A 72,089-nucleotide genomic window follows, 5' to 3' on the forward strand; every position below is an offset into this window, starting at 1 on the left:
AAAGGATGTCTAACATAGAGGAAATACTATTTCCCCTTGACTCACTATCATTAACAAGCAAAAGACCTAACTAGAGATGCAGGTGTTTCCTGGGAAATAAGATACATTTGTTAGGGAGTTTTCAGGGGATTCTGACAGTGGGAAAGACTTTACCTGCAACTGGGGTGGTCTTTTCTTTTTCATTTTTCTTCTAAGAGAACCTAACAGAATGGTCCCTTCTGTGAGTTTCATTAAAAGAAGGAGTGGGTTTGAGCCAAGCCTGTCCCCCATGTCCTCTGGACCAGGGAATGTATAGAGAGGATTCAGGATTTACCACACCCACAAAGTCACCCCCCAGAATCAGAACTGTAAAGGGTTGGAGCACATCACTGGGTAAACTCATCAGTGCCTTTGCTTCATGAGTTTATGTTCAGCTCTGGTCCAGGTGGCCACCAGCCAAGTCTAAAGAAAATGACACTTTCAACCTTGCTCTTCCTCAGTGGCCAGACCCAGTGAGAGCTCACACTCCTTCCTGGCAGGCACTACCCCAGCTGCTAGGCTACAATTATGGTGTGCTGGTGAATATGATTTTGTTTCCATTAAATCACATTTAATTAAGAGGTGTCTGGGGCTCAGTCAACAGAATAACCTTAAACACTGTTTCTGTTGTTGCTGGGACTTTTGTTGTTGTTGCTGTTGTTATTAGCTATTTTTTAAATCTTTTATTGGAAACTTTTTTTTTTACCATGTCCTTTTTTAACCCCACACCACTTCTTTCCACAGGGATGGAGAATGGAAGGTAATTCCAACTGTATTCTGGGAATACAAACAGTGCTCAGTGCATATGCTACCCAGAGATCTAAGCCCTCCTGGAATATGTGTCCTGGAAAAGAAACTAAGTCTCAGGTGGAACAGACGTTTTTGATAAAAGAAGTCTTGCCGTTTCCCCCTTGAACATCCTTCCCTCTGACAACCACTCATTCTTGCAGGGTCCAAGATAGCCCCATGTGGGCATTGCAGCCTGGAAAATGGTTTCATTAATCAAATAAGTTTACAGTGGAGTGAGAATACCTTTGTGTTTCCTTCAAATACATTTCTAATCTGTCTTCCATGACATCTGATGTAGATAAAAAATCAGAAATTCGGCACTGTTAAATACCACTGGGTTCAGGTATTGAGATGCTAATATTTAAGTGAATACCAATATATTTTGCTGTACACTAAATCAAACAATTTTCCTGTCAGGGTCCAGCAATTCCAATCTTAATTTCAAAGTTTGAAAGGTCATGAACACTGAGTCAAAGTTAGCAAAAATGGAATGTGGTGATATTTATCAAACATGTCCCAGTTCACGATTATTGCTTTGAAATTATGCTCCTCCCTCAGAATGGGAGACAAGGGAAAATTCAGAAACTTCAAGTCACAATATTCTTGTAGAATAGAAGCTCCTTGAAAGTAGGTACTGGTATTCTTTGCTTCGTTACTTGCTTAGTTCTTTGTAGCCCCAGAATCTGACATAGTACCTGGAATATTTTGGGTCTAGATCTATAATTTCATCCATATAAATAACCCTCAATGTGGAAATTCCATTCCCATAGAATATGAGCTCCCTCTCTACAATTTCTAGCCTGGGGATAGCATGATTTGAGTCTATGGTCATGCAGCCAGTCTCTGTCAGAAGAAAGATTAGAACCTAAGCATTCCTGACTATAAGAGCAGGTTTTTTGGTGACTTTTAAAAATTATTTTCCAATTACATGCAAAGATATTTTTCAGTATTCATCCTTTTGCAAGCTTTTGACTTTCACATTTTTCTACAATGCTCCCTACCCCATGGCAGCAAACAAATTGATATAGGTTATAGATGTAAAATTGTTTTTTAACATATTCCCATATTAGTTATGTTGTGAAAGAAAAAAAAAATAGAACTAAGTGGGGGGGGGGGGAGGAAGTCCTGAGAAGGAAATAAAAAACATAAAAGAAGTTTTTAAAGTGAAATGATATGCTTTGCTCTGCATTCAGAATCCATAGTTTCTTCTCTGGATAAGGATGGCATTCTCATAAGATTTCTCAGGATTGTCCTCGATCACCGAACTGCTTAGAGAGGTTACTTCCATCATAATTGATCATCCCACAATGTTGCTGTGTATAATGCTCTCCTGGTTCTGCTCACTTCACTCATTGGTTCATACAAATCTTTTTTTTTTTTTTTAGGTATTTGAAAGGCAAATGGGGTTAAGTGGCTTGCCCAAGGCCACACAGCTAGGTAATTATTAAGTGTCTGAGACCAGATTTGAACCCAGGTACTTCTAACTCCAAGGCCTGTGCTTTATCCACTGCGCCACCTAGCCACCCCAATTCATGCAAATCTTTACGGCTTTTCTGAAGGTAGTTCACTCGTGATTTCTTACAGAATAAGAGTTCTCCATAGCATTTATATAGTACAGCTTGTTCAGCCAATCCTCAATTATGGGCATTATAAGGAGCATTTTACAAAGTTTCACAAATATAGTTAGCCTTAGTTTTATATTTTTCATTCCTTAATCCTTTTACTTGCTTTGTCTGAGATCAGGATTACTACTCCCACTTTTTTTTGCAACTTCAGTTGAAGCATTTTACCTTTTGCCTTTTACCTTTACCCCGTGTGTATCTCTCTGCTTCAAATGTTAACAATATATTGTAAGATTCTGATTTTTAATTCTCTTTGCTATCTGCTTCTGTCTGATAGGAGATTTCATTCATTCATATTCACAGTTAAGATGACTGATTCTGTATTTCCCTCCATCCTATCTTTTCTTCCTTTGTACTTTTCTCTTTCCTTTCCTTTTATCTCTCCTCACCAATGTTTTGTTTCTAACTGATGCATCTCTCAATCTACTTTCTTTTCTCCCAATCCTTTTCCCTTTTCTTCTCCCTTTACCCTTTTACTTTACTTTTTTTAATTTTAATTTTAACTTTAACTTTAACTTTACTTTTACTTATGCCTTCCCTTTTATCTGCCATATCTTCTTCTTTTTTTCCCCTTTCCCCTTGCTTCCTTATAGGGTAGAATTAATTTCTAAATTCATTTGGGCATGTACATTATTCCAGCTTTGAGCTAAATCTGTTGAGAGTAAGATTTATTCAGTGTTCATGTCCTCTCTTCTTTCCCTTTGTGCTTCATCATGTGATGATTTTTATCCTCTAATGCCTTCATCTTTTAGTATAATCATTTGTTTCACATCTTAATTATTTTATACTTGATTGTTCCCACACTCTTTGTCAAAGTATACTTTTTTCAATTGTCCTGATAGAAATACAATTCTCAAGAGCCATAAGCATCCTTACATCATAACCAATTTAAACTCACACTCTCCTTTCAAAAACAATCCCTTCAGATGTTCCAATATAAATATGATCCTCAAGAGTTAAGAATTTGATCACATCACAGTCAATCTATACCCATACCTTCCATCTAACTATGTTCCTTTCAATTGTCTTAAGACAAATATAATTCACAAAAGTTAACTAACATAGAAGCATTTGCATCTTTGAACAACTCTTGAGTCTTGTATTTGAAGATCAAATTTTCTGTTCAGTTCGGGTCTTCTTATCAGGTAAGGTAAATTTGAAAGTATTCCATTTTGTTGAAAATCCATCTTTTCCCCTTAAGAATATGCTGAATTTTGGAGGGAAATTTATTCTTGTTTATAATTCAAATTCCTTTTCATATTCCAGACCCTCCAGTTCTTTAATGTTGAAGTTGATAAGTGTTGTTTAATGCTGACTGGGGTGCGCTGGTTTTTTAAATGGTTTCTTTTTGACTGCTTGCAGTATTTTCTCTTTAGTTGAAAATTCTGAAATTTGGCTACAATATCCTTTGGAATTTTTATTTTGGGATTTCTTTCTGGGAGTGATCGATGGATTCTTTCAAGAACTATTTTATCTTCTTGTTCTAATATATTAGAACAGTTTTCCATTATAATTTCCTGCATGATATTACCCAGGTTCTATTTTAGATCATGACTTTCAGGTGCATCATTAATTTGTAAATTATATCTCCTGAACCTAGTTTCCAGGTCAGTCATTTTTCCTAAGAAGTACTTCACATTTTCTTCTATTTTTTCAATCTTTTGGTTTCATTTGATGAAAATTTGGTGTCTCATAAAGTCATTCATTTCCATATGTCCAATTCTAGTTTTATTTTCTTTAGTTACTTTTTTGGTTTCCTTTTCCAGTTGATTAATTTTATTTTCCAACTGGTCAATTTTACTTTCAAAATTATTGTTTCTTCAGTTATTCATAATTCTCCTGTATAACTTCCATTTCTTTTTTCCATTTTTCTTCTTCCTCTCTTCTTTGGTTTTTAAAAATGTTTTTGAGTTCTTCCAGATCTTTTTGGAATCGAGACCCCTTAGAGGCTTCACCTGTAGGCATTTTGTCACTGCTTTACTCTTCCATTTTTTTTATCACCCTATCAGAATAGCAGCTATCAATTAGCCCTTTAAAAAAATATTTTGGTCACTTTATCAATTGAGCCCTGTTCCTGTGGTAAAGGGTGTATATAGTCCCAAACTTTCTTTGCTAGGAGACAATGTTCTGATTTCCTGTTGTTCCCAGTTTGCTCCCTGCATTGGGGTTGTTCAATGCGGCACCAACTTTCCACCAGTTAGAAACCTTGTCTCCAAGCTACAGCTGAGACTCTCACAGTTGGCAGGGCTGTGCCGGACCTCAGCTGTACTGTGGCTGAAATCCTCTCAACTGGCTTCCCAGCTCTCTTACCTATACTGGAATACATACCCCTTTAACTGAAAGCAGATATTTTTCACTGAAAAGTTGTTTAAATGTTATGGGGTTTGATTGTTGTTGTTGTTGTTGTTGTTGTTGTTGTTGGATTTGGTTGCTTTAGGACCTGTTCAGAGGCTTCATTCAAAGTTGTTCCATGAAAAACTGCAGAGTTCCCTAGTTTTGTGCCTCCATCTTGGCTCCCCTTGGAAGTCCCAAGACCAGCTTTCTATTCATTATGTTGTATTTTCTATTACTTTTGATGTTTATATTTTTTGTTTTTTAGTTCATACCTGTATTCATTTGGGAGGTCACTGAAATTCCCAATGAGGAAATTCTTTCTGCAAAAAAAAAGATCAGTACTTGTTCTGTAAATTATAGTCTTAGGGTGTTATTGGAGTCTTACATGACTTGCCCAGGATCACACAGATATCATCTGTTGAAGGTAGGATTTGAATTCATTTTCTCTTGAGGCCGTCAATAGGAAGATCATAAATGTTTACTGGAATTTAATAACTACTATAATAATTTTTCATTTCTAGGAGAATAACATCTGACTGTATGGAATTTCATTTATTGAGCATTGTTTCAAAGTATAGATTCCAGTTCATCATAGTATTTGGTCAGAAGGAAAATTTTGATAAATAAATGATAAACTGTGAAAAAAGATTATAAAGAGAAAGCTTCCTAAGAAAATTCAGTTATATACAATTATGAGATCAGCAGAGCATTTGCTGCTGAAACTACTACTTTGCTATCATATGGACACACTATTCGTATTGACAGAGCTGCCCCTAGAGCAGAAGTTTCAAGCCCTTAGCCCCAAGATAGCACCTATGACATTCCCAAGTGTTACCCAAACCAGATTAAAATGTTCTTGAGAAACATTTAACAAGATAAAAATAAAATAAAAAAATTAAATGCATTTTAAAATTAAATCAATATTAAGTCCACATGGTTAGTGGCTTCCATTTTTATTTGAGTCTAACACCACTGCCCTACACAACACTTGATCCCCTACCTTGAGTTATCACATGTAACAGGATCTAACCAATAGGACTTCATTCACAGAGCAAGCACAACATACTCTACCTGCCACCATCTGAAGGAGACTGGGAAGCCTGCTTCCAGAAGATTATGATGTTGTGTAATAGGAGGGCTCCCCTCTTTGATTTAGAACCTACTGAAGCTTTCTGCTTGTTTCTGGACCATTAACCCCATTAAAAAAGGAGAACCTTTTGATTGGTTGCTGAGCCAGAAGGGAGAATGCTCAAAAAAGCACTGAACAGCATGTGATTCAGCATCCTCCTCTTTCTCTGGTGCTAAACAAGGAGGATGAGTTATTTTAATAGTCATCGGAGTGGGGTCAGTACCTCTCTTCCCTGGAAAAAAACTTCTGAAGCTGAATGAGATGGGTAGCTGTGGCCAATGGCCACCCAGACTCACCTGTGATCAGTAACTATGGGTTATTGTTCTTTAGATCTTTGCATTTGTACTTTCCTCCAATAATCCAAGTAATATTGAAGAGAGCTTTGACCTTATGAGTTTCAAAAGGTTATGTGAAACAGCCACCAGAAAGAAATCCAGGAGTTGGAGTACATGCAAGGTTTGTTAAAAGTCAAACACAGATGTGGCTACATCTTCCTTGAAGAGCAAAATGCTTGACCCAACAGAAGTAAATCAACTGCAAGACAGAGGTTGCAAAATGGACAGAGCATTGAACTGAAAGCCAGGAAGACTCCTGTTGGAATTCTGTGTCAGATACCTATTAGCTTTGTATGCCTGAGTGAGTCATTTTAAAAAAGAAATGAGTCACCCTATCAGTCTCAGTTTCCTTATCTGCAAAAGGAGATAATAGTACCTATCTAACAGAGTTGTAGGGAAAAATCGATTGAGATAACATCTGTAAAATCCTTTGTAATTTGTAAAGTACTATGTAAATGCTAGCTAGTTATTGTGTTACTGTTATTTTTGTAATATGGATAGATCATCCTTCATCTATGCCACATGAGCATTTCTTTCTCTCTACCAGGCAGCTAACAATAATCTTTATCCTCTGATTGGAACACAGCGGACAGGAAATATCTTTACTAGTTAGTATTTTTTGAATACATTTTCAGTTCTGGATCAGCAGCTATTTTAAAGACTACTCTTCCTCAAGGGGTAACACTCTGAAGTCCCAAAGACAATATCCTCAACACAGGATCTTGCATCTTCATAAAGAATGGACTCATTGACCAGTCCCCCATTACCTGTAATTCATAAAACCAGGTGACACAGCTGGAACAGACCTCAAAAATCATTTATTCTAATTCTTAACAAGGAAAATTTCCATAATGAGAAAATAACGCCCTACTAAAACAACCCCTCCTCTTTTAGACAACTCTAGTGATTCAGAAGTTTTTCCTCACTCAGAATTTAAATCTACCCTTCTGGTATTTCTATCCCCTATTTCTCTTTCTGTCCTGAGGGAATATCAGAGCAAGTCTCTTTCACAAAATATCCTTTAAAGTGATTGAAGGACCTAAGATGGCTCCCTTGAGTCTTCTCTTTAAAAGACCTTGCTTTGAATTAGAGATAGAATCAGATGAAAGGAAATAATAAGGAGACCATCAGTAGACCCTGAAATGATCACAAGTGAGAAATTGATTAGGAGATGGGACAAAAACTATAAGAAGAATTTGAGAAATTATAGAGGAAGGCAACTCTGAATCTAAATAAAGCTTCTTAAGTAAACAAGGCCTTAAAATGTGGAAAAGTTTATTAGGAAAGTTTTATTAGTATCTCTTTTAGGTTCCAATGCATTTTTATTTTGCTCTCTTCTTTGGAACCAAGTTCCAGAATGGAAGCTGAGAATGGAGAAATAATGAAGAGGTGAGAAAAATCAACAGATGATGGTTTTTACCTTGAAGTTAGCTCTTGTTTAACTGTATTCTGAAATGACAACCATCCCAAGGGCTGATGTGTCATGCTATAAACCAAATCTTCCTTTAGCTATTATTTCAAAATAATAAAACTAAAATTAAATTTAAAGTGTTCTATCACAGACATTTCATACAATCTGCCTTGACTTCCCTAAAATTAATCTAAATGACTGAAAATAATCTCCTACCTTCCTGTCTTTGTGAAAAAGCATTTCACCTCTCCCTTGTCTGAAATGCATTCCCTCTTTCCTTTCATCTTAAATATCCTCTAATTTCTTTCAAAATCTATCTCAGGTATGTCCTCCTCATACATCAGACTTTTCCTGATGCTGATTATGATCACAATCACCATAGCATTCCCAGTTGTCAGGAAATTAACAATTATCTTTATTATTTACAATTAATATAATTAAATATTATATAATTAATATAATTTATTCTATAATTATGTATAATTTTACAACTAATAAAATACAAGTCCATTTAATAGTGTAACACTGTAATTTTGACAAAAGAATATTTCCTGCTGTATACAATGTTGAAGCACTGCCTTCTCTCTCAACATCCAGAATGTAAGCTCCTTGAGGGCAAAGACCATTTTACTCTTTTCTTTATATCTCCAGGGAAGAACACAGTGCCTCTACAATAAAGAAGGAATTGAATAAACATGTTAAATTGGATATAATTGAATGGCAAAAGCAAAAATGAATTACTAACAATGTTTACATGAACACATATCCCAAAGGTTCTTCAATTGTATTTATTACTTCACTTAAGAGTTTTTCTGGCTAGTATCAAAAATGAAAAAGGTAAGTTCAACACCAATGAGGAGGAAATTAAAGCAATAATTTGGAATCATTTTGCCCAATTCTATGCCAATAAATTTGACAATCTAAGTGAAGTGGACAAATATTTACAAAAATATAAGTTGCCCAGGTTAAATGAAGAGGAGATTAAATACCTAAACAACCCTATCTCAGAAAAAGAAATTCAACAAGCCATTATTGAACTCCCCAAGAAAAAATTCTCCAGGGCCTGATAGATTCACAAGTGAATTCTACCAAACATTTAAGGAAGAATTGGTTCCAAATCTATATAAACTCTTTGGGAAAAGAGGGGAAGACATAACTCTGCCTAACTCTTTCTATGAGTTAGAATATGGTGCTGTTACCTAAACCAGGAAGAGTTAAAACAGAGAAAGAAAATTATAGACCTCTCTCCCTTATGAATATAGATGCAAAAATCTTAAATAAAAACTTAACAAAACAATTACAAGTTATCACTAGGAAAACACATTATGACCAAGTAGGATTTATCCCAGGAATGCAGGGTTGGTTCAATATCAGAAAAACTGTTAGTATAATTAATTATATCAACAACAAACCTATCAGAAATTATATGATTATATCAATAGATGCTGAAAAAGCTTTTGACAAAATACAGCACCCATTCCTACTAAAAACACTAGAGAGAGAGTAGGAATAAATGGACTGTTCCTTAGAATAATAAGCAGTATCTAGCTGAAACCATCAACAAGCATTATATTCAATGGGGAGAGGATAAAGGCATTCCCAACAAGATCAGGGGTGAAAGAAGGATGCCCATTATCACCACTACTATTCAATATTGTATTAGAAATGTTAGCTTCAGCAAAAAGAGAAGAAAAATAAATTGAAGGAATTAGAATTGGGAAGGAAGAGACAAAACTCTCATTCTTTGCAGATGACATGATAGTATACCTAGAGAATCCCATGAAATCATCCAAAAAACTACTGGAAACAATTAACAACTTTAGCAAAGTTGCAGGATATAAAAAAAACCCTCATAAATTCTCAACTTTTCTATATAGGACTAGCAAGATACAGCAGGAAGAGGTAGAAAGAGAAATTCCATTCAAAGTAATCTCAGACAGTACAAAATACCTGGGAGTCTATTTGCCAAGGCAGACTTAGAAACTTTTTGAAAATAATTACAAATTATTTCTCACACAAATAAAATCAGATTTAAATAATTGGGCAAACATCAATTATTTATGGATAAGTCGAGCTAATAAAATAAAAATGACAGTTCTACCAAAACTAAACTACTTGTTTAGTGCCTTACCAATCAAATTTCCAAAAAATTACTTTAATGAGTTAGAAAAAGTTGCAAGTAAATTCATATGGAGAAATAAAAAGTCAAGAATTTCCAGGAATTCGATGAAAAAAAGTGCAAAAGAAGGTGACATGGCCCTACCAGATCTAAAATTATATTACAAAGCCTCAGTCATCAAAACTGTCTGGTATTGGCTAAGGAATAGAGTGGAATAGACTAGCTGCAATAGCAGGAAAAGATTATAGTAATCTGCTGTTTGATAAACCCAAAGAGTCCAGCTATTGGGATAAAAACTCTCTCTTCCATAAAAACTGCTGGGAAAATCGGAAGTTAGTATGGAAGAAACTTAGATTAGACCAATACCTCACACCCTATACCAAGGTAAGATCAAAATGGATACAGGATTTAGACATAAAAAAACAATATTACAAGCAAACTAGAAGATCAAGGAGTAGTTTACCTGTCAGATTTATGGGAAAGGGAAGCAGTTTATGACTAAGGAAGAGATGGAGAACATCACTAAAAATAAACTAGATGATTTTCATTACATTAAATTTAAAAGCTTTTGCACAGACAAAACCACTGTAACCAAGGTCAAAAGAAATGTAATAAACTGGGAAACAATCTTTATAACTAGTATGCCTGACAAAGGACTCATTTCTAAAATATACAGAGAATGGAGTCAAATTAACAACAAAAAAAAAAAAGCCATCCCCCAACTGAAAAATGGTCAAATTTACAGATGAGGAGAACAAAGTGACAAAGTGATCCATAGTCACATGAAAAATTGTTCTAAATTGTTAATTATTAGCAAAATGCAAATTAAAGCTTCTCTGAGGTACCACCTCACACCTCTCAGACTGGCCAATATGACCAGAAAGGATAATGATCAGTGTTGGAAGGGTTGTGGGAAATCTGGGACACTAATACATGGTTGGTGGAGCTGTGAACTCATCCAACCTTTCTGGAGAGAAATTTGGAATTATGCCCAAAGGGCAACAAAAATGTGCATACCCTTTGATCCAGCAATACTGGGTCTATACCCTGAAGAGATGATGAAAAGGGGTAAAAACATCACTTGTACAAAAATATTCATAACAGCCTTGTTTGTGGTGGCAAAGATTTGAAAATCAAGTAAATGTCCTTCAATTGGGGAATGGCTTAGCAAACTGTGGTATATGTATGTCAAGGAACATTATTGTTTTATTAGAAACCAGGAGGGATGGGAATTCAGGAAAACCTGGAGAGATTTCATGAACTGATGAGCAGATGAGCAGAACCAGAAAAACACTGTACACCCTAACAGCAACATGGGGGTGATGATCAACCTTGCTGGACTTGTTCCTTCCATCAGTGCAACAATCAGGGACAATTTAGGGCTGTCTGCATCCAGAGAAAGAACTGTGGAGTTTGAACAAAGACCAAGGACTATTACTTTTGATTTAGAAAAAAAAAATTGATATCTTATTATCTGATCTTGCTCTCTCTTATACTTTATGTGTCTTCCTTAAGGATATGATTTCTCTCTCATCACATTCAATTTGGATCAATGTATACCATGGAAACAATGTAAAGACTGGCAAATTGACTTCTGTGAGGGGTGGGGTGGGGGAAGGAAGTAAGATTAGAGGAAAAATTGTAAAATTCAAAATAAATAAAATCTTTAACAAAAGAGTTTTTCTGAAGTGTACTGTTGATAGGTATGATAGATACATTGAGTCAGCTGGGTAGCACAAAGGATAGAATGCAGGTCCTGGAGTCAGAAAGACTTAAGTTCAAATTTTGCCTCAGTTGTTTGACCCTGAACAAGTCAATTCACCTCTGTCTGCTTCAGTTTCCTCAACTGTAAAAATGGAGATAAAACCAGCACCTACCTCTTGGTATCAATAAAGAACAAATGAGATAACGATTGTAAAGGAAAGCACTTGGTGCCTTGACCTTAACAGAAGTTAGTTATACAACTGCTTAGGGTAGCATGGTGGATAGAGTATTGGACTTGGAATCAGGAAGACTCAGACACCTACTAGCTATGTCTCTCAGGGCAAGTCACTTAGTCTTTCTTGCCTCAATTTCCTCTTCTGTAAAATATCCTGGAGAAGGAAATGGCAAACCTTCCATTATCTTTGCCAGGAAAATCCCAAATTAGGTCATAGAAAATTGGACACAAATGAAACAACTGAACAACAAAAATTCTCTTCTCATGCCCCAGTCCTGTCCCCATTGTAATAATCTTTTTTAAAAAATTAACTGCATTTTTCATTGTATCTACTTTGGTTGTAGCTATATTTCACCTACATCCTGGAGTACTATGAATCTGGGGATGGATGCATACATTGGCCGTGTTGGATAGATATATCTACTATATAGGCAACCAAGGGAGTAGGGGACACTTTCAGAAAGGGGAACAATCGAACGTAGGAGAAAATTTGTTCCAGATGATTACAAATATATAAAAGTATTGGCATGAAGTTCTTCCCTATTATAGCTCAGTTGAAATCTGTTTTCAAAGTGAAATATGAAGTATGAAACAGTCTTTCTCCATTTTGGCACCTTTAATTAAACAGAATTAAAATGTTTCTCTAATAAATGCATGCTTTTCTCAGTTAATGGAAAGCTAGCTTGGGGGTGAGAGGTTGTGAGGAGGTGTAAAAATGATAGTTGAGTCCTTTGGATGATTCTAAATAACAGGACTGTAAGAAATTTTAGAGACAATCCAATGCAAATTTATATATTTTACACAGATGGACAATGAGGCTTAGACAGTTGAGGTGATTTTATGTCCACTTCCACCATCTATAAGGCAGAAATTGGTCAGGCCAGGAACAGAAGTCAGGTACCTTTTTTGATTCCTCCTTACAAATTTCCTTTCTCTGTATCTTGCTGTCTCTTTGAATGAAATACCAAAGGCCTTGGATATGTTTTCCATTCTGTTCCCTTAAAACTGACTATGAGCAAAGTTAAGACTGTATTCTGCAGACAAAAACTCCATCATCAGATTGCATACCAATCAATGTGTAAGAATTTTCTTGGTTTTCTTCCAGCCTCAGCTTTTACAGGAAGCCTTTCCTGGTCCTCCCCCCAACCACAGTTGCTTTTTCCATCTACTCTGTACTTATCTTGTCTGCACAGATTTACAAAATTTCTTATCTCCCCATTAGAATGTAAGCTCCTTGAGAGTAAAGGTTTTGCCTTTATTTTGTATCTCCAGAACATAGTAGGCACTTTAAAAAATGTTGGTTGACTGATTATAAGAGCTATACTTTTGTAAGTAGCATCAGAGAAGATTGAAGCCTAACAACAACAACAGTAAAAACAAGAAGGAAGGATTTGAGATAAAGTGGTTCTGTCAATGGTTGGTTCAGTAGAGCTGTTCTGTTACATTTCTGGAAATTTTGGAGAATGGGGGAAAAGTTATTCTTGCCAATATATCCAGTAAACTGGAGAACTGAGGAGAAGTGGGGAGTAGGGAAGGGTGGAGTTTGATCAAAGTAGTAGACCAATCAAGCTAAGAAGCAAACAGAACAGCTCAGACAGCTTCTCAGGCCTGCCTATTTGGGAATTTCTTAGCTACCTACCCCAAATCTAAGGAAAGCCAGCCAATGTCCACACTTTCAAAGTTGCAAGACAAAAATAAAGCTTCTGGAGAAAAACAGAATATTTAAAAGGGACTTTTGAGGATGCAGCTGGTTGACCAGAGAGCACACCAAACCCATAATCTCCTCCAGTTTATTTGTCAAAGTTTTGGAAAGAATTGGATATTCAGGGAAGGTAACTAAGTGCCCCCTCTTCTTAAACAGTGAAGTAATGAAAACATGACCATCTATTTCTGGTTTAGCTTTTAAAATAGATTTGTGAAATAACAAAAAGGCAGACAAGAAGCCCACTTTGGGAGGTATTCATCTATCACATATATCTTAAATTTTTTGGAGTTATGGGCCCCACTGGCAGTATGGTGGAGCCTACAGACTCCTTTTCAAAAGGAAATATTTTTAAATACATAAAATAAGAATGTAGGATTATAAAGGGAATACATTTTATTGAAATACAGTTATTAGAAATGTAACCTTAGGTTGAGAACTTATCTATAACTTGATTCACAAAGTATAGCCAAGGGCACTATAGAGAGAATAAAAGGGTAAATTGAGGCACTTCATTTGTCTAACACTTAATGACACCATAGAGTTATTATTATCACAGATTTAGACCTGGAAAGGATCTAATTGGTCAAGTACGAATCTCTCATTTAACAAAAGAGGAAACTGAGGTCTTTAAACTCAATCTACTTTTAATTGTCATGTTTCCCCTAATAACAGTTTCCTCAAAACTCCCAAAAATTCAATTTCCCACAAAAATCCAAACATCTTTATAATGTTCCTCAAAGAGTGAGTCAATATCAATTCCTTTCTGGTTAAGTAGTCCTACGAGGACAGCTGTAAGTTTTAGAAGTCCTAACAAAATTAAATCCCTTAAATCCCCCTCCTGAAAATGAGAAATCTGCCCAAGAGTTTTCAGGGAAGCCTTGCCAATAACCTCTAACAAGGTATTTATTCTGATAATTTTAAGGAACTGTGATCTCATTAATAGGAAGATTCCTTCCAACAGTGTTGATCACAACTCATCCATACTTCTCTTCCTGTGGCTCTCAGTCAGGTACTCCTATCAATCTTCCACAAAGAATCTACTCAACTTGCTGAGTTTAAATCAATCATTCAATCACCTGACAAGCTCAGATTTAGATCCTATCATCTGCCATGCCCAGGATTGCTTGATCTCATGGAGACATGCTAGATGACCATCAGTTATTTTTCAATCTTTCTGCAATAATTGGATTTCCTCCTTTTGCCTTCATGTCTCTCTCATGATGGATTTGTTTCCCTGTCCAGTTCTTCATTATTTATATAGTCATTGCCTTCTATTATCTTGTACATTCCGAGTCATTTAAAGATTGTCTTTCCCATTAGACTGTAAGGTCCTTGAAGACAGCAACTATTTGCATCTTTCTTTGCATCCCCCAGCACTTAGCAGAGTGCCTTAACTATATAAGACCTTAATAAATGTTTGTTCACTACTGTTGTAATTTGCTCACCTTTGGTGATTTGACCAAATGAAGAGAGTATAACACTGGTTTAGAATAGAAATTTGGATAAGTCCCTAAAGCTTTCTGATCCCCAGTCAGCTCATATGGAAAATGAGGGGACTGAATTAAATGGTCTCCTTCCAGTTCTAGATTCCCTGAAGGAACTGAATGCACTAACCATTAATTCCAAAAGCCTTTATTGAGATTCTACTACAATATTCAAAGTATTCTGCTAGATGGTAGAGAATACAAAGGAAAAATAAAATATTATTAGCTCCCAAAATTTGTATAGTTATAATACTCCATCTTGGACTTAGAAGAATTGAGAAAATGTACTTCTTTCCCTTCATTATGGATGCAGAATAATGCATATCCCATCAGACATGATAAATATGCTAGTTGGTTTTAGAAAACCGCTTGTCCTTCCTTTCCTATTTTACCTTTATTTCAAGTAATGGCTCAATGGGAAGGGAAAAGAAGGTAAGCTATATTCAAAAATGAATAAATAAAAGACTTTATTTTAATCTTACAGATGGTAGAAGATTGTGAATAATATTTTCTTAATGCTAAGTGATTCAGTAGATAGAAGACCTGGGTTCAAATCTACCCAATAAGAAGCTTATTGGTATAAATCAACTGATTCAAATCATCTTGAGGACATCTAATGATGAAACCCAAAAGCAGATGATGAACTGATAAAAAATGGAAAAGATCTGTAACAATTTCTATGACAAAATATTTTCTTCATCAGCAATAGAATCATGATATTTAGACTCAAAGACATTGTCCCAAATGTATTATACAAAAAAATTAGAAATAATCTTAAATAAAACAAAGATGGGGGGCAAAAGCAGCCAAATGAGACTAAGTACATTGTTAGAGTTGGTCTAATTTTGAGGGAAACTCAAGTGCACAATAGTCCAAGAAATTCTACAGCAAATTTTTGGTTCTAGATTTCATTTTTATATCTTGGGATTATTGCGATAGCCTTTCTGGCTTTCCTAACTCTGCTCTGTCCTTACATCTAATATAAACTTGAATGCTACTGCCAGATTGATATTTGTTAAAATCTGCTCATGTATTTCCTCTACTTAAAAATCTTCCAAGGTTCTCTGTTCCCTAAGAGAATTCAAGGCCCTCATAACCTATCATTACAGCCTCATTCCATAGCACTTCCCTCCATGATTCAAACTAAACAACTTGACCATAAGAAAGCACTTGTATGCTTTGATTAAGTAGTTCCCTTTTCCTGGAATTCATCTCTCTCTCTTCCTTTAGTTTTTCTCTTTCACTGTTAAATTCCAACTCAACTTTTAAAGTTCAAACACTACCACATTCACTGAACATTCTCAACTTTCCCCTCAGACCTCAAACGGTTCTGACTAGCAATTTCTATACAATACAATCTGGGTGGAGTGGAGGTACCTGGATTAAGAGACCTAGGTCATTACTACAGTGGCAGAGAGGGGGGAGGAGGGAGTAAAGAAAAAATCATCTCAGTGGTGCAGCTGCCTCTTGATGTTGTTTATTCTGCTGTTCTCCTTCAGGGAAGTGATGCCTTGACATGCAAGTGAATTGGATTTAAGTGTGGAAAGACTGTCTTTTCATAGACACCAGCCCTAATTTCTCCTCTGGATCCATTGGGTCCAATGGCCAAATATGGATCAGGACAACTGGTTATGGTCCTGGAAAGGAGAGAGGGGAACATTATCCTTTTTTAAGCTAGGATCTTTAACAGCTCTCAGTTTGAGTGAGGCAATGTCCATTCAGTGATTAAGGCTAGCTAAGAAAGAAATGTCTCAGGAAACAAGCGGGAGAATATATTCCCAGGACAATACTGTCAGCAAACTTTAAATTTATTCTGTCCCTGAGGCAAAGCCCCAGTCATCCTTCTTTAGTTATGGCTCTGTCACATAATACTTTGTTTTGCCCCTGTCTAATGCATTTATCATGTAATTTTTTGGTAGTAGAGTTATTGCTTTGAATGTCATTCCCTATACTAGACAGGAAACTCTGAAAGGACAGGGATTATGTGTGATCTAAACTTTGTATCTCCCCCATCTATGACCACGACCTACACACAGTAGGCATTTAATGCTTATCATTAAATGTTACCTTTTTTTGGAACAAATTATCCTATTCTTAATGATTTTCAACTGAGTTCTGAGCTTATTCTAACTCTCTGAAGTTTGCTATCTAATATACTATTAGGTTATTTTAAATAATTATACTCTAGGGGTGGCTATGTGGAGTACCAGCCCTGGAGTCAGGAGTACCTGAGTTCAAATCCAGGCTTAAATACTTAATAATTACCTAGCTGTGTGGCCTTGGGCAAGCCTCAACCCCATTGCCTTGCAAAAAACCTAAAAATATTATTATTATTATTATTATTATTATTATTCTCTGCTATCTTAGACATAATCTGAAGATTTTCTCCATTTTTATTCTGTGCCAAAATGATTTCATTTTCTAACTGGTGCAGGGCCAGTTGTAAGTCAGTTGGAAAAATGAAATCAGTACTGACTATTATGGGCTTAAGAAGTGATTGTATTGTGAACTCCTTGAGGGAAGAGGCTATCTATTGCCTTTCTTTGTATCCCCACAGTCCAGCACTTTGACTACCACATAGTAGGAATTTAAGAAGTGTTGATTGACTCACTGAAATGTAAATTTTCCTCAGTCTAATCTGTGTTCAACAAGATCTGGAAAATTGCCAAAGGTCACACAGGCAACAACAGAGGTAAAATTTGAATCCAGGTCTTCTGACTCCAGTAGTCTTTTCACTGTGCCCCATTGCCTCTCCTATAGCTTATCTTAACAAATGATGGATTTGAGTCCCAGAGAGATTCAGTAACTTGTCCAAGGTCATAGAGATATAAAGTGAAAGAGGTTATTGTTGATCCAAACATTTTCTGAAAGAAACAAGGAATAAAAGAAAGAAATCTGCTTACAAAAACGCATTAAAACAAACTTGTACTTGATTAAACAGAAAATAATAATAATTGATATTTCCATAGCACTTTCACATTCACAAAGTTCTTTATAGATATGTTCTCCATTTAAAACTTACAACAGCTCCATGTGTTAAGTATAAGTATTTTTCCCTTCCCCCTTTTAAAGAAGGAGAAACGGAGTCTAAGGTCATACAGCTGGTGTCAATGACTGACTTCAAATCTGGGTTCTACACTTACCCCCAGGCCAGTTCTCCTCTCACTACATCATTATTGCCAAACTCACATACTCTAACCATCAGCAAAAAAATAAAAATAAAAACAGCAATATATTTAAATTATTTATTAATAGTCAAATATGCCTAGCTTTAGCGAGGGGAAAGGCCAAGTGTGAGGATATAAACCCTGTGTATAGCCTCACATTTGACATTCTTCTAGATATGTAAGACTTTTGCTTCTAAAATATGAGATTTTTTCAAAGGCAGAAAAAAAGTGTGAGGTTCCAGATAGTATCAGTCAGCTTCTGAACATCTGGAGAATGACAATTTGTGAGAAGACTGTCTGCCTGATGCTTCCCCTAACCAACAATAGGAATTGTAACTATATCTCAAGCCAGATCTGGTACTGACCAGAGTAAACCTCAATGTCTCAGCTGTCCTTGGATTACTTCCTTAACTACAGAATTAGGCTTAAAAGGACCTCTGGAAAAAATAGTAAACCTAGCCCTAAGATTGGATCTGGGACCTAGGGAGGAGAAAAAAAAAAAAATAACCCAACCTCCCCTACAGGCAACAAACAAGTCAGCTAGATTCCTGTCAGAATTCTCTGGCAGACCTAAGTATTAACTCTTTCATAACAAAAGCTCCCACCAACTTTTCCCTGTAGCAGTACAAAAGCCTCCAGATTTTTTCAATCCCAGGGAGCATTATGAAAAAAAAGAAGCTGGTCTTTGTTAAATCTCAGTTTCCTCCTCAGTAATAGCAAACCTTTGAAAAGTGCTTTAAAGTTTGCAAATCACTTTATAAATATTATCTCGTTTGACCTTACAGCAACCTTGGGAGGTAGGTGTTATTATTATCCTCACGTTACAGATGTGGAGATTGAATTTAGTTAGATTAAATAACTTGCCCAGAGTTGTACAGATGACACCAAAGGTTTGAATCAGAATTTGAACTCAGGACTTCCTGGCTTCAGGTTCAGTGCTTTTCTAACTATTGAATATTTTAGCAGCTAAAAGGTGAAAGTAACATGATCTCAGAGGTTTGCATCAATAATCCTACATGAAAAGGGCACAAATCTAATGTTTTATCATAAGACAGGAAGAGAATGTCCAAGAGTAAAAGCAGACAAAACAAAACAGACAGAATGAAGGACAAATGATTAGGAAGTAATCTATAAAATGTCAAATAGAAAAAAAAGTTTCTAGCCTCTAGCACAAGTCATATATTATAACTAAAGGATTGGAAAGGACCTTAAAATTAACCATTTCATCCCTTCATTTACATTTGAAACTGAGACCCATTAAGGTAAAGTGACCTACCCAGGGTCATCTAATCAGCATCTGAAGTGGAATTTGAACACAGTTCTTTCTGACTCCAAGCCTAGAACTCCATAAAGTAAGTTTTATTATCAACTCCTAATGTCTGAAATAATTCTCTTAATGACAACAGCTAGAGATGTCCCTCTGCACCAATAAAGTTATGGGAAATTCCAAAGAAATGTAACTTTAGGGAAAATTCCTTTGACAGACACCCAGTTTTCTTTTTATTGCATCAGAAGTTTAGCTCTAAGGCATCTTGGAGGTCATCTGTCCTCATTTTATGAAGGAGAATATTGAAAACTAAAGAGGTCAAGCAACTTGTTCAAGATCCCATGGGAAATAGAAGCAGAGTTCTGATCTGAATCAAGGTGCTAGGACTCTAAATCCAATGGCTCTCTCCACCAGACCACCCTGGAAACAGTCCATCATTTTCCTTCATTGATCTACACAGACTTCACATCAGCCCCTAGACACAGCACTTAAAGACTCAAATCCCAGCAAAACCTGAAAAAAGAAGTTTCTAGAATGACGAAGGGAAAGGCAGTTTCAATATTTCTGGAAGCCCAAAGGCTGCCATTGCAACATCGGCAGTATTTAGGGCTCAGTTGCCCTGAATGTGCCAAGGACAACACCAGTGTTCACCAGATGCATTATCATAACAAATAAGACTTGCCTGGCACAGAGATTTTCTTTGTCTCAATCAGATCTGAACACCCTTCGAAGCCCCCCCCCCCCCAATTCCTGGGACTAAAGTTAGCTGGCTTTCTGAAGATGAAATGAGAATGGGGTATCAATCAGGGTCAAGGTTTTGCAGGGAGGGCAGGAGGTGAATGCCAATGACTCCTTAGCATCCCCAATCTTCAGTGGGAACAGCAGCCACAGGGTGCAGCAGGGAGGGAGGTTTTCCCTGTAAGAGGAAGTCATGTTTACCTTAAACTACCCTCATTTCTGCTTCTAGGAGATGTAACACACAGATTGCCTGTAACCATAGCAATCAGCTCAGCTGTGAGAGCCCTCATTGATTCCAAGCACAGAGGCAGGAGAAACTAGTAAATCCTATTGCAAGCAGGAGCAGTCTAAGCTGGTTTGGGTTTCGCCAAAATCATATTGGTGAGATTTGGGATTCATAGACCTCTGGGGCACTTTCCTACTCTCTGGCTTTCACTAGTTCCCCCTTGGCTCTCAAGTATAATGGTAATCTCATTTTCTTCCAGAAATAATAATTACCTTGTTTCCAGGGCTTTTTAGAGAGCCAATGCAAAATGTAGTCTCTATAATGGCTAGGCAGGGAAATGGAGAAAGAAAGCCATTCTGAGAACCATGAAGGTCTGTGCTATTCCTCTACCTTGCCTTCGGTCATTTGGTGACAGAAGTGGCTCAACTCAATTCATCAGGCATTGGTTTATTCTTAATAGGTATCAAACATTGTGCTGGATGCCAATACAGAAGTGAATAGATGAATGCAAAAGCATTTATTAAATTCCTATTACACTGACATAAACACCAAAAATATGAATGCAAGCAAACAAAACCATTCCTGCCCTTGAAGAGGTTTATATGCTAATGAAGGAGGGGAAACAATATAAAGAGGGCATCTGCCAAGAGGATGCCACCTGTTCTTCCTCACTGACCTACACAGGCTTCACATCAGCCCCTTGGCCCAGTATTGAAAGACCCAAATCCCAGCAAAGCCTGAAAAAAGAACTTCAGAATGACCAAGTGAAGGGCAATTGCAATATTTCTGGAAGCCCAAAAGGCAGCTATTGCAACATTGGAAGTGTTTAGGGCCCATTTGTCCTGAATGTGCCAAGGACATATCCCAGAATGATTCATACAGTCCAGGGTAGGAGGTTCTGGTACTGTGACCCAAGAACAGGTTTTTTTAAAGAGAGAGATAAGCAAGATTGGTAAAGAGAAATAGTGCCTGCCCCCCTATAGCTTACCTATTAATGGGAAAGACATTAAAGAAAATCTACCAAATGGGAGAATGATGGGTGACTCATAGTACCCAGGATAGGGGATTCTGACCCAATGACCCAAGGACATCTTTTGAGAAGGAGCTAAGTAAGATAGCTAAAGGGGAAATAGTCCCAGACCTCATGTAGCTTATATGTTAATGAGGGAAGAAAATAAAGGAAAACTACAGGGGGAAATAGAAGGATGGGCTATTTTTGTAGTTCAGTGAGATCTGGTTCTGGTCAAGATAAGACAAACTTCATCCATCAGAGCCCTATTTCTTAGCAACACAATCCAGGTCCTGATAGGTTGGGGGGTAGCAGAGTAAAATGGTCAGAGGGAGGAAATATTTGCCTCCAGCTAGCTTACATTCTACAAAAGCGAGGCAACATAAAATGAGTAAATAACAGAATTATGTAGAAGTGACAGTTAAGTAACAGATCTAGAATAAAGAAGACCTGAGTTCAAACCCAGTTTCTCACACTTGGAATCTATGTAAACTTTGGAAAGTCAAAAAACTTCTGTCTTGGTTTCCTCATCTGTAAACTGGTAATAATTCTGGTATCCAGAGTTGTTGTGGCATTTATGAATGACTCTGCAAATCATAACTCTCTAGTAAATGCTAGATATTATTATTATTATCAATATGAATAATATTCAATGATTTGGAAAGTGATAGGGAGACTAACAACTGACAAAATCACAATTGAACTGAGACTTGAAGAGAGCTAGGGCTTCCAATAGGCAGAGGTGAGGAGGAGAATATTCCAAGCATAGGACTTAAAACGCCCATCCCACCAACTACTCACTATATGATTTGGGCAAGTCAATTAACCTCTGGGACTTGGTTTCTCTGTCTATAAAATGAATTGACTAAATGACCCCTAAAGTCCTTTCCAACTCTAATAAAAATGATCCTAAGAAAGTCTCTCTTTTCAGTAGAGAGGTAGGGGACTATGGTGTGGAATGAAGCATAAACTATCAGATATAGTTTGCTGATCTTGCTTAAATGTTTGTCTTCTTTACAAGAGAGGGTTCATTTGTGTGATAAGGAATAGGAGAAGAATCAGTATGTTCAGAAATGATTGCTGTAAAAACAAAGCTTCTTTAATAAAACATTTCTTAAAAAGAATAAGAATGCTGTTTAGATGGATGTCACTCTGACCTTATAAAACTAAATTTAGTATTATGAAAGTTCTTTGCAAACGTTAGCAATCAACCAGTTACCAGGAAAAATTAACTGACCAAAACTAGTATGATCAAAACCTTTAATTTACTCCAGACCTTCAACAAACAGGAAAGATTCCCCTGTCATTAGAGGAAAAATGATCCTTAGTTTAAACCAGTCTGTTTTGCTCTAGTCTATGTGGCTGTTGACAATGATATTGAAATAATAAAAATTACAGAAACTACAATTATTTCATATATCTCCCTCATTTTTTAACAATGATGTTGCATGAGTGATTCAAGCAATTACTAGTATAAATTTCTAAGAAATAAGCCTCATATGGTCAGAGTTACCAATAGTGCTGCTATTACTATTGTTTAATCATTTATGCCTCTTCATGACCCCAATTCAAGTTTTCTTGCCTTCTCCAGCACATTACAGATGAGAAAACTGAGGAAAACAGGGTCAAGTGACTTGCCCAGAGACACACAGTTAATAAGTGTCTGAGGCCATATTTGAACTCTGTAAGTTAGTCTTCCTGAGTCCAGGCTTGGAACCATATCCACTGCACCCCCTAGCTACCCCAGTACTACTATTGCTATTGCCTTAGGTCCCAGAGATATGAATGGAGAGAGGAAGCACTTCATAATTGATGAATATATGTTTAGAAGTGAGAATGACCTGGAGCAAATGATGCAATTGGAAAGTAAACCAGAGGACTGGCAACTCCAGTCATGAATGGAAGAAAGAACTACATATACTCTTCTTGCATTTAATGTGGAAAAACCGAAATTTAATTTGTGGAGGTGAGGAAGGGATGGATACGTAATTGTCCTGCTTGGGTTTGTAATTCCAAATATAAATACATTCTTATCTAGGTAATCCTGGCAATAGTTTGGGTGGAGCAGGTGACTTCTACTGCACATGTGTGTGTGTGTGTGTGTGTGTGTGTGTGTGTGTGCGCACGCACATCTCTGTGTGTGTTTGTGTGTGTCTGACCCATAAGAAATTCCCAGCAAAGAAACTCCCTCTACCAAAGCACGTAAGCACCTTCTCTGCCAGAGACTTACTCAAAGTTACACAGACTATATGTGAGAAAGGAAACTGGAATTCAGGACTTCCTGACTCTGAGAATAATCCTCTATCTTTTACAGCAAGGGTGGGGAAACTTTTTCTTCTATAAAGAATCATTTGGATATTTATAACATCATTTGCCTGCTATTTATAACATCATTTGCCTGCTACATTTGGTCAAACATTTAATTAATTCACCCCTAAAAAGCTCCTAGATTTATTGAATTTCGAGTCCTGCCTGTGGTTACTGTTGGCAGCACCACACTGAATAATTTTTTTTAGGTTTTTTGCAAGGCAAATGGGGGTTAAATGGCTTGCCCAAGGCCACACAGTTAGGCAATTATTAAGTGTCTGAGGCTGGATTTGAACTCAGGTAGTCCTGACTCCAGGGCTGGGTGCTCTATCCACTGTGCAACCTAGCCATCCCTACACACTGAATGATTTTCCAGACCTTATATAACCCTTGGAACAGACATTCTCCACCCTTGTATTACAGTTTCTATGTGTGTGTGTGTGTGTGTGTGTGTGTGTGTGTATACATGTATGTATGTTCACACATATATAAGTATATGAAGAATTCAAAAAGCATTTAAAGATGTAAAAGCAACCATTTCTTTTTTTAAAAAATGACAGTAACCATCCAAGGTAATGACTAAGATAAATTCAGTTTTAGCTCAAGAGATCTCCAGGAGTGGACCTTGGGCCTCTGGACACAAGACCTTGTAAGGAGAGAAATCTCAATGATACTGCCCTTTGAAAACAAAGATTCTTAAATCAAAGTAGGCCACAAGGCTATTTCAAGGGATTATATTCCAGGGAAGGGGAAAAAAAGGGGCACAGAAATGAATAAAGGACCTAAAATGTAATTATAGTGCTTCCTTCACAAGTAAGGATCAAATAGTATATTATTAAGTGTTCACCACAGGGATAGCAAATAGTAGGTATTTAATAAATGGTGATTTTCTTCCTTCTTCTCAGATCAATATATTTTCTGTCCCTTTTGTTAAATATTTACTTACAAAAGAAATGTAGATAATGGTCCACACTCCTCTTCTGTTATAAAGGTAACAAAAAGATCAAGTGGTGATTTTTGAGTTCCTGGAAGATACTGAGGATAGTGGGAAAGGTGATTCCTGCTAGCAGAATAGGAACCAAGATGAAGGAACTCTAAACATAGAGTCATGAACATAGATACATCTATAACATATCGAGGGAAGCTAGGTAACTCGGTGTATAGAGTGCTGGGCATGGAATCGGGAAGACTTAATTTATGGAGTTCAAATCTGGCCTCAGACCTAGCTTACTAGCTGCATGACCCTGGGCAAGTCCCTTAAATCTGTTTGCCTCAACCTATAAAATGATATGGAGAAGGAAATGGCAAACTACTCTCGTATCTTTGCCAAGAAAAACAAAACCATTTTAAGTCTGACATTTGCAACTCTTTCCTTGAGTTTATTTATACATGGAGAGAGCTGGGACCAGAATGCGTTGGCTTAATTCACCCACTGTATTCCTGTGGTTGTACTCTTCATGTTGATCAATGGATCTTGAAAGTAAAGAGCCTAATCCCAAAGACAGAGAGTAGGGCTTGTTCCTTAGAAGAATGTCACGTACTAAAAGACTTTCCTGAGCTTGGGGGATTCTACTCTTTCCACTAAGGGGAAAAAAATCCAAACACCCTTACTGAAGAAAGTCTATGGACTCAGTCTCTTCCTCATGTGTTTGCTACCAGATGACTTCAATCTATAATCTTTATTTCTAAAAACACCCCATTGATGTCAGTGGGAGTTTTTCTTGGATGAGTTTGGGCCCAAGTCAGACACTGCCAATAATGTATGTGCACTTTGTTAGAGGTTTAGATGTCTTTTCTTATGATAGTTAAAAAAAAATTTATAAGCAAACAGAAACAGGAAATAGATGCAATATTTGTCTTCCTGCCTTTCTGTAAGTATAGAAAATGAGCCATAGATCATTATAACAAACTCAAACTTCTCATAAATAACCATGAGTTACTTGCCTGTGGATTGCTATAAAAAAAAATGACACAATTAATTTAGAGTGCAAAACTGAAATGTATACTTTTTCTTTAAAAGAAAAGCACATTTAATTTCACAAATGCTAGAAACCTATGTGTATTTGATTCCTTAGTGACATATCTATCTTTATCTAGCTTAATCAGTGATAGGCAGCATGGTACAAGCTTTAGAACATTTCCAGTGTTCTAAGGAACATTAAATTTAGAGTCAGAGGAACTGTTTTTGCCTCTGTTACTAACCTAGCCTAGTCACAATCATGGTGGTAAGTGACCATTCTAGTTGAGGCCTCAGCTTCCTGAATTATAAAATGAAGAGGTTGGAGCAAATGACCAGATATAACTAAACCTTTCTTCCTGCAGTCCTACAATCCCTATCACAGAGTAAGCTCTGAGCCTCTTCTTTAATATATGATTCCAAGCACCTTTTAGGGGAGATTCGTTACTCCTTGACCAAGTAACTAGAAACCACACAAAGCATGGTGTCAGACACATTCTGGACGGAATCTGAAGTATTATCTAAAACATTAAGTTGGGACTGAAAAATTCCTTACTGCATCTATTTAAGTAAAACAAAAAATAAAACTTAGTCACCTTGCACAAGTCACTATCACTGGGACACATCCTCCTTCAGATAGGAAGAGGTTATCATTAGCCTAATCTTTCCAACTCAAAAGTCTGATATCTTATAATTCAATCCTGATCCTGGAAGAGAGATGAATCCAATTTAACCACATCTCAAAGGAATTTTGTTTCAAGCCTTGATTTACCTGCAAGATATAAAGTGATGATAAAGTTTCTTATGTCACTTAAGTCGAGTCAAGTACCTTTGGAGAAGATTGAAACAACCTTAGCAAAAAATTTAGAGAGAAGAGTTTGAAACTAGAGATTATAGGATTTATTCCTCCTGCTATTGCATTCAACAATAACCCAAGATTCCCAAAGGGCACCTACGTGGTGAAGTGAATAGATAGAGTGCTGGGCCTGGAGTCAGGAAGATTCTCCTTTCTGGGTTCAAATCTGACCTCAGACTCTAGTTTTAAACCTGTTTGCCTCAGTTTCCTCATTTATAAAATGAGTAAGATATAAAAATGGAAAACCTCTCCAGGATCTTTGCCAAGAAAACATTTAGAAGGGTCAGACATGGCTAAATAAAATTATCAAACAACAATGACAACAAAGTATTCTCAAAGACATAAATCACCTGTTTTGTTTTGATTTGGGGGTTGTTATTTTTTCAGTGAGAGTTTCCAAAAGAACAGAAGGACACAGTCAAATCCAGTTTCTGTGTATTTCTTTTATCCTGACTCTTAGTGAATTGATTTTACCTAAACATTTAGGAGAAATTTCCAGTCAGTTGGTTAGATTGAAGGACTAATATTACAGTGATTAATAGATTTGATTATGATATGAGCCAATTAGATTTGCTTTGCTCTACATTCAGGGGATTGGGTATTTCAAGCTAAAAGGAACCTGGGAGTCATCTAGTCTAACTTCTTAATTTTGGTGATTAAAAAAAGTCCATGGCCAACAACTACAGCCCTAAACCATAAGCTAGCAATCTGATGCAATGCATGCTATTGGTCATATTAAAGAGCAGGCAATAAATGTATAAGAGAGATACAGTATAATTCATCTCCATTACTGGAAAAGCAATTCAAAGCCCCATGTATGGCGAGTCAATAGCATGAACTTTATATACAAAACTATTTTTTCAATAAAGAAATGATATGTAAGCATATAGACACTAGCTATGTCTGTGTTTCTAGTAGATTTAAATCACTATAAGAGCAAATTGCTCAAATGCACATATTAATCCAGGAGAAATTAAGGAATTTCTTCCATCTTCCATTCCTCTATTAAGATACAGAAGCAGGAAGATCTAGCAGATGGAACATTGGACTCAGAGCAAGGGCAACCTGAATTCAAATCCCATCTATGATACTTGCTTGGTTTGTGTTCAAAAAGAAACCTCTTTGAATTAAAATGAGGAAAATAATAATCCTCAGTCCCAACCTCAGAGAGTGGATATGAGACTCAAATTAAGCAATGTGGGAGAAACATTTTGCAAATTTTAAAACCTCTATCAATGTCAGTTGTTGTAATCATGACAAATATATGATGACGACAAATGCTGACAAGCCCTACCAAGCTGGAAAAGATTCAAATATTGACTTGGTGAAAGACTCTATCTGTCATCCAAGGACCAGTCTAGTTCTGTTTGAAGATGCTTACCCTAATGGGTGATGCATAATTTGACCTCTGAAACTCTTAAGGGGTGGAGGGGCTGCTATCTGCATCAGTAGAGAGAGTATCTACATTGATAAAATCAAATATACTTAGAGTATTTAAGTAATTCTATACTACAAAAACATAAGGACATATTTCAGGCCCTCATCATCTCTTACCTGCACTATTGCAAAAGCTTCCTAATTGGTCCCTCTACTTCCAGGCTCTCCTCCATGATACACCTAAAACTCAGATATAACAAACTCACAAACTCTCTCTCTCTCTCTCTCTCTCTCTCTCTCTCTCTCTCTCTCTCTCTCTCTCTCTCTCCCTCGCTCCCTCCCTCCCTCCTTCTTTCTTATTGTCTTTCAATCAGTTAATCAATTGAAGTATATTTATAAAATACAAGTATTATCGTTCATTTGTTTTTAGTCACATTCCCATTTAGGGTTTTCTTGGCAAAGAAACTAAAGTGCTTTGCCATTTCCTTCTCCAATTCTTTTAACAGGTAGTCAAACTGAGGCAAACATGGTGAGATGACTTGTCCAGGGTTAAATAACTAGCAAATATCTGAATCCAGATTTGAAATCAGGAAGAGGAGCCATCTAACACCAGGCTGGGCATTCTGTCTTCTACTGTACCACCTAGCTGCCCTTAGTTGCTGACATTAAAAACTTACAAAAGTTTTCTGAAGGTAGTTCCAAAAGAAGAGAACTAGACCTTCATGGAGCAAAGTCTTCATAACTGAAATATCTACCCTAGCTTGGGGGATTGTTTTGTAGGGCACCATCCTCTTTCTGTTAAATGATTCCTATTAAAAGAAAGTTAAATGACAAGACTTCAGGCCACACCTCGTGTTGGATTAGGCAGACACAAAAGCAGAATATGGAGTTTCAGACAACAGACTCAAATGTACTGTCATTCTCCAGAATTTTTATTTAGAACTTTATCTTTATTTTAATTTCTTCTGAACAGGAACACGGGGGCTACTGTGATGTAAAGGAGAGGAATTAAAAGAAGCTTAATCTGCTGCTCTCTCAACCATGTCCACTTAACATGCACCTCGTGACAAAGCTGGATACTTGTAATGAATTCCCAAGGTTACTAAAGATCTTGGGAGATGGTGAATTACACAAGGTGATTTCTGAGTCCTTGTAGTTTTTTTTTTTTTTAGATCATATGCATGTGGCTAAGGAGAAAGTTTATTTTATCTATGTCACATGGGTTAGATCATGAGAATATTCATTCCATACCCATATAAAACACAGATTGGGACACAGACAGGTAAGGTAACCTTTTCAAACTGTTACATAAATGACTTTCTTGTTGCATGGACCACAGATGCACAATACAGTAAAAAGAATGTTGAATTCAAAGTCAGAGGACATTGAATCCCATTCTGCCACTAATTAACTCTGTGACTTTGTCCAAGTTGTGTAATCTTTGAGATTCAGTTTTCCCAGATGTAAAATAAGGTTTAGACTAAGTGATCTGAAATCTCCTCCAGTTATATATCTATGGTCTTGTACGTTGCTCTCCTCAGAGCAATCTCAGAGAAAGCTCTCCAGAAGCTGGATCTCAATTCCAAGTGTGGACATTTCTCTCTCTGTCTCTCTCTGTCTCTCTCTGTCTCTCTCTGTCTCTCTCTGTCTCTCTCTGTCTCTCTCTGTCTCTCTCTCTCTCTCTGTCTCTCTCTGTCTCTCTATCTCTCTGTCTCTCTCTCTCTCTCTGTCTCTCTGTCTCTCTCTCTCTCTCTGTCTCTTTCTGTGTGTGTGTGTTTGTGTCTCTGTCTCTCTCTTTACTGTCATAGTTTGTTTTAGAACTTAATCTTATATATAAATGCATTTCTTTCTCCATCTCTCTAGAAAGAGAGATAATAGATATAGATATAGATATACACATAAATATATATATATATATTTTGAGTGTATATATATGATAAGAAAATAAATATTTATAAAATGCCTTAAAGTTTGCAAACTCTTTTATATACATTATTTCTTGCAAGTCTGAGAGCCACCTAGAACAGTAATCAAAAAATGTATTATTTTCTCAACTTTACAGATAAGGAAAATGAAGATCAAGGAAGTTGAATGCCTAATCCAGGATCATACAACTAAGATTTATCAAAGGCATGGTTTGAACCTTTTGGGTTTGCACCTCCAAAATATTGGGGTTTGGCTGATGTCTGAGAAAGAATTCACTTGATAAGGGCTCTCTAAGGCCAGTAGATATTTTGGGGGACCTGTGATGTCACAGTGGACTGAGAGTTGGAAGATACTCTAGAAAAGAGGGACCTGACATATTCTCATTTATATAGGGAGAGGAGAAGGAAGAAGAAAGATTGACCTCAAATAAATAAATCTGTTTGAAGGGGGTCTGGATGTCAGAAGTTGACACCACCAAGGGTCAGTTAGAAGAGATAGAACTTATAATTAAGTTATAAATGTGCTTGTTAAAGAGGGCTTTTGGATATCAAAGAAGATCCCAAGTTCTGATAATATGTGATTGTCTCAAGATAGACTAGACCTAGAGCTTCACATAAAAGCTAAAAGGGCAAGGATGACCCAAAGCAGTGGGCAATGATAAAGGGCAACCAGAAGACAAAAAAGGCAGAGGTAGGGTCTACAGAGTCTGTAATTAAGTCATGCCTAGAATTCCTGATCCCATCAAGGACCCAGGAGGGACACTCAGAACAGATCTGAATGTTGAGGAAGGGGACTCATTCATTGGGAGCCCCCCCATCATATATATATATATATATATATATATATAATATACACATATATATATATATATGTATATATACATATTCCCTCTTGACTCTAGTTTTTCTTTTGTTTTGATTTTTTGTTTGTTTTCAGGAGGAGGAGGTGGTGGGTAGAGGTGGGTTTCAAAGGAAAGTGGTTTTAGCTTGCCAAAGTTCCAGCTGTAAAATGACTAAAACAAGAGAACCCCCTGACCCCCGAACCACCTCGCAACAGACAAGCCTAGACTTGCTTTCACATTCCAGTGGAGCAGACCCAAATTTTTAAATGTCTTCATCTGGTCCCTCCTACTTTCCTGGTTGCTCTGGGGGTGGTGAGAAGCAGGCTCACTGAAAGCTGCCGGGACATCTGACTCGCTGTTTTCTTGGCTCCACAAATCTGCACTCCCTAGCAGTCCCTTCTTGCTAGGAAGAGGATGACTTCGGAGGGCATAGGAGCAGGCAAAGAGTGGCTTTAGCAGGATGTCCTTTAGTAACTGAGGACACAGTCCTATGGTCTGAAAATCCTAAATGAGGAGACATTCTGAGCTCCTGAGACTGTTTACTGTCCTCACATGGATGGGATTCATGAAGGGAGGCAATGTGGTTTTAGAGATAGCTGCTTTATCTTTTCTGTGCTAGGGACTCCTTTGCCAGCTTGGTGAAATCTATCCATCCTTCTCAGAATAAGGCTTTGAAATGTATAAAATAAAATACATGGGATTAAAAAGTAAATCAATTATATGAAAGTATAGTCTCAAAAGAAGTTTTAATAAATCAGGTTCATAGACAACCAAGTTAAGAAATTTAGAATCCAGAGAACCTGAATCCACAACCAATTCTGCAATCTGTACAAATAATCTTGAGCAAGTCATAACCTCCCTGTGCCTCCAAGTTCATCCCTAAAATGAGGAGTTGGATTAATTACCTCTAAGAGCACCTGCCAGTTCCAAAGCTATGATCTTGCCTGTGTGACACTGGGAAAGTTTTAACTTCTCTGAACCTCAATTTCCCCACCTGTAAATGTAGGCCCTGTCTCACAGTGGTGTTCTTAAAATCAAATGAAATAATCAATTCATAAGCTTTTATTAAATGTTTATACTATGTTTCAGAACTCTGCTAAGAGCACAAAAAGAAATAAGATAGTCACTGGCTTTAAGTAGTTTATTTTATAACCTTGGGGGAAGGGAGAAAGATAAAATTAGTCATATATAGGAAAATATAAGATTTATGCATTTAAGTGATTTCAGAGGCTAGGGGCACTAACAATTTTAAGAAATAGGAAATTCCTCTTGAAGGAAGTAACACAAGCTTTCCTTTGACAGAAACTAGAGTCTTCTAAAGGGATCACTCAGTTGGGATAACATTGCAGTTATAGGAGATAGTTTATTCTATAAATATTGAATATCTTGCAGAAAAAGACAAGAAATTCAATTTGATCAGAACACAGAAAACAGGAAGGAGAATAATATATAATAAGCCTGAAAAGGGAAGGAGTCATATTAAGAAAGACTTCAAATGCAAAATAAAGGGAACATCAGGGGGATAAAATAAACATGTATATAGCTATAATGCATTAAGCTCTATGCCTAATTATTTTTACAATTATTATGTCATTTGCTATAGAGAAGCTTATATTTTATCTTAGAGATAATAGTGAGTCATTGAAGTTTCTAGAGCAGGAGATTAACATGTACAGACCTACAATTTGAAAATACTCAATTTGACAGCTAAATAGAATATAGCATAGGAAGAGAATAGACTGCATTCTGAGAGACTATTTAGGAGACTATTACAGTAATCTATCTGAGAGATAATAGGGATCCAAACTAGTGTGGTAAATTGTGAATGAAAGAAGATGGTGCAAGAGATGTTCTAGTCAAAGAATGACAAGGCTTGTCAAATGAATGGGTATGGTGAGTAAATAAGAGTGAAGAGTTAAAGATAAGGAGGTCTCCTGGAATATGAATCTGATTGACTGGAAGAATGGTGATATTCTCAACAGAAATTGGGAGATTAGGAGGAAGAGTGATTTTTAGCAGGAAAAATGAATTCAGTTATATACTTGCAAAATTTGGGTTAACTATGGGACATTCAATTGGAAATGGTCAGTAAACAGTTGGTGATGTGCAGAAGGAAAATTAAAAAGAGGAATAGGAGAGGAGGAGGAGGAGAAACAGAGAGAGAGAGAGACATACAGACAGACACAAAGATAGAGAGAGAGACAGAGAGAGAGACAGAGAGAGAGAGACAGAGAGACAGAGAGAAGACAGTGACAGGAGGCAGAGGAGACAGAATCAGAGACAGAAAGACACAGAACAAGTGAGGAAGACAGAGAGGAAGAAGGAAGGAAGGAAGGAAGGAAGGAAGGAAGGAAGGAAGGAAGGAAGGAAGGAAGGAAGGAAGGAAGGAAGGAAGGAAGGAAGGAAGGGGAGGGGGGGAGGGGAGGGGAGGGGAGAGGAGGAGGAAGAGAGGGAGGAAATAATACCAGCAAGGAGACCTTAAAATATCAATCCAAGAGAAAGGACTAGAAGCAAGAAAGAATAGTATGATGAATATTGAGGAATAAAAGCACTGGGTGACTGAAAAATGTTCAGCACTAGGAAAAGATCAAAAAGGATGGGATCATTTATAAATAATATATCATAAAACCTTAAAACACCATAAAAATATGAGCTACTATTATTGAAGATCAGACCAAACTCTCTTCTTATTTTCTTAAAACATTTAATCCTATCCCCAACAACAGCATGAAAGGGGTAGATGGTCTGAAAAGTGATTAGAATGTAAGCTCCATGAGAGCAGACTGTGTCTTCCTGCTTCTGTTCCCAGTTCTGAGTCTAACACATAGTATACATTTAATAATTGCTTGCTCAATCAGATTCCATTTTCAGAAAACACTCCCTAGTTCCTTCTTCGCTTCAACTTAGCATCTGCCACCTTCCTCTTGGTAGAACTGTGCCTGCGTAGTCTCAGTGCAGGCCATGTCAAACTCCTTGTTTTCTCCCCAGCCTAACACATTCTTGGCATTCAATCACTGTTTACCAAGTATAAAAATACAACTAAAATTTCCACCAATTTGCATTACAGTTCCCGGACAGAATTTAGCCTTTGGTAACTTTGGCCTCCATAATCAATCAGCGAGGGTGCTTTGGGACCTACTGGAGAAAGTGTAAATACCAAATAATCCCCAGGAAGAAGCAATAACTACCCCCAATTAGACTGGCTTTGGTAAATACCGTCTCCAATAGTTACCATGAGTCCCAAATAAATAATAAACAGATGCTCTTTGTGTCCTTGGACAAAAAATGTTTCCTTACCTGGGGAAGGGGAGGGAAAAGAAAAAACCAACCCAACAAAACTGTGTCCATCAAGAAACAATTCTTGTTGGACTTCTGATACCAGCAAGAACAGGAAGCATGGAAAGTATTCACAGAAGAGCCAGTTTTCACTGAGCTGTACAGACAGACCAATGAGAAGGAAGATTAGCTCAAATAAACTTTGGAATGCCAGCCAAACCCTGGAACCTTTTAAGCATTTCACCCAGTGAGAGTGGCTAAGCTGTTTCGGCAGGACGATGAGGTATCCTGAAATGACCTGATGGGGAACCCAGATCATATGACAAGAGTATAAAAGTATAATGTGTGTCTTGCTGATGTGATGATATGTCTGAGTTCCCTAGCTTTTTTTTTCTCCCCAATATGATAGCCAGGGGATGAATACATGTGTGTTCCATTTCCAATCAAACCTCAATTAAAACCCCAGATTAAAATGATACTCTAAATGGTATTCACCAGTTTGATATTTAGGGAAATAGTATATTTCTGACTTAAACACTTTCATCTTTACCTAGGAAAATCATGTTTATGACAACCATCCTCACCCAAGAGTAAAGTCTAACTTTCCATTGCATCTTAAGACATGTTTTTGTATTCCTCCTGTGCTTACGTACAGCAAACACTTAAAATGTGCTTGTCAACTAATTAATTGAATCATTGAAGTCCATGACAATTTAAGAACTTGGGTGAAAGTGTTTAACTGGGTGGCTTTCTTCTCTTCTCCCAGAAAACATTAACTTTGCACACCATCTGACTTGACTTTTTGAATATAGTATTTTATAGCATCTTGAATTATGGCAGGACATGTATAAAGGTTATATCAGCATTTCTATTATAAGACCATATTTTTCATGGGTTTATAACTTAAGTCATAAAAATTAATTCCAGCTGAAAGTTGGCTACAAAGTCTCTAACTTAGTATATCAGTTGAGGGGTGGGGTATAAAATAGAGGGGGAAGGGGGAAATTCCAATACTACCTAATCAGCACAGAAGATAAGCCTTTTAACATCTTTGTCATCTTCCTCTTTAGAAAATATATTAATCCGTGAGAAAATGTGCCCATTAATGCTCTCTTGGTGGAGCTGTGGATTGGTGCAACCTTCCTGGAAATTTGTAACTAAGAAGAAAAAAGTCACTAAAATATTCATACACTTTGACCTAGTGGTCCTGCTGCTAGGCTTATATCCAAAGGAAGTCAAAGGAAGAAAGAAAGCCCTCATATGCCAAAATATTCACAGCTGCAGATTTGGTGGAAACAAACAAAAAAAAAAGAAAAAGAAAAATAAGGATAAAGTAGATGCCCATTGATTGAAAGATAGTTAAAGAAATTGTGGTACACAAAGATAAGAAATATCATTGAATGAAAAGAAGTAACAAATCCAAAAATCTCACATAAACAGAACAAATATGAACAGGTACATAGTGAAATATATAGTAGATACTGAGAGAGAGAGAGAGAGAGAGAGAGAGAGAGAGAGAGAGAGAGAGAGAGATGATAGATAGATACACACAAAATGAATATTAGAAAGAATGCTGGATCTGAAATCTGATGACCCGAATTTGAAACCTTGCTCTATGATTTGCTACTTCCATGATGTTATTTAGGAAAGTCCATTTGCCTCTCTGACCCTCAGTTTTCTCATCTGTAAAATGAGGCAGTGAAAACCAACAATTGCTTAGGACTCTTTGCAATCTATGTCTATGAGCCTATGATCCTAATATTAGCAAGAAGTCTAAAAGTTAGCTGAAGTCAGATTAAATGAAATGACCAATCTGGATCCTGCAAGGACACTGCAGACATGGAACATTACTTATACTATCAGATGCAGTCTTTGTCGTTTTTGTGTAAATGTCTTTGTTCTTGACTCAAGGGAGGGCTCAAAGGTAGGAAAGAAGGCAGGTGTATAGGAAATGATTGCTGTGAAAAATCAAAAAGCATCAATAAAATTTCGTTAAAGTCATTAAACATGTTCCCTTGAAGACTAAAATGAAAGAAACCTGAGACTATATATAACATGAACACATATAGTGGAGAAGATGAATGGGAGAACGTTGTGTTCAAAAGTATAATTCATAGATAAGAAAGTAAATTTGATAAGAAAATAATGGTCTGTGTAATTGTCAGAGAACACAGGATTTGAAGGACGGATGAGGCCTCCAAACTTCCGTCTATCAACATTTATGCAACATGACTTTGACCAGAAATATTGGTAATTTCCACACCATGGAGTCGATGGGCTCTAATTCACTTTGCAGCTGCGATCTGATATCCTTGGACCTATTATAGCAATTCATCACTGACATAGCAACAGCCCTGGCTATGCTCATATACCGGGACTGGCACTAGCTCTGATAAGTCATTAAGCAAACATATTCTCTTGTCATTGGAGCCTGGTGAGTTTGCCACCTTCATATAAAGAGAAGCAGTAGTTTTAATACAAAATTATTTTCCAAAGCATGAAAATTTTATAGAATTATTACTTGTTCATTTCTCCACATATTATTGAGAAGGATGATCCTTCAGCCCCAAATATCTTCCCACAAACTTTTTTTTAATGTTGCTATTTGGGATGTTTAACAATTGGTTTATTTGCATATCATTTAAATGTGTTACCAAATGCATTTGGACAATTTCTTTCTTCGGTTTTTTTAAAATAAATTTTTTAATCTTTCTGGAATAGATTAAATGCAGTCCCTACCTAGATGCAGTATAATTGGCTAAATAACTTCAATTGTTCTTTCCAGTTCTATTTTAATTCAGCATCTCTCTCTCTCTCTCTCTCTCTCTCTCTCTCTCTCTCTCTCTCTCTCTCTCCCACTCTCGCTCTCTCTCTTACACACACACACACACACACACACACACACACACACACACACACACACACACATACACACACACATCACAATCCACCCATTCCCTCCAGGAAAAAAAGTCAATCTCTACCCTTTAAAAACTAGTTACCTCATCTGACAAATGAGGGGATTGGACTAGATGATCTCCAAGGGCTCTTCCTGCTCTGACATTCAATGACTCTATAATTAAATTTTGCATGCAGATGAGACCAGAGTGAAAAATATAGAAAGTAATTTAAAAGAACTGGTAGTCTTAAGTGAACGACTATGGTTCTAGCTTAGCTAGAGGAAAACCTTACAAGAGAAGAATGAATTTTTAAAAAGTAAACTCCATTGGGAAAGGAGAAGAGATTGAAAAGGGACAAATGAGGGTTCTTTGTATAGCATAGCGATGTTGTATACACTTATCCCTAGCTTCAGAAATTAAGTGTTGCTAGTGGAAACCTTTTAATTAAGAGTAAATGAACTAAGTCAGTGTAATGATCATATATGCTCACATACTTAAAAGTAGAAAGAGATTTGGAGTCTCTAGTCCAGTCTCCTTTTTGAACAAACAAGGAAGCTAAGCCCTAATTATATTTAATAAGAATCACAAACTAAGAGGATCAGGAAAGCTTGTGAAATTCATAAGTGGGAAACACTTAGTCTTCACTGATGTTAGTAAAGTGAGATGTAGCTGTCCAAAATGCAAGGGGTTCAGTAGAAAGAACATTGTATTTTAAGTAAAGGTGTGGGAAGTTCTAATGTTCACTTCACCAGTTATTGCAAATGGGATCTTGGGTAGCTCACTTAACCACTAGACTGTGAGTTCCTTGAGAGAAGGAAATTTCCTTTCCTGTCTTTTGTATCTCCAGACCTTAACTAGTACCTAGAACTCAATCAGAATTCATTGACCAACAATCTGATGATCCTTGACTTTCCCACACCAATGATCACTTAAATGCCCTGAGTCATTGAAATATGTTCTTTAAAAGCTATAATTTTCCCATATTCCTTTGAGAAATATCCATTCTTAAATAACATAAAACTAAAAGGACAAGAAAGAAATGAAACGTATTTGTAATGGTACAAAATCAAGCACTCAACTGACAAAACTAACTCAATGTGGATTCATCTGACCAGGGAAGATTTAGTGTTCCAAGTCAATCTAGTGTCAATAGAAGCACATACATGCTGTTTACAAAATAAAACCACATCAGATTTATTGCTTGTCCCAAGTAGTTCTTACCCCATTGTACATGAAGCGCTGCTCTAAGTTCTGGAAGTACAAATAGAAATGAGAGAAAATATTTGCTTTCAAGGTTCTCCCAGTCTAATAGGAAGAAATAATAAATACAAGAGGGTTCCACTACAAAGTGGAAAGGAAGCTTCAGTGATCCTTAGGATACTATGACAAGGAAAATATTAATATCTCTTTTAGTATTATTTCAATAATAAAAACCCTTTCAATTTTTGAAATTAAATCGGTTAAAAATGCCAAGTACTCTCATTGCAAGAACTTTTTTTCCCATATTTTCAGTAGCTGTGCCCTCAATGCATTCAGAGATAAGTGACAGGATTTCACAATTCCACAACTGATTCCTCCATTGGATGTTACATTGAGAAAGAGTTTGGATGCATAGCCTGTGTCCTTAGGATATGGAAGGGTTGTACTACCAAGATTCTTGGATGGAGTTGGTTGGTATTTGGTGTTGGTAGTGATGGTATTGGCAGGATCCTGTCTCCTAGCAGTTGCTCTCTTAGGCAATGACAAAATATAGGTAAACTCCTTTTCTTTTTTTCAGAAGCAAGATTTCATTCAGGAAGGTATGATTAAAAACTACGAACTACAATGGACTTGTGACCATATGTCACATATATTCAGAAATGACCATTGCATTGATATACCCTGTTAAAGTAATACTTCGTTACAAGATTAAACTCCCTTTGCAGAAAGGGTAATCCAACAGAAAGCAGTACTGATATTAAAAAGAGCATCAATAGAACTCTTAAAAAATGCATCATGCAGGAACCAGTGCTGTGAGTGAGGCAGGCTGAGACTTGAGGTCATTCCATTTCTCTTCAGGAGGGCCTGACACATTCAAACACTTTTTTTTCAAAGTAGTGCACAAGACATAAGTATTCTTATTTCCCCATATGCTATGACAGCAAACCATGTCATTTTCTTTTTTCCTTCACTTCCATTATTTAACATACCCAAATGTCAATGGAGTCCCTTTGAGAAAGACAAGAATCTAAGAATTTTTTTTATTAATTTGGTATTAAACAAAGAAAAAAGTGATTTGTAAATAAAAAAAATCTAGATCAGAGTTGGCAAATAACTGAGGGAGAGTCATGAGTAAAACTGTAGTGAATAAAGGAATATGCTTTATTAAAAGGTCAGCCAAGTCTTTGCTCCTAGGATTTAAGAATTTTATGACCACAGAAAAAGAAGAGCCAAGACAGTAGTCATTTGAGGCCCATGGTCCATTTTTTCCTCTAAATAAGTAATAGGAAATCTGACACTTCCCTTGTTCTCAGGATTAAAGTGAAACAACAGCACAATCTATAAATCAAAAGGCATACAGGTTAGGTGCTACTTTGAGAAGCCTTTCCCCTGACCTCAGGGGTTGGTTATCGATTCCTAATCAGTTTTCCTTGTACTTTATTTAAATGTGTATGTGGGGAAGCCCATTCTACCCTATAATGTGACCTCCTTGAGATCTCAGGACATAAGCCATGCATCCAAGCTGTTTTTTCAAAGTCAACATCCAATGGAGGAATCAGTTGTGGAATTGTGAAATCCTGTCAATTATCTCTGAAAGCATGGTAGGCACAGGTACTGAAAACACAGAAAAGAAATTTCTTGCAATGAGAGTCCTTGGCATTGTCAAATGATTTAATTTCAAATATAGATAAGGTTTTATTACTAAAATGATACTAAAAGAGATATTAATATTTTTGCCATTGTATCCTAACAAATTATATAAGCCACCATAGGACCTAGTGCATAGTAGCACTTTAAAAAAAAAAAAGAGTTTAACTTAGTTGAATTATATTGTATCCATTCCACACTGGAATGAATAAGAACAGTACTTCTAACAGAAACTAAAATAGCGAATAACTCAGCAGTGATCTTATCAACATATTATGACCATTTTGTACAATTTAATTTCAAAACTTTTTCAATGATTTTTTTAGAAATAAAATTCATCTACAATATCTCCTAATCAGTTTGGATATATTTTACAATGATTTTTTTCATTATAATGACATGAAATTCTACAGAGCTTTTGCTGGATATATAAAATCAGAATTTTTAAGCATTTTCTTGTACACATATTACAATTAGTTTTCAGCATCACTGATAGGAAAAATGAAATGTGCAGATGATTTTTAATTTGTAATGCTTATGAACAAGCTATTTCATTTTCAAATTTTGAACATAAATTAAAAACTGAAAATAATCAAGAAAAATTATATACCTTTCTCTGAAAAGATCTAGTCAAAGTGAGCACTGAGCTCAGTTGGAATTCATTGCTCCATTGCTTAAAATGGACTTTTTTATTAGAATCTCTTTAGATTTTCTCTGTACTAACTCCTGGAGACATAAAAATAACCTATTTGACCCCTTGATCTAATTGATAAAGAAACTGAGGTCAAAAGAGGTTATTTGGTTAGCCTAAATTTAGAAATAGTGACAGACTTATGCTCTAGGAAGACTGAACTATTTGTTGGCACCTGTACATATTCCCTACTTTACTACCTTCAAACATTTATTCTTGTTGTTCCTTATGTCTAATATTCTTCCCTGCTCCCCAATCTGCCAAAATATTCAATATTCATTAATTTCCAAATGCTCTCTTTTCTATGATTGTTTTCCCTGATCCTACCTCACAGAGGTTTTGGGAATAAAACATATTGTAAACCATAAGGTGCCATATAAATATACATTATTTTTATCATCATCATGTACTTCATCAAAAATAATATTTTCTTAAGATCTCATATAGAAATTTGTCTATAGCTCCCTTAGGCACTAAGAATGATTATAGTTATGTATTATACATAAAATGCATATATATTATATCTTCTACATGACATGGTAAGTCTCTTGAGGGTAAGGTAAGCATAGAGAAAATGTAATCTTTTGGAGTTTTTCTGTATTGGGAAGGACATTCTACACTCTTTCCATTTCTTAAGCCATGTTGAACTCTTGGTCATGCCTTTCAGGGAAGGAGAAGGCTTAGCACGTAGTATAGAATGCCACTCATGTGTTATGAATACTGTCATAGACAATCCTTGAGGAGACATTCCTTGGGGACCATCCCTGTGGCAAACATACTAGTGAATACCTGGAGTCAAATGCTAAATAACTACTCAAGCACAAATACATGGGGGTTTTTTTCCCTCAGTGTTTAACTTTCTTGACCTTTCTGAAACACTACGGATTATTTGTCCTCCCCACTCTTCCACCCCCAAACACATACTTTCTTCTTCCTACTTCTCTCTCTGCTGGTTTTGCTCCTATTTAACTGCTTCTTCTTAGTCTCCCCTTCTGTAGCAATATCCATGTTCTATATTCCATATGTGGGTATCACCGAGAGCTACCTATTGTCTCCTTCTCTCTCTCTGTGCCCACCAGAAAGGTGTTTAAGCTCCTCTGTGCTCTCACTCTCCTTCTAGATACAAGCCCCTTCTCTTTCTGGCCATGTCTGGCCATGGTCTGGCCATGTGGCTGGAACAATATGGTCCCAGCCCCATGCAGCTGGATCCATGTTGATCTAATGTTCTTTCCTTCCTTTTTCTCTTAAGCACTTAAGCCTTTTTTAACCTCAACTTCTGCTAAACAGCCTGTCCCTTAAGATATTCATTATCTTGCTGCCTTTCCAGAGAACTTAACCTGTGAACTACTTGTGATCACCTGTGAACTTTATGTAGTAACTTCTGAACTTTCTATAATAATATGTGAACTTTATAGTAACCTGTGAATTAAAATCTGTCTTTCTTAACTCCGGGGTCAGATGGTTTGTACATTTTTCACTTCGACTGAAGTAATCATCTGTCATCATAAGAGTGCCTAACAGAGAATTTGACTAACAGTAGGAACTGAAGAATATTTAGTGAATTGAGGTGGTTGAAAAAGTTTCAAATCAATTCAATTTAGCAAATATTTATGAAACACTGAATATTCCTCCTTTCATTTAGAAAGCACTACTATCTGCCAGTCATTTGTGGCTGGTGCTGGAGATATAAAGACAAAAAAGAAAAGGTTATTTTTTTCCCCTCAAAAAATTTATTTTCTATTTCATACTTCATAGTCATAATTATAAAATATATTCAAATAATATTCAGGAAAGTGTATACTAGAAACTGGGAGATCTGAATTAGCTTCATATAGGAAGTGGTAATTGAGCTAAGCTTAAAGGAAATCATATATTCTGTGAAATATAGATGAGAAGATACTGATTGCTTTCCAGACTTAAGGAGTAGTCTATGTGAAGACATAGAACTGAGGAATGGAATATTCTGTACAGGAACACACAGACCAGTTTGATGGGAAAGGAAGTCATTGGAGAAAGAGTCAGAGAGAAAGAAACAGAGACACAGGTACAGACACAGACACAGACAGACACAGACAGACACAGACAACATAGAGACACAGAGGCATAGAGACAGGGTGACAGAGACAGAGAGATGTCCAAGAGACAGCTCTCCATTATGACCACATGTAGGATCTATGAATACCAATACAGAAAAGGAAACTAAGAAGAAGCAGTCAAATAGGAACAAAATCAGGAAAGACAATTAGGAAGAAAAAAATATGTTTGGAGGGGAGGGGGAGGAATGGAGAGGACAAATAGTCAATAGTGATTCAGAAAGTTAAGCACTGAAAAAATAACATGTATTTGGCAATTAAAAGATGCTTGGTGAACCTGAAAAGAATAGTTTCAGTTGAGCAAGGAGACTGGAATCCAGGTTGCAAGGAGCTGAATTTTTCTTTTTTTTTTTCAGTATTAATATAAGGTCCAAGATTTTTTTTCATGTCTTCAGTGTCTTGCCTTCCTTCAGATACCTTGTGTATTGATCTCTCAATACTCTCACAATTGTGTTGCCTTTTGCCAACTCTCTTTTATATACAGTTGGTCTAAGTAAGCTATTTATTCCATTTTTGTTTCCTTTCTTGATATTTCTATCTTTTCTACAAGCACATCCAGGGTTGTAATGTCTAGTTTTGACAATTCCACTATAATTGATTAATGTAACAGGTTGCTATAAAAATGTCAATGATTTCTATTTTTCTTCTATTTATAGTTCCCCCCTAATTTTATCCTCAAATATTCTTGGGATGTATTTGATCTTTTGGTTAAGGGAAGATAGGTTGTGCAGTGGATATAATACCAGCCCTAATATCAAGAGGACCTGAATTCAAATCTAACCCAATACATTTCACACTTACTTGCTGTGTGACCTTGGGCAAGACATTTAAAACTGACTGCTTCATATCCAGAGCCACCTCCAGTTGTCCTGATTCATATCTGGCCATTGAACTCAGATCGCTCTGAAGGAGAAAGTGAGTCTGGTGACTTAGCACAACAACCCCCTCACTCAAATCCAAATTATGTGCTTGTCATGGCATCACCTTCTTGATGTCATAGTCTTCTTTGAAAATAAAGGACAAGGGGCAGCTAGGTGGTGCAGTGGATAGAGCACTGGCCCTGGAGTCAGGAGTACCTGAGTTCAAATCTGGCCTCAGGCACTTAATAATTACCTAACTGTGTGGCCTTGGGAAAGACATTTAACTCCATTTGCCTTGCAAAAACCTAAAAATGATAAAACAAAATAAAGGATATACATCATTATTATCTTTAAACTTATTTTACCCTGCACTGCTTTTTTTCTTTGCTTTATTAAATGTTATTACCCAGAATTGTCCATTTCTCATCTCTATAAGATTTAATTAATGATTGTACATTTTCACAATGGCTTTTATAGTTATCTTTCGCCATTTGTCAAGTAAGTCAGATGTATGCTAACTAAGGTTTTGGAGCTCTTTTGATCTAATTAGTGTAGTAATTGACTTATGTTGGTTAAATTTCTTTATAAAATTATTATAATCAGTGTCAATGTCATTTCAGTTGTCCAGCTCCAGTTATTTTTTAGCTTCAATTAGTTGTTTGAATAACTCATGCTTAAGTTCTTTCAAATGTACTCTTTCAATGTACTCACTGTTACTCTTTCTTTTAAATTTTTACTAATTCTGGTCTTAGACTTGACACATTGCATACAGATAGTCTACTGCTATATATAGAACACAACATAAAAATCTTTTCCTTGTTGTTAAAACAAATTTTATTTTTTAAAAAGTGTTATTTGGTATTCATAATTCTTTTCCTGAATAAAGTCTTCTTGCTATGAGGTACCAGTCCTCTAGGTAACATGAAAAATCACTTTGTTCTCATTCATCTCACTGAACAATGCTTTATATCTAAAGTATAAAAGGACATATCTAAAAAGTAATTTCAAGAGGGAGGGTAAAGCAAAAGCTCAAAATCCTAAAATGTGATGATTCATTTCCTTGAATTGAATTTAACTGAATTCAGACTGGTACTGGAATCACCATTTCAATCCTATCTGATTTAGAGTATTATTTCATAGAGAGTAGGTCTCTTGTGTTCATATTTACTTCCATTTGTTACAACTATGGGGTATATTGTACCCTATAAGCTTTTTTTTTAACATCAATGATTCTCCCACTGCTATATCAAAAATCATTCAAGATTTCTTGAAAGAAATAACAATAGAAGAAAAAATAAATATCAAGTGTCTTCTTATTATTGTACAATCTTTGAACTAAGCATGTTTTTTAATATTTAAATCATAAAACTATTATAAAACTTCATTTTAAATATAATAACCATTCTTATCTCACTGGCAAAGGGAAACTGCCAAGTCAATAATTTGTTCACTCTACTGAGTAGAATATTCAAAAGTATATTTTATAAATAGTTTATGATGAGATAGACTTGTCCTATGATTTGACTATATGGAAATCCCTAAATAAGGGGAGTATCCCAAAGTGAATCAGCAATTCCTCTATCATTATTTCTCAAAGAGTTTCATTGAGAACTAATAGTTTAAATAGTTGGTCCAGGATCACAAAGCCAGTATATTTGAGATAACAATTAAAGACTTCAATGCTCTAAAAACCAGACATCTATCCAGTATCTGCGATTGTTAATATAGCTTTGGCTTAAAAGCATAAACATACAGGCATATGAAGCAGAACAATTACACTATGACATTAATATTATAAAATTAACAATTCTAAAAAACTTAAGAACTTTGATCAAAACAATGACCAACCTTTGATTTCAGGGGATCAGTGACAATAAATGTTTTCTACATCCTGGCAAAGAGATAATATAAAAATATGCAGATTGAGGAATACATTTTTTGAAGTGGCCAATACAGGAATTTCTTTTGCTTGACAGTTTTATTGACCCAAGAATTTACATTCATTTATTTCTCCTCTTCTTTTCTTTCTATCTTTATTTTAGTAGATGGAGGAAGGTGGAAGGGACAACAAATGCATCTAATAATTGAAAGAAATAAAAATTTATTTAAAGGAAAAATAGACTAAAAAGTACATTTTTATCTTTATTTCTTATATATTTCATGTAAATAGAACCCCAACTTTTATGTTCATAAAAAGTTATCACCCTATGTTTATAATGGTAATTATATGACAATATGGTAAAGGTAATAATTGTAATTAATGTTAATATACAAACATAGATTATCAGAATATATCCATAAAGTTAGCTGGATGACTCCTCTTAGAATCTTACAACAATCCCATGAGGGAATTGTCAGGATCATAGACTTAGGCCTAGATAGAATTTTGAGGACATTAAGTTTAATTCCATTATTTTGAATAGTTATTTAAATAGAATTTCTCTTTCTATCTCTTGCCCTTGGATTTTGTTGGTAATATGTAAAAATACAGATGTTTTATGTAGGTTTATTTTATATCCTGTTACTTTGCTAAGTTGTTTCTAGAAGTTTTTAAAGTTGATTTTCTAGGTTTCTCTAAGTATACAACATATCTGCAAAGAGTAAGAGGTTTTGTTTCCTCAATGCCTATTCTAATTCCTTTGATTTCTTTTTCTTCTCTTACTGCTAAACCTAACATTTCTAAAACAATATTGATCTTACTTTTAGCTTATCCCCAGTATATATAATGCTTGCTGATGGTTTTAGATAGATAACTATTTATCATTTTAAGGAAACCTCAATTATATTCCATTTTAATAGGATTTTGGTGCTATATTTGGTCAAAGGCATTTTACTAAACCTTTAAAATAATCATATGATTTTTTAATTTTATTATTGATATGGTCAATTAGGCCTATTGTTTTCCTCATATTGAACCACTCCTATATACCTAGCATAAATCCTATCTAACCATAATGTACTATTCTATTGGAAACTTCCTGTTATCTCTTTGCTAATATTTTATTTAAAAATTTTACATCAATATTCATTAGGGAGATTGGGCTATACTTTTCATTGTCTATTTTGGCTCTTCCTGGTTTAAGTATCAGGACCACACTGATCTCCTTTTTCATCTAATTTTTCAAATAGTTTAAGTGGAGTAGGAATTATTGATCTTTGAATGTTCAATAGAAGTCATCCACAAATCCACCTGGCCCTGGAGAGATTTTCTTAGGGAGTTCATTGATGACTTGTTCAATTCTTTTTCTGAATAGTATTTTATTTCTTCTTCTATTAATTTGGACAATTTATATTTTTGTAAATATCCACCCATTTCACTTAGATTACCAGATTTGTTGACATACAATTGGGTAAAATAGTTCCAAATCACTACTTTAATTTTTTCCTCATTGGTGGTGATTTTAACCCTTTTCATTTTTGATACTGGTAGTTTAGTTTTCTTCTTTCTTTCTTTCTTTTTTTAAAATCAAATTAAACAAAGTGTTGTCCAATTTTGTAATTTAACTCATAAAGCCAACTCATTTTCATTTGCCAGTTCAATAGTTTTCTTATTTTCAATTTTATTAATTTCTCCTTTGGATAAATGAAGCCTCTACTTTGACATTCACACTAAAGATCCCACCAAGAAAAAGAGAAGATTTAAAGAAGTTCTCAATTGTAGACATCATGGAGGACCTTCATAAAGGTCTGTCTATTTGGGGGGAAAGGCGAAGTTAAGTCCAGGAGGCAGGAGACCGGGTAAAGCCATCAGGAGACTCTTAGCCACAGTAAAATCCAGGTCCCAGAAGCTAGATAGCAAGACTGCAGGGAGTATCCCAACCCCATAAAAAGTCTAAACTCTGAAAACACCGGAGACAGGACCAGATCAGAACAAAGCACTGTTAAGTAAGAACCTGGACATAAAGGAAGGAAAAAACCTCTGTAAAGGCAAGGCCTGGACTGCAAAGGCAACATCTTCTCTAACAACAAGCAAGAGATCAGACCCCAGCCCCAGCAAAATAAAAACTTGAGTCCATACTCACTATACCCCAGGAGCATAACTAAAACAAGAAAGATGAGCAAAAAAAGTATAGAAAACTTACTATAGAAAACTACTTTAAAAATGACAGTAATGCCATGTCTGAAGAAGAAAGCAGTGAAAAATCACTCACAGGGGAAGTATCAAAACAGTCTATAAATTAGACTAAAATACAAAGGTTCATCAAAGAGCTTAAAACAGAATTGAAAAATCAAAGAAGAGAGGAAGAAGAAAAAATGGAAAAAAGAAATTAGTCATGCAGGAAAATTATGAAAAGTTGACCAAAGAAATCAACTCCATTAAAAGTAAAAGTAGACAACTTGAAAAGGAAACACAGAAACTAATTGAAGAAAATAAAATGCTAAAAATTAGAATTGAACAAATAGAAGCAATGAATCTACAAGATTGCAAGATTCCATCAAACAAAGTAAAAAGTTTGAAAAAACTGAAGAAAATGTAAAGTATCTTTTAGGGGAAATCTATGAATCATCAGACTACTAGAAAGCTTGGACCAACAAAGGATCATGGAAAACATGCAGGAAATTAGAAGGGAAAACTGTCCAAATCTACTAGAACAAGATAACAATATAACCATTGAAAGAATCCACAGAAATCCTCCAGAAAGACATGCCAGAATAAAAACTCCAAGGACTGTAATAGCCAAATTCCAGAACCCTCAAATAAAGGAGAGAATATTGCAAGCAGCAAAAAGAAAACAATTCAAATATACAGGAAACACAATCAAACTCATTCAGGACCTATCAGTCTCAAAATTGAAGGATCAGGAAAACTGGAATAGCATATTTCAAAGAGCAAAGGACATGAGATTACAACCCAGACTACACCACCCTGCAAAATTCAGCATATGCTGTCAGAGAAAAAGATGAATGTTCAACAAAATAGAGGACTTCCACAATTTCCTGATGGAACTGACCAGAGAATTCAATCACCAAATACATGACTGAATAGTTGCATTAAAAAAAAAGGTAAATGAAAAGGGGTAGGAGAAAGCAAAGCAAACAAAACAAATATTGATCAAATTGTATACAACCCTAAAATGGACGATATAACACTTTTAATTCTTTATAACTTTATTTATCTTAGGACAATTAAAGGATAGAATGAGAATTGAAGAGAATGAACCTAAAGAATGTGAGTATAAGTGGATCTTATTTCTCAATTGAAGAGATTCAAGATGACATCACTATGTTTGAGACCAAAAGCCCTGAAGAAAAGCATGGGTGTTAACTTTGAACTTAAGTTTCTCATTATCCTTTGAATCACTTTAATCACAAGGTGTTATGAGGACATCATAAACTGCAAAAACCTGAGTCTCTATAACTTAAATCATTTGTAAAGTTCTCAGGTGAGACCTCCAGAGCCTCCTGGTATTTAGAAATCTTTAAGAGGCTTACAGTTAATTAGATCAGGGTTTGACTTAACACTGTTTCACTTTAAAAGGGGTTAAGTACCCTGGGTGGGAAAGGGGGGGTGTGTGAAGTGGGAAAAATAGGCCTTACATCACTTAACAATATGCTAAGTACCCTGGGTGTGGAGGGAAGTAAGATGTGGAAGAAAATAGACCTTGAAGGGCCACAAATAATTCAAGAAATGCTATGGCTTTGTATACTTTGGCTCTTGAGCAGGATTATGTGTACTTAAAAGATACTTGAAAAGGGGGTGAGATAAAAAATGATTATAAATATAATTTGATTCAATGTGAGTCAATGCTGCTCATTAAGCAATCAAGTAAACAATCTGTGAAGATATCTTGATAACAATAGGAGTTTATCAAGCAATCAAATAACTGAACTCTGATTGATGATAGCTGATTAATAATATTAGAGTGATAAATAAGATCAAGGGAAGAGGTACAAAGATTTATAATTTTAGAGGGAAAGAAGGGAGAAAGTGAATGCTGAGTAAATTCTATTCAAAAGATTTAGCCCAGTGATGGAATAAGATATATTCCCACTTGGGTTTAAAAAAGCTAATTTAATCTACAGAGAAGGGGGAGGGGGTGACTGGGAAAGAGAAGATAAGGGGAAAAGGGACTAATAAAAGGGAAGGGAGGGTATTAGTGAAAATAAACAAAATATTTTTTTTTTTTAGGTTTTTACAAGGCAAACAGAGTTAAGTGGCTTGCCCAAGGCTACACAGCTAGCTAATTATTAAGTGTCTGAGACCGGATTTGAACCCAGGTACTCCTGACTCCAGGGCCCATGCTTTATCCACTACACCACCTAGCCACCCCCACAAAGTTAAATTTTTAACAGAAAAGTCAAAGGGGAAAGGTAGTAAAATTTTGGTGAGAGAAAAAAAGAAAGATAAAATGATAAATAGAGAAAGATAGCATAGAGGGAAATATAGAATTAGTAATGTTAATGTGAATGAGAATGGAATGAACTGTCCCATAAAACAGAAGTGGATAGCAGAATGGATTAAAAATCAGATTTCTACAAAATGTTGTTTACAAGAAACACATTTGAAGCAGAGAGATACTCACAGGGTAAAGGTAAAAGGTTGCAGAAAAATATATTGCGCCTCAGCTGAAATAAAAAATCTAGGGTAGCAATCCTAATCTCAGACAAAGTAAAAGCAAAAATCAATCTCATTAAAAAGGAAAAGGAAGGAAACTACATCTTCTTAAAAGGCACCATTGGTAATGAAGCTATATCATTACTAAACATGTATGCACCTAGTGGTATAGCATCCAAATTCCTAGAGGAAAAGCTGAGTGAATTACAAAGAGACATAGACAGCCAAACTTTAATAATGGAAGACCTCAGTCTCCCTCTCTCAGAACTAGATAAATCTAACAACAAAATAAACAGGAAGGAAATTAAGAAGGTGAATGAAATCTTAGAAAACTTAGATTTGATAGTCCTCTGGAGGATAGAAAAGAATATGCCTTTTTCTTGGCAGTACATGGCACCTGCACCAAAATTAATCATGTGCTAGGGCACAATAACCTTATAATCAATATCAAAAAGGCAAAAATAATAAATACATACTTCTCAGACCATGATGCAATAAAAATTACAAGTAATAACGAGTCAGGGAAAGAAAACCAAGACCTAAATAACTTTATGTTAAATAATGGGTGGATCAAGCAGCAAATCATCAAAATAATCAATAATTAAATGTAGGAAAATGATAACAATGAGCCATCATACAAAAATTGATGGGATACAACCTGGCAGTTTTGAGGGGAAACTTAATATCTCTAAATTCCTATATGAATAAAATAAAGAACGAGAAGTTCAATGAATTGGGTATGCAACTCAAAAAGCTAGAAAAGAACAAATTAAACATTCCCAATTAAATACCAAATTAGAAATTCTGAAAAGCAAGGGAAAGATTAATAAAACTGAAAAGAAGAAAACCATTGATCTCCATAAACAAAGCTAAGGGTTGCTTTTATGAAAAAATCAATAAAATAGACAAACTTTTGGTTAATCTGATTTTTAAAAAGGAGAGAAGACAACCATATTACCAGTATCAAAAATAAAAAGGATGAACTGATCACCAATAAGGGGAAGATTAAAGAGATAATTAGGAGCTACTTTGCCACACTGTATGCCAATAAATTGTATAATGTGTGAAATGGATGAATATTTACAAAAATACAAACTTCCCAGATTAATAGAAGAGGTAAACAGAAAAAGACAGAAAAAGACATGGAATAATACATCAATAAACTCCCTGAGAAAAAGTTTTCAGGTCCAGATGAATTTGAAAGTGAATTCTACCAAATATTTAAGGAACAATTAATTCCTATTCTACATAAACTATTTTTAAAAATAAGAGAGGAAGAAGGTCTTCCAAGCTCCTTTTATGATGCCAGCCTAATACTGTTACATAAACCAGGAAGAACTAAAATAGACAAAGAAAATTATAGACCGATCTCCCTAATGAATATTAATGCAAAAATCTTAAATAAAATTTTACCAATGAGACTACAGCAAGTTATTACCAGGATAATTGGATTTACAGCAGGCAGGGAGGGATGGTTCAACATTAGCTAAACACTCAATATAATTAAACATATCAATAGCAAAAACCAACAGAAATCATATGATTATTTCAATAGATGCTGAAAAAGCCTTTGATAAAATATAGCATACACTCCTATTAAAAATACTAAAACATTTAGGAATAAATGAAGTTTTTCTTAAAATAATAAATAGCATCTATCTAAAACCATCAACAAATATTATATGTAATGAGTATAAACTCAGAGCATTTCCAATAAAATCCAGGGTGAAATAAGGATACCCATTATAACCATTACTATTCAATATAACACTATAAATGCTAGCAGTAACAATAAAAGAAGAAAAAGAAATTGAAGGAATCAGAATTGGCAACGAGGAAGCAAAACTTTCTTTGCAGATGATATGATGAGAAAATCATCTAAAAACTCCCTGATACATTTAACAAATTCAGCAAAGTAGCAGGATATAAAATAAACCCACGTAAATCATCAGCATTTCTATATATGAACAGCAAAGCCCAAGAGCAAGAGATAGAAGGAGAAATTCCATTTAAAATAACTGTAGACAACAATAAATACTTGGGAATCTACCTCCCAAGACAAACCCAAAAAATGTATGAGTCCAATTATAAAGCAGTCATCACCCAAATAAGGCCAGATTTAAATAATTAGAAAAATGTCAAATGCTCATAGTTGAGCTAATCTAATAAAAATGACAATTCTACTCAAATTAAATTACTTATTCAGTGCCATACCAACCAAACTATCTAATAACTACTTTACCAAGCTAGGAAAAAACAGTAACAAAATTCATCTAGAGCAACAGAAATCCAAGAATAGCAAGAGAAATGATGAAAAAAATGTAAAGGAAGGAGGTGTAGCTCTACCAAATCAAAACCATACTATAAAGCAGCAGTCATCAACACTACATGGTACTGGTTAAGAAACAGAGTAATGGGGGCAGCTAGGTGGTGCAGTGGATAAAGCACCGACCCTGGAGTCAGGAGTACCTGGGTTCAAATTCAGCCTCAGACACTTAATAATTACCTAGCTGTGTGGCCTTGGGCAAGCCACTTAAACCCATTTGCCTTGCAAAAACCTAAAAAAAAAAAAAAAAAAAAAAAAAAAGAAATAGAGTAATGGATCAGTGGATTAGGTAGGTTCAAAAGAAACTGCAGTAAGTGACTATAGCAATCTACTATTAACAGACTCAGAGACATCAGCCTCTGGAATAAGAACTCACTTTTTATCAAAAATTGTTGGTGGAAACTGGAAAATAGTGTGGCAAAAACTTGGTATAAACCCACCCTATTTCACACTCTATATCAAAATAAGAACAAAATGGGTACAGGATTTAGATGTAAGACAGATGCCATAGATAAATTAATAGACTAAAAAATACTCCATCTGATCTATAGAAAAAGGGATAAATTTATGACCAAACAAGAATTAGACCACATTATAAACTGCAAAATGAATGATTTTGACTATATTAAATCAAAACGTTTTTGAACTATTAAAATCAATGCTGCCAAAATTATGAGGAAAGCAGAAAGCTGGAAAGTAATCTTCACAGCCAGGAGTTCTGATAAAGGTCTCATGTCTAAAATATTTAGAGAATTGCATCAAATTTAAAAGATCACAAGTCATTCTCCAATTGATAAATGTCAAAGGATATTTACAGACAGTTTTCAAATGAAGAAATTAAAGCTATATATAATCATATAAAAATGCTACAAATGCTATTGATTAGAGTAATGCAAATTAAAATAATGATGAGGTATCATCTCGCACATATTAGATTAACCGAGATGAGAAAAAGGGAAGATGATCAATGTCAGAGAGTTGTGGGAGGATTGGGACTTTGATGCATTGCTGGTGGAGCTGTGAACAGATTCAACCTTTCTGGAAAGCAATATGGAGCTATGCCCAAAAAACAATACAACTGTTCATACCTTTTGACCCAGCAATTCTAGAGCTCTATCCAGAAGAAATTATAAAAGATGGGGAAAGTCCTACAATGTTCCAAAATATTCCTAGTAGCTCTTTTTGTAGTGGCAAAGAACTGGAAATTGAGAGGGTGCCCATCAATGGGGGAATGTTAAACAAGTTATGATACATAAATACTATGAAATACTATTGTTCTATAAGAAATCATAAATGATCAGACTCAAGGAAAGCTTGGAATGACTTATGGGATGAGCAAAGGGAGTACAACCAAGAGAACAATGTGCACATCAACAACATTATGAGATGAACAACCTTGATGGAAGCAACTCCTCTTGGCAGTCCAGAGAGCTAGGACAACTGTATTAGACTGACTATGGACAATGTTATCTCCATCCAGAGAAGAAAAACAAAATAAAACAAAACATTCACAAAAAACCAACCTTTCCAAATCTAATGAACTTTATAAAAATTATCTCTTATGTATCTCTTTTCCTTAATCCTAATTCCTCATGCCAAAATTACTAATTTGTAAACATATTTATCAAAACATGAATGTAAAATGTTAACCCTGTAGAGGAGAGAGGGGTGGGAAGGGAGGGTAAAGGGAAATTTTGTACCTTGGAAATATGCATGTGCATATGGATGAAAAGAAATAAATAAAATTTTAGCAAACAATAATTCCAATTAAATGTATGCATGTCTTTCATAAAAAAATAAAATTTGCATATAAAAAATTTCTACTTTGATTTTCGGAATTTACAATTTATATTTAATTGGGGATTTTTAATTTGTTCTTTTATTTTTTGTTTTGATTTATTTATTTATTTATTCTCATATTGTACAAATAATGTTTTTATACATTATTAAAATATTCTTTTTTAAGAGTAAACAAAATACCCCCTCCCCCAAAAACTATAGACCGACATGAGCAATAAAGGGGAGAGAAAAAAATTATAATTTTAATTTTAAAGTAATAATAATAATAATAATAATAATAATAATAGTAAGTATGGCCAGGTGGCATAGTAGATGGAGCACTGGCCCTGGAGCCAGGAGCACCCAAGCCCAAATCTGGACCCAGACACCCCAAAATCACCCAGCTGTGTGACCGCATACAAGCTACACCAACCCCATTGCCCTGCAAAAAACAAAATAAAAAAAAGACTCAAAATAAAATAAAATAGCAATAATAATAATAGTAGGGGTGGCCAGGTGGCAGATAGAGAACTGGCTCTTGAACCAGGAGCACCTGGGTCCAAATCCAGCCTCAGACACCCAACAATCACCCAGCTGTGCGGCCCCAGGTAAGACACGCAGCCCCATTTGCCTGCAACCCCCCCAAAAAAATTATAATAATAAAAAATGTGCTTCAGTCTCTGTTCCAATACCACCAGCTCTGTCACAGGTGGATCACATTCTTCAGGATAAGTCCATCACAAAAGTTACTTCCATATTTTTCTGCCGTTGTCATTGCTGATCGCAACTCCCTTCCTTGTACTTCTCCACTACCATGTACCATATTTTTCTCTCCTTTCACTCAGTCTCTGCTGTAGGGTAGCTGAGTGGTGCAGCAGACAGATCCCCTGCCCTGTGGCCAAGAGGCCCCGAGCCAACATACCACCCCTTAGGCCCAGCATCCACCTGGCCCTATGGTCCCAGACAGGCCATCCAATCCCAGCCCCTTGCAAGAAGTGAAAAAGAAAATGTGTTATATCTGACCACTCTCTCCCCATGGTCCCTCCTCTTCTCCATCACCCACATCTCCCCCTTCCCCCGTCCCCCTTCTCTGCTTCCTACTCCAAATGCCTATACCCCATTGAGTATATATGCTGTTTCCTCTCCTAACCACCTCTGATGAGACCAAAGATTCCCTCATTCCCCCTTGCCTTCCCCCATTCCATATCATTGAAATAGCTCACTATAATAAAGAAAAATCTTATTATATAAAATAACTTAGCCTATGCCTCCTCTCCTTTTTCTTTCTCCCATTACATTTCCCTTTTATCTATTGACTCCACTTTTACACAACATTATATCTTCAAATTCAGTTTTCTCCTGTGCTTCATCTATAAAAGCTCCTTCTATCTGCTCTATTAAATGAGAAGGTTCATATGAGTATTATCAGTATCATTTTTCTATGCAGGAATATATCACCATTATGTGCCTCATATTTTCCCTCTTCTCCTCCACTCTCTATGCTTCACCTGAGTCCTGTATTTGAAGATCAAACCTTGTGTTCAGCTCTGGCCATTCCAACAGGAACATTTGAAATTCCCCTGGTTCATTGAAAGTCCTTCTTTTTCCCTAAAAGAGGTTGTTCAGTTTTTCTGGGTTGCTGATTCTCGGTTGCATTCTAAGCTCTTTTGCCTTCCAGAATATTATATTCCAAGCCCTACAAGCTTTTAACTTAGTTGCTGCTAAGTCCTGTGTGATTCTGACTGCAGCTCCACAATATTTGAATTGTGTCCTTCTGGCTGCTTGTAATATCTTCTCTTTGATTTGGGAGTTCTAGAACTTGGCTATAATATTCCTGGGGGTTGTATTTTTTTGGATCTCTTTCTCAGGGAGATCAGTGGATTCTCTCAATTTCTATTTTGCCCTCTACTTCTAGGCTATAAGGGCAATTTTCCTGTAGTAATTCTTTGAAAATGATGTCAAGGCTCTTTTTCTGATCATGACTTTCAGGTATTCCAATAATTTTTAAATTATCTTTTCTAAATCTGTTTTCCATATCAGTTGTTTTCTCAATGAAATGTTTCACATTTTCTTCTAATTTTTCATTCTTTTGGTTTTGAAGTATTATGTCCTGATTCCTTGTAAAATCAGCAACCTCCCTCAGTTCCATTCTTTGTCTGAAGGATTTGTTTTCCTCAGAAAGCTTTCTTATTTCTTTTTCTGTCTGGCCAAGTCTGATTTTTAAAGTATTCTTCTCCTCAATAACTTTCTGAACTGTTTTATCCATTTGACCTATGCTGGTTTTTAACATCTTATTTTCTTCAGCATTTTTTTGGATCTCTTTGACTAAGCTGCTGACTTCATTTTCCTGTTTTTTCTGCATCTCTCTCATTTCTTTTCCCAGTTTTTCTTCTATCTCCCTCATTTTATTTTTCAAAGTCTTTTTTGAGTTTTGTCATAGTCTGAGCCCAGTTTCTGTTTTTCTTGGAGTCTTTAGATGCAGGAGATTGTACTTCCACATCTTCAGATTGAGTGTTTTGATCCTTCCTGGGATCACAGGCAAAGTATTTCTCAATGGTATTCCTCTTTTTTCTCTGCTTACTCATTTCTCCAGCCTGTGTCTGGTTTTGGGGTGCTTCCTGAGCTTTTAATTATTATTGGGACACCCCCCACAAGGATCTTTGTGTGTGAGACTCTGTTTTCCCTCCTGGTCTGTGAATGACCATAAGCACACCCCTCGCCATGGGGCTGAGGTGGGGGGGGGGGGGGGGGCTACAGTTCTATGGGGTGCCTAGACTGCAATCTGGATATGAATGTGGTCAGAACCTCAGATTCCTGTTCCAGCAACAGAGGACAGAGCTGGGTAGTCTCTCTCCTCTCCCCTCCCTAGTCTCAGCACTCATGCCCTGGGGGCTCCTACTTACTGGCTCTACCTGTTTCTGGTTCCTGGATCTGGGCTGCTGCAGCCAGGCTGCTCACTGTGTACTCTGATGGCTGGGATTCATGTGCTCTCTCTGGCAGAGGTCCCCCCACTGATCCCCCAAGGTGTGGCTGGTGCTGCATGAGGTGTAGGTCAGGAAACTACCCTCTCTGCTGTGAGCAGTGGCTCCCAGGGCCCTGGGGCTGCCTCCAGGAGACTGAGGTTCCTTCGCTCTGGTGGACTACCCCTCCAACCCCATGAAGCAGAGCCTTTCTGCTCTTTTCCAGGTTACCTTGGGTTGGAGAACTGCCTCACTGCATCCCTCTGTGGATTCTGTCTCTCGAAAATCTAAAGTCCTTAGTTTATAAGTTTTGAGTGACAGCACCTAAGAGACAATTCTCTCCTCGGTTAATCCAAATTAAAAAAGAAAGAATAATATTAAATTATCAGTATCAAAAATGAAAAAAGTGAGGTCAGCTAGGTGGTTCAGTGGATAGAGCACTGGCCCTGGAGTCAGAATTACCTCTATTTTTAGTTTTTTTTAAAGATGCATGTCCAATTCATTGATCTCATCTTTCTCTGTTTTGTTCATGTAAGCATTTAGAGATTTAAAATTTCCTCCAATAACTGCTTTGACTGCATCCCCAAGTTTTGGTGTGATGTCTCATCATTGTCATCATATTAGGTGAAATTGTTGATTGCTATTTGTTGTTTGATCTACTCATTCTTTAAGATTAGGCAGTTTAGTTTCTAATTAACTTTTAATTTATCTTTCCATGACCCTTTATAATGTAAAATTTTTATTGTATCATGATTTGAAAAAAGATGCACTTAAAATGTCTCCTTTTCAGCATTTGATTGTGAGATTTGTATGCCCTCTTACATGGTTAATTTTTTGAGTAGGTGCCATATACTACAGAAAAGAGGTATCTTCCTTTTCTATTTAATTTTCTCCAGAGGTCTATCATATCTGACTTTTCTAAAATTTTATTTATTTTCTTAACTTTCTTTTGGTTTATATTATATTTATTTCTGAGAGAGGAAGATTGTGTGCACACACATACATATATGTTTAACATTGATATTACTTCATTACCTGTGGTGCCTTTTAGGAAAATGTCATTTTTCTTCCTTATCCCTTTAAATAAGATCTATTTTTTTACTTTTGCTTTGTCCAAAATAAAAATTCCTACCCTTCTTTTCTTACTTCAGCTGAAGCATAAAACATGCTGCTTCAGCCTTTCAGCTTACTCTGTGTATATTTTTCCAATCCAAATGATTTTTTATAAATAACATATTGTAGGATTCTGGTTTTGAATTCATTTTGCTAACTGCTTCCATTTTATAGAAAGTTCATCCCATTCACATGCATAAATGTGATTACTAATTCTGTATTTCCCTCTGTTCTATCTTCCTTGTTTTACTTTTCTCTCTCCTTTCCCCTCCTCTATAGGGTTTTGCTTCTGACTGCCACCTCCTTCAATCTGCTCTCCCATCCATCAGCCCCCTTCCCTTTTCTTTTCTCTTTCCTAATTTGCTTTTCCCTCCCTCCTATCAACTTCTCTTTCTCATTTTTTCTGCTTTCCCCTCCTACTTTCCTGTAGGATAAGATAAATTTCTAAACCCAATTGGAAATGTATGTTATTCCCTCTTTGACCCAAATCTGATGAGTGTAAGATTTACTCAGTGCTCAGACTCGTCCCAGGTCTTTTGTGTCTTTTCATGTGGCATTATTTATCCTCTTATGACTCTGCCTTCTTCTCCCAGTATAATATTTATTTATATCTTGATTGTTTTATTTCTGTCTTGTATCCACTCCTTCTATCTAGGTATACTCCTTTCAAGTACTAATTGAAGTGCAATTCTCAAGGGTTTAAGTATGATTACATCATAATCAAATTATACCCACACCCTCTATCCAGGTATGTTCCTTTCAACTGTCCTAATATAAATACAATTTTCAAGAGTTATAAGTACTATTATATAGTAGTTGATTTATACCCAGACCCTCTGTCTAAGTATGTTCCTTTTAGTTGTCCTAAGAGAAATACAATTCCCAAGAGTTATAAGTATTGTCTTCTCATGTAGACAGTTTAGTCTTATTGACTAACATTTTTCTTTCCATTTACATTTTTAATGCCTTTTTTGAGTCTTGTATTTGAAGAGCATTTCTGATCTTTTTATCAGGTAAGTTTGAAAGTCCATTATTTTGTTGAAAATACATCTTTTTGGGGTGGCTAGGTTGCACAGTGGATAGAGCACCGGCCCTGGAGTCAGGAGTACCTGAGTTAAATCCAGCCTCAGACATTTAATCATTAACTAGTTGTATGGCCTTGGGCAAGCCACTTAACCCCATTGCCTTGCAAAAATCTAATACATATATATATATATATGTATATATATATATACATATATATATACATTTTTTCTCCTAAAGAACAAATTAAATCTTGCTACATAGTTGGTTTTTTATTTTAATCCAATATTTGCTCTGCAGAATATCACATTCCAGTCCCTCTGATACTTTAATTCTGAAGCTGATGTGTCCTGTGTAATTCTGACTGTGGGTCCCTTGTTTTTAAATTACTTATTTTTGGTTACTTGCAGTACTTTCTCCTTTAGCTATTAATTCTGAAATTTGGCTATATTATTCCTCAGTGTTTTTATTTTGAGAAACTCTTTCTGGGAGTGATTCATGCATTCTTTCAAAGACAATTTTATTTTCTTGTTCTAGGATATTAAGGCAGTATTCCTTGATAATTTCCTGAAAGGTATTATGCAGGCTCTTTTTTGGATCATAGTTTTCAGTTAGACCAATAATTCATAAATTATTTCTTCTGAGATCATACTAATAACTCATATGAATCTCATTTATTTAGATAAATTAAAAGGAGCATATATAAACAAGATCCAGGAGGAAGTTGAATTTGAAGACAAAATGAATTAAAAGATGGAGTTAATGGAAAAAAGGAATGTATGAGAGAAAGGGAAAAGAGAGGTAGAATGGGGTAAGTTACTTACATAAGAGGCTTTTGCAGTGGAATGGAAGGGGGGGAGAAGTGAGGTGTAGTGAGTGAGCCTTACTCTCATTGGAAGTGGTTCAGAGAAGGCATAACATACACACTCAATTGTGTATAGAAATCCATCTTATCCTAGAGGATGTCAATGTTTGCTACAAGGGTGCATCCAGGAAGTTTTATTGTGTTTAGGTAAATGGAAGGCAGCATTTATGATGAGAAGGTCACGAGGTGCTCAAGTCTTCAGTAAAACATGACCATTGTTGTTGCTGTTTCCAACTCCTTTCCTTCCAAGGATTCACTGACGCATTTGGTAATATGAGCCTACTCTAGCATTAAAGTCACCCAGAATTATAAGTGTGTCATTTTTTGCTACATTGATGATAATGACCTCCAGGTCTTCATAAAATTTTACTTTAACTTCATCAGTGTTCATCATGGTGGGAGCATAGGTACTGATGATGGTGGTATGGCATTTTCCTGGAATTGGCAATCTCATTGTCATAAGCCTGTCATTCATAGACATTCAAGAATATTGACTAGATTAGTTTTTTGATTGCAAAACCTACTCCAGCTTCATAGCATTCCCTTTCACTGTGGCCACTCCAGAAACACGTGTATCCAGCTCTGATTTCAGTAAGCTAACTTTCATTTTCCAACCTTATTTCATTCAGGGCTGCTATACTAATGGAGTAAAAGAAGGATGTATCCTTGCTCCCATACTTTTTAGTATGATGCTTTCAGCCATGTTATCAACACCTTCACTGAGAATGAACAAGGCCTCAAGGTCTGCTACCTTTACTGGATAGCAAATTCTTCAGCTTGAAAAGGTTATAAGTCAAGGACAAAGTGGAGGGAGTGTTGGTGCATGACCAGCTTTTTACAGATGATTGTGCACTCAATGAAGCCTCTGAAGCTGAAATGCAACAAGGTATGGATTCTCTCCTGCTTGTGCTAATTTTGATCTAACAACACCAAAAAAACAAATGTCCTCTCTCTGCTCACCATCCATATGTGGAACCATCGATAACAGCAAATGGAGAAGTTTTGAATTCTGTGGACAAGTTCACTTACCTTGGCAGTGTCCTTTCCAAGGAATTTGACACATTCATTGTCAGAGCTAGCATTTGGAAGGGTCTGAAAGAAAGTACAGGAGAGAAAAGGTATTAGACTGACTACCAAACTGAAGGTCTACAGAGCCATTGTGCTGATCTCATTGCTATATACTTATGAAACATGGACATTCTACCACCTCCATGTCAGGAAATTGAAATGCTTCCATTTAAATTTTTTTAGGAAGATTCTGAAGATGATCTGACAGGAGAAGATAAGGTCCTTACTTGAGTTAAACTACCTACTATTCCAACATTACTACAGAGAGTACAACTATAATGGGCTGGACATGTTGTTAGAATACCAGATGCCCCCCTCAAAAAAAAACTATTGCCAAAAAATAAAACCAAACTATTTTATGGAGAACTCACACAGGACAAGCACTCATAAGGGGGTCAGAAGAAGACAAGACACATTCAAAGTGTCTCATTGGAGAACTTTAGAATTGATTATACAGCATGGCAGACACTGGCACAGAACCACCCAATATGGTGTGCCTTCATCAGTGAGGGTACTGCACTCTATGAGGAAGACAGAATTGAAGCAACTCAAAGGAAATATGACATTCATAATTTTAGAGTACCCACCCCAGGTGTTCACATGGACTATTTGTGCCCAACCTGTGGTAAGGTATTCTGAGCTCATATTGGGTTGATCAGCCATAGTTGAACACACTGTAATTTGTCTCAAATATAGTGATGTCATTTTGTTCTTCTTTGATAATAAAGGACAAGAACCAACCAACCATAGAGGAAAACAGGAGTGGAAAAGGAGAAAGGTGACAGGGGGAGGGGAGGGGTGTGAAGGTGATAGAAAAGAAGGAAGATCATGGGAGAGGGTAGTCAGATACAACACACTTTTGAGAAGGGACAGGGGAAAGGAGAGAGAGAGAATAGAATAAATGGGGACAGGGGGAGGGGAATAAGATGGAGGGAAATACAGCTAGCAATAGCAATTGTGGGAAAAAATGATGCAATTTCCTCAATCGGCTTATGATAGAGAATGCTATCCAACCCAAAGATAGTGCTATTCCAAAGATACAGACTGAAGCATACTTTTTTTTCCAGAAGTTCCTCTTTCTTTGTGAGAGGGGACTGGGTTTACTTTTACAACATGAAAATGGTATTAATGTTTTTCATGGCTACATATTTTTAACCTGTGCCAAGTAACTTGCTTTCTCAGTGGGTTGGGGTGGGGAGCACAGTGGGAAGAAGAGAGAATTTGGACCTCAAGGTTTTGGAAGAAAATGTTGAAATTGCTTTTGCATGTAGCTGAGGGAAAATGTAAATATAAAATAAATAAAAATTAAAAGGTAAAAAATTACCTTAGTTCTATAATTTTATTTATTTTTTAGGTTTTTGCAAGGCAAATGGGGTTCAGTGGCTTGCCCAAGGCCACACAGCTAGGTAATTATTAAGTGTCTGAGACCAGATTTGGACCCAGGTACTCCTGACTCCAGGGCCGGTGCTTTATCCACTATGCCACCTAGCCGCCCCAACCTTAGTTCTATAAATATACAGTATATGTTACACACATCATAAATTTATATACAAATTTCTATCTATGTACATATGTATTTTTATTATATCTATGTATATGTGAGTATATACAGCTCTCCTCATCAAAAGTAACCCAATTCACAACAAATACATTATTATATCTATAATAAATGATTAGTTTCCTTTCTCCTCAAGGGTTTGATTATCAAATTGTGGGGAAGAGAAGATTTGATAAGGAATTAGGATCCACTTGGTGAGTGCTTCAGCTAGGCCTTTGACCTCTGCAATATCCAGCCAAATGTGAACATGGGAGAGACTTGTGTTACTAGAGAGGAGATAAAAAGCTATGATTTAGTGTCCCAGGTGGGTCCATTTCTGTTTGGGACACACATTCTTAAGAATGTTTCAATAAAGGATTCTCTTTGCTTCACTAATGGCAGTGCTGAATTCTTGGTAAGGTGCTTGTTTCTTACAAATGGGGGGTTTAATTAAAATCCAGGCATCTTCAGTCAGGGAGGACCACTAACAAAGACAGGAAGTTATGACCTGTTGATTTCAACTGTCCAGTATATTGCCAGTGAGTGTCTCTGCTTGGAGATTGTTCAAAGATCCTAGGACCAATTTTTTCATCCATGGACTGGGTCTGCGGTGGGGGGGATGGGCAGGAATTTTGATATGAAAAGGTATCTGCAATTATACAGAGACAAATGTCAAATAAGAATTTTCTCAGGCTGGTGTCTTAGAAATACTTGTAGTCTTATATACTCTTTCAGATATAAACTCCAATACCAAATTATAGTTTTCCCTATCAAGGATACCTAACATTTGAGATATGATATAAAGGAAATTTATATACTATGCAAATAAAGGTGATTTAGGTTATTATTTTGTAAGGAAAAAAACAAGATTCATGTTTTTAGATCATATGACTGTTTGGTAAGAAATCAATTGAACTTTTTATTATTTTTTTAAATTGGATGACTCTATTTGAGTCTGAACCTCTATGTAATTAGAAAAGCATTAACTTGAGAAGGTTTCATTCATAAAATGCATAATTTTGATTATGATATAATATTAAAAATATTAACTACTAGAATTAGTAATGAAGAATATATTCTCAAATAAATTAAATATTTGGGGTTTTAAATTGTGGTTTGATGACAAAAGGTTGTACTTGATCCTAATGGATGACCCTAATTGAGTTTTCACAGATCAGTATTAATTGGCTTGAGTTCAAAAAAATTTAAAAGTCTGGTTTCCTCAAGGTGGCCAGAGACTCACTTGCACATTTCTTTATCTGTGTTTGCTCCTGAATGAATCTTAGAGGCTCTTCAATGAAAATAGGGGACTGGGACATATGAAATTCTTTGAAAGAAAAATCCTCCCCTTGTGTTAAAAAGAAAAAATTCCAAATTGAAATTGAGTATCATTTATGCTAACTTTCTATTATCCTTTTAATTAAATTGATACCATTCTTGTAGGTAAGTCTGAATGGACATTTAGAAATATTTAAGCCAACTGATTTTGGTAATTGTAATTAATTTAATTACCAATAACGATTTAATCATGTGATGCCACTTTTTTAAAAGTTAGTAATTGAAGTGAATTTGCTTTAAAGTAATTGGTCTATATGAAAAACAGTGCCAAAGAAAAAATTTTTTTGGAGACAGCTAGGTGGTACAGTGGATAAAAGCACCTGCCCTGGGGTCAGTAGGACTTGAGTTCAAATCCACCCCCCCACCCCTCAGTCACTTAATAAAATACCTAGCTGTGTAACCTGGGTAAGTCACTTAATCTCATTGTCTTGCAACAAACAAAAAAAGAAAAGAAAAGAAAAAGGAAAATTGTATTTGAGTAAATCTTAAGGATTTGGTAAACTTTTTCATTTGTAATAAGAGGAATTAAGTAAGGAAATAACAAAACTAACAGGTTTCCCTGTCTGAAACCAACAGACCTCCCTTTTGTAAGCACCTTTGAGTTCAAGAGAAGTGGTTCACAGAAGTTTTGTGGTAATTGGGATTTATTGCAAGTGAAAAAAACTGGGGGAATTTATATTACTTAAAAAATATAATCAGAATTTATTGTATAAATGTGAAAGACTTTGAAGAATAATCAGGCAAATTAATAATAGTTATATTATCCACTTTTGTAACTGCCTTAATTTCCCTTCACTTTATTTAAGGTTTAGAGGTATTGTACCTACAAGTATTTGATTATCTGTTGTGAAAATATAAGTTATTTAGACTTAGTGTAATATGTTAAAGCCTGGAATTAATAACTAATTTGAAGGGATGATGAAGGGAAATTTCAAAAATCATGGCCTCTCCCTCTGAGATTACTGATATTACTAAATTATGTATTAAACTTGTTATAGGTATGTAGGTATATGTATAATAATAATGAAAAGATTGTTTTGTAAAAAACTAATAATACATGTAATTCTTACTACTGTTTTGGTACATTTAAAACTAATACACATGTTGAAATTTTTAAATCATCTAAGATGTTCTGATAGTTTGAAGGAATTGTGAAAGCAATGATTTGTATTTTAAGCACAGTGATTAATTAAACAGGTTTGCTCAGAGTTTCTATAAAAATTTCCAGTTCTATATGTAAATCTGTTATTGTTTGCTTTGAAGTAAAAGTGCCTTGCAACATGAAGATAAAAATAATATTAATAATTTGATATTGTCTTCATGATATCAAATTGTGATATATAAGAATGATGAGGATGAAAACTGATGTAGGTCTGAGAATGAATTCACAAGATGACGGGTAATCTCCTAGTCAAAGGAGGCATTTATTTACTGTGTAATGCAATAGGAAAGAGGGTGGATCTCTAGCCAAGTGATATCTGATATACCAGCTTTTTATAGGGAAAGAGAAGTAAGGGAGAGAGCAGATATGATTTCAGTCAAATGGATCTGGATCTGTAGATCAAAAGTTGGTGCCACCAGAAGGACAGACCTTCTAATTGGAAGATTTTTATATATCAAAGAATATTCCAGATACTGGAACAACTTGACTGATCTTTGCATAAGGTTAGAAGATAATCCTATTCAGTGTATTCTGATGACAAAGTCACAGGAGATCAAAGGCCTTGAGCAAGAGGTGGGAGATAGGGGGTGTAAGGTCAGTCATAGTTGGAATTTCTGATTTTAACAAGGACCCAGAAAGATGCTCAGAGCAGATCTGAATGTTAGAGAGGAGGCTTATTAAATGGGATCAAGATTATAATTGCTACTTAGCACTTATGAACTGAACTCACTTGAAGTTCTAATCTGTTGAAGTTTGCTATATAAGATCTTGAATTGGTCTATTTTGTGTCTGATAACAGGTATGATCAACTAAGGAAATGCAATTGGGTCAATGCTCTTTTGAAGCAAGGAAGCCCAGTTGGGGTGACAGGTGCATTGGAATGAGAAGTTGAAGGGGTGACTTTTCAGTATGATCTGAGGTTGGACTCATTCTGATGTGATTTTCCAAATGTGACATTGGATAATATCTTGCCTGATAGATTTAAAATATGGTCTAAGACATTCAGCTACCCACATGACCTTTGCCTGGAAACTGACACTGAAAATTATATAATTATAGATAGATAGATAGATAGATAGATAGATAGATAGATAGATAGATAGATATGTAAAGGAATTTTTCTTTGATGTCCTGGATCTTCATAGTAAATTGCTATAAATAAAGCAGATATAGAAATTTTAGGTCAGTTGGATTTTAACAGCCAGATAGACTAATGCATAGTTTTAACTTGTGTTGTCAACTATAGGTTTTGATAAGAATTAAGATCTCTTAATTTTTAAGAATAAGACATTTTTAGGATATAAAGATATGAATCTGTACAATAACAGTTTCAAGTTCTGGTTTAAGGAAATGAATGTGACTCAACTGATTATATTAAGAGAAAGATGACCTATAGTATATTTAGAAATTTTGGAATAAAAATTCATTTTAGTTAAGGATGTTTGAGTCATTTTAATAATAGCAAAAGGTTAAGACTGTTTTATTTGTAAGTTACTTACTGGATACTCTTTATTCTAAGATGATTGTCAAATGTTCAAGTTAATTGACAACTTTCAGTGAATTCACTTATGTAGTGAAACAATTATGAAAGTTTATTTTATTGGAGAGGAACAGCATCCTCCAAATGAATGATTAAAAGGAAAAAGATAAAGCGGTTAGCTTACTTCCTACCTGGAACTAAATTTTCTGTGCCCATGATGGTGGGCAAGTCAAAATGTTAATTGTCATGATCTAAGAAGATCCAGAATTTTAATGTCTAATGATGGAAATATGAGTATTGATCTGATTAAAATGTTATGTTGAGAAGGCCTTTTTCTAGAAAAGATCTCCTCAAGACATATGAATTAGGGAGAACTTTTTGGGAACAGAATCTGAAGATTCAAAAGGAGATCAGATGTCTCCAGAAGAAAGAAAATTGGACCAGAAGTTGATGATATATTTTGACATATCTGGTGTTTAATTGTATAGGTCTCTCAAAGGGGACTGCCCAGTTTTAATCTCTGTAACTTTCCCCTTGATTCTATAAGTAAGCCAGTCATCCTTATGCCCCCTCCTTATAGATAGACTAAATGTTTGTTACTTGCCCATAATTAGGACAGTATAGGCAGAAAATCCTATACTTATTGATGAAATACAGGGCAAGACAAAAAACACGTATAAGAAAGTGAAAAATTGTTAACTAAATTTGAGAAATTGAAGAAAGATTTAGGAATGAAATTTTGTATTAAAAAGGAGGGATTGTAATAAGGGATTAGTTTTCATTTCTACAGTTATAAGAAACTGAGAAAAAAGAGTCTATGTCTTACAGAGAAACAGCTAAAGAGGATGAAGAAAAAAAATAAGGGAACTGATGTAGAATCCCAGGTCTTGTAGTGAGGAATGTAGGCTTAGAGGATGTAAATCAAGTTAATTTACATCTGACTGAACAAAAGTAATGCTTCCCTTTAGAGAAGAAGTAGATAAAGTTAACAACAGGAAATCAAGAGACCTTAGAATCAGAATGTTGGATGAATATGATGCTTGTCTGTCAGATTCACATATCTGTGTTACACCTCTCAAGGACCTGGTTACCAAATTGTGAGGAAAGGGAGATTTGATAAGGAATTGGGACCTACATGGGGAGAGAAGTGGATGTTTCCAATAGGTCTTTGACCTCTGCAATATCCAGTCAATTGGGGGCATGGGAGGGACTTGTGTTTCCAGACAGTAGATAAAAGACTATAATTTCATGCCCCATTGTGCCCATTTCTGTTTGGGACATCTGTTTTTAAGAATGTTTCAATGAAGGATCCTCTTTGCTTCATTAATGGCAGTTTTGAGTTCTTGGTAAGGTGCTTATTTCTTACAATACCTAAATGCTTTTAGAAAATAAAGATAAATATATACAAAAACAATTATCTCTCCTGAATCTGTTTTCCAAGTCAAAGTTTTGCCTCAGAGGTACTTTACTTCAATTTTTTTCAACCTCTTAGTTTTGTTTGATGGAATCTTGGTGTCTCAAAATCATTAGTTTTCATTTGTCCAATTCTAATTTTCAGGAGTTTATTTTCTTCAGCTATCCTTTGTGTTTCCTTTTCTAATTGGTTAATTTTATTTTTAAAGGAATTGTATTCTTTTTTCATTTGGTCAATTTTACTTTTAAAGATATAGTTTTCTTCAATCAATTTTTCTTAATTCTCTTGCATGTCTTAATTTTTTTCTTCATTTTTTCTTCTTCATTTTGTTTTGGTTTTTGAAATCTTTTTGAACTCTTCCAAAAGGCCTTTTTGGATTTGAAACCAATTCATAATAACCAATGAAACTTCACATGTAGACATTTTGTCACTGCTTTCCTCTTCTGAGATGCTGTTTTTTTTTAATCTTCCCTATCAGTATAGTTGCTTTCTATGTAGCACTCTTTTTGTTTTTGTCTTTTTATTTCATTTTGGTAGTTGCATTCTACTCCTGGGGCACAGGGGATAGAGTTCCAAGCTTTTTGTGCTGGGGTCCAATGTTCTAGTCCCTGCGTTTCTGCTCTGACATTTTAAGTGCTCACAATTTGCTCTCTACAATAGGGTAGCCTCATCCAATCTTGCCTGATAAACAAGCATTTCAGGGCTGGAACTTTGCTTTCCACACTGGGGTCATAAGCTCTCTGAAAAAATCTTTTTCCCTGTTCAGTACCCATTCCATCATGCCAAAATACTATGAAATGCTTCTAGGATGAGTTGGCGATTGCTGATACTTCTCTAAGACAGGGGTCCTTTTGGGTTTATGTAACAAGGATCCCCATTAGCAGTCTGGTGAAGCTTATCAGCAGTAGCTAGGTGACAGAGTAGAAGACTGTCATTTGACATGCGTTCAAATTGAGTCTCAAATACTTCAGAACTGTGAAAGCCTGGACAAGTCTCTTAACCATATTTACCTCAGTTTTCTCACCTGCAAAATGAGTTAGAGAAGAAAATGGCAAACCACTCCAGTATCTTTGCTAAGAAAAGTCAAAATGGGTCACAAAATGTTGAACATGAATAAAAATTATTAAAATATCAAAACAACAAAGACTATGTATCCTTTCTCAGAATATTTATAAATGTATAAAATAAAATGTGTAAGATTACAAAAGAAATCAACTGTTTTGAAATAATAACTATCAAAACATAAAAAGTCCTTGAGTCCCAAGTTAAAAACTCATGCTCTAAGGGGAAAAAAATGATATCCATGTTTTTCAACTTTTTCCATCCTAAAGACTAAGAGAAAAGTCATTTGATTTCTCTCTGGACTACTCTAGATTATTGATAGAACAGAAAACAAAGCCATACCCAGGACCCTCCTCATAGCACACTAAATATTCTCCCATTTCTGAAACAGAAACACTAAGGTGTTTATTTTCTTGCAGAATTTTAAAAACAAAATAGGAAGAACATATTATTAGATGCATCTAACTCTAAGCAGAAAAGAACCATTCTGCCAAGGATAGTAGTAGGCACATAGTAGGTGTGTAATAGTTATCAACTAATTTAAACCTCCTCCTTTCACTTCTACCCTCCACTCTATCCCTTTCAACAAAAGATTTTGAGAATTTTTGAGCCAAAAAAATAACACTGGACCCACTGCTTCTGTTCTATAAATGATTGAAATGTATAAATCTCTGAAGTTTATATCTCTGAACCCACTCAAGACTTAACTTATTACTACTTAACACTGGCAGACATCCAATACCTTTTTTAAATGATCTACTTTTCATTTTACTCAAGTGAAAAGATGACCAGGGTCAGGGAGGGGAGTTCAGTAGCTGCCAGACAATTTTCCTCATTGGAAATAATATCCCTCACAACCCACAATCCATCAGGTAAGCCTTGAATATCTATGGGTTAATTATGACCTATTCACTCTAGACTCCGGAGCTAGCATGATAAAAATGAAACCTAAGAATATAGGAAATGTCCCCTGGTTCATAACTGTGTTCTGACTATGCAAAGATTGTTACTAATAGTAGTTTTCCAAGAACCTTCAAGTGGAAGGTTATGGCTAATCTTGGTGTCAATTTCAGAACCTGGGAATATTTTAGCTTCTTTTTGTGCCATTTGTGGCTCTTCCACTGAAAAAATTGAGCACATTTTCCATTGCATCATACCAGGACAATTCATAAAATGATTTGTAGATTTTATGATACTTCAGCAAAATCTATGAAGAATCAGAGGTCACAGAATATAAGAAATGAAAGCATCATGAGATGATGGATTTACATCTGAAAAAAGACCTTATAGATCATTTAGTGAAATCCTTTCCTAAAAGATGAACAAACCTAAGACCCAAAAGCTGGAAGTGATTTTTGAAGGAACTTCAAATATCTGTTATCATTATCTGAGTATGAATCTCTTCTACAACTTTTAATTAAATTCACTGCATTTACCAACTGCTTACTCTGTTTAGTGAGTAGACTTCGCAACATTTTTACCTTTACTTTTTCACTATATATATAGTGAAATATATATATATATATATATATAAAATATATATATAAACTATCCTCCTATAATGATTTTCAAATTTGAAATTCTTCCCCAACCATGAGTTCCTTTTATATTGCTAGAGAAATAGAGCACACCAAATGATTCACAGACAACTTTTATCAGATAATTATATTAAATATCTCTCTCCTCTCCAGATTCCCTTCCTAAATTTTTGCCTGTTAGTGTTTTTATCTCCCAGCCTCTCCTTGTTTCAGTGTTCATATCAACTACATTTTTTCTTGTTGTTTACAAGCTTTGAGGTCACAAAGTTCCAGTGAACCTACAATTAACAATATGTAGGCTGACTTTCAGGCTGCTGCAAAGAATAAAATGTAGAGAATGATGTGAGGCGGAATGTGCCTGATGGAAGTCTGGCTTGGAACCAGAAAGCCTTCAAAAAGAAAAAAAGTTTGTGATGACTTGTAGGAGATACCCCTGTCTGTACACAGTTTGGTAAAGTACTTGCTCAAGGGGAGTAAGCAATGCCCAAGGCCACTAACTTGAATCAGATGAGAACCGGCAACCTGTTGAAAGCTGGGAACCCCCTCCCCAAGAGTCTTGGTTGGGAAATTCAGGAATTCACCCTGGAGCAGGAATCATCCTTTCTCACATCACTGAGGAAGATTCTCCCAGCCATCTCCAGTAGGTAGATTGGTTAGAAAGAGAAGCTGTCTGCAACTTAGCATCTTAGTTGGCATTCCATGGTCATTCTCAATAGATCTTCTTGGGGACATGCTGAGTGGAAAAGAGATTCCTTCCCTTTTTTTCTTCAACTTGTCTGTGAACTGGGCTAAAAGTAAAAGTCTTTTATATGTTAGCCGTTTTGTTGTTGACCTAGGGTATCACCTGAAAAGGTTCTAAGAGCTCAAAATCAATAGCCCTAACTCTTTGATATGACTTATTATTTATTTGTTTCTTTCTTTGTTTTTTGTTTCTTTACATTTTTAGTTCCAAACTGTCTCTCTCTCTCTCTCCCAACCACACATTAGAAAAGACCAATATTTAACACAGATACATACATAACTTCAACAAAACTGACAAATAGTCAAAGGTCAGGGCAGCTAGGTGCAGAGTGGATAGAGCACCAGCCCTGGAGTTAGGAGGACCCAAGTTCAAATCCAGCCTCAGACACTTATTAATTACCTAGCTGTCTGACCTTGATGAAATCACTTAAACCCATTGCTTTACAAAAAACCAAACTAAAACAAGCCAAAGAGTCAAAGGTCACAGAATATCAGAAGTGAAAGGATCATGGGATTAAGGTTTAGATCTGGAAAAGGAACTTATAGATCATTTAGTCAAACCCCATCATATTAGATGAAAAAAACTAAAACCCCCAAATTGAAAGTGACTCTAGTCATTAACTGTATAAAAATCTCTTCTACAGCAATACCTTACATACTCCATACATCAGCCCAGAGGTAAATAGCATCTTCCATCATAGATTCTTTAATTCATAGTTCTATTACCCAGAATAGTTTAGTCATCTACAATTACTCTTCAAAGAATATTGCTATTACTATTTGCAACATTCTCTTGGTCCTAGTCATTTCACTCTGTTATTTCATGCAAGTCTTTCCATGTTTTCCTAAAATCAACCTGCTCATAGCAGAGTAGTATTTTATCACAATAATATACCACAATTTA

Source organism: Macrotis lagotis, chromosome 3 (genome assembly GCF_037893015.1).
Source record: "Macrotis lagotis isolate mMagLag1 chromosome 3, bilby.v1.9.chrom.fasta, whole genome shotgun sequence".
NCBI classification, from domain to species: domain Eukaryota; kingdom Metazoa; phylum Chordata; class Mammalia; order Peramelemorphia; family Peramelidae; genus Macrotis; species Macrotis lagotis.